At 36.5% G+C, this 72,089-nt stretch overlaps 2 protein-coding genes across 2 annotated transcripts; both read left to right on the top strand.

The window, feature by feature from the left end:
* Positions 1–23,350: 23,350 nt before the first annotated feature.
* LOC141429789 (uncharacterized) lies at positions 23,351–44,819 on the top strand. The gene is given in 4 exon segments (XM_074090330.1): positions 23,351–23,432; positions 36,602–36,774; positions 41,180–43,794; positions 43,797–44,819. Coding segments are annotated over 3 exon segments (2,928 nt in total). The 5' UTR covers positions 23,351–23,432; positions 36,602–36,622; the 3' UTR covers positions 43,958–44,819.
* On the top strand, positions 36,782–39,989 carry LOC141429790 (uncharacterized). Its single transcript, XM_074090331.1, has one exon. The coding sequence runs from the start codon at positions 37,124–37,126 to the stop codon at positions 38,600–38,602; it is 1,479 nt and encodes a 492-aa protein (XP_073946432.1). The 5' UTR covers positions 36,782–37,123; the 3' UTR covers positions 38,603–39,989.
* Positions 44,820–72,089: the final 27,270 nt, after the last annotated feature.

Raw genomic sequence — 72,089 nt, 5'->3', positions numbered from 1 at the left:
AATTTTAACTCTTACTAATTTTTCTCATCGTGTTTTTAATTGTCGACACTTCAGATTTTTTTATTCTAATTTTATTGTGTTTCCGCTAAGAATTATTTAACTTCAATAAATTTATTAATCAGTTATATATTATATCCGCCGAAGATTCCGGGCTCCACAATTTCTTTCAGTTTTTTTTTTCAATATGTGTTAATTACCTACTGTACATTTACTCGTAAGTTTAAGCAAAATTTGTTCACTTTTTTTTCTTTGCACTCGGTACTGATAAAACAGTAATGTAAGTAAGCCATGGTAGCCTAGTGGTTTAACCTGTGGCCTCTCAAGCAGACGGTCGTTGGTTCGAAAAATAATGTTGAAATAATTTTTAGTTAAAAAGTAATACAAAAAGTTTTGAAAAGAGGTGTTTGAAAATTTCAATGATTTACCATCCAATTCAAAATTAAATTGAATTTGAAAGCTAACAAGATAGCATCAAATTCGTTGACCCGTGTTACAAATCACTAAAAAATTACACCCTAAGAAGCGTTTGCCACAACGAGGTTTTTGTATGGAACGATACTTTCCCATAGTTAAAGAACAAGGCACAATGGACCAAGTTCTCACCATAATTGTGTGCCCTCGATATAGCTTTATTGCATTTCAAACACTAAACTCTGTAAGATGGCTGGGTGCTGAAAAAAAAATATAGGCTGCGTGAATATCTATACAACCATAGCGCTAAATGACATCGAACTTAGGGTTAGTTGCATAAAGTTGCATCAGCCTGAAAACGTACACTGTTGATTAAAGGCCTTACCACAGTGACAGACAACTTGCCAATTGCGAAGTAGCTTACTAACTATAAGAACATATATTTTGGCAAGGATTTACATAATAGTCACATTAAATTAAGAATAACGCTATGCAAAAAAGCCGTGGTGGCCTAGTGGTTTGACCTATCGCCTCTCAAGCAGAGGGTCGTGGGTTCAAACCCCGGCTCGCAACTCTGAGTTTTTCGAAATTCATGTGCGGAATTACATTTGAAATTTACCACGAGCTTTGCGGTGAAGGAAAACATCGTGAGGAAACCTGCACAAACCTGCGAAGCAATTCAATGGTGTGTGTGAAGTTCCCAATCCGCACTGGGCCCGCGTGGGAACTATGGCCCAAGCCCTCTTGTTCTGAGAGGAGGCCTGTGCCCAGCAGTGGGACGTATATAGGCTGGGATGATGATGATGATGATGAACGCTATACATGTTGTTAATTTAATAACTGAAGACCAAAAAGTAGTTTGCTCAGAATCGAGAATAGAATCGATTACATTATGTTTTAAATAAATCAGGTTGTGCCTGTGGTTTTAAACCCATTTTTATTGTGCCTAGTCTAATTAGATTAAGCCCCTGTTTCACCACCCATTGAATAATTTTATTTGACGGATAAATATGATGCCGTCTCTGTTTGTTTTGTTCGAATAAACAGAGACGGCATCACATTTGTCCAGTTTGATTTTCTTCTAAAAACGGTGAAGCGCAACTGGTCTGAAATTAAGTAGAATTACTGACAAAGCAAAACACACGAATATTTTTTTTAAATAATAGAAGTATTCCAAAATAAATGCAATTAACTAACTTAAAATTAAAACGTAATTTTGGGGTGACAGGTTTTCATTTATTTTGTTATAACCTTGTATTCTGACTAAGCTTTTCACGTTTCGTTAAGTACACAATTTCTACTTGTATAGCAAACAAAATTAAATATTCTTAATAATTTCTCGCAGTGATATGATTAACGCTCTAGTACTTACTTACTGTTATTTTAAGAGCACGATAGACATTTTCTAAGTTATGGACTAATATTGATTTGTGTAGGCGTATCACGAAGCACTTATCACGAGAGTTACCTCAAGTATCCCTTGAATCCAAATTCTGCTGCTAGTTTTCGTTGGGGGCGAGGTATGCAAATACATAAAAGACGTCTTATGTCAAAAGTTGTTAGATTTCAACAGATTTGTCACGCAAGTGCGAAAAATACACAAAACTAAATATTTGCCATTATTGTCAATGCATGAGGTGAGGCTTGAAAAGTATAAAATGAAACTTTTAGTCAAGCCCATTTCTAAGTAGCCCATGCAAAATAATTTGTCAAAACAAATTCATTTTCAATTGAAAAAAATCTTAAACCTTAAAATAGTGTACAATATTAACTAAGTGCTATATTTAACAAAAAAAAAACATAAAATCAAAATAAAACCAAAAAATATAGTTTATTTTTGGTATTTTAATAATGTTATAAAAAATAACGTAATTATTTATAAAGATATCAATCTAAATAAATTAACATTAAATTTATCAAAAGAGAACAAGAATAAAATTGTCTATCAAATGACGTCACAAAAGAATATCACAAAAGTAAGATATATAATTGTTTTTTGACATTTGGAGATGATGGTAGATTACTGTATTAACTGAAGACTTTTGAGCGGACATAAATAGAGTACCTATTGTTTTTGGCAAGTTTATTGTTTGCTTCGATTTATTCTCGTTATATATAAATAATATTTCAATTAAACCTATGGTTATTTGTCTTTATAGGGTTTCGTAGCCAAAATGGCAAAAACGGAACCCTTATAGTTTCGGCATGTTTGTCTGTCTATAAAGCTGTAATTTTGCACGAATATATAATATGTAAAGTATGCCTACAAATTGGTACAATAAAAATTAAAAAAAAAATTTTTAGAGTACCTCCCATAGATGTAAAGTGGGGGTGATTTTTATTTCTCATCCAATCTTGTAGTGTGGGATATTGTTGTATAGGTCTTTTAAAACCATTGCTAAAACGATTTATCGATTCAGTGATTTGTTTGCAAAATATTCAACTTTAAAGTGCAAATTTTCATTAAAATATACTTAAACTTGAAATATTCTGTACAAAATACGAAATCCTTAGAAAAATGTTACGTACTGTTATTTTACTATTTCGGACGTGTCTGACACGCTCTTGGCCCGTTTTTGTCAGAGGAGAAGGAACGCTATATGATCTCTTGTCGTTAATGCTTCAAGGTAGACACTCCCATCTTTTAAAATTAATTCAGTGTGTGGGTGTGAAGTATTGGTACTTAGACCTCTATACAACTTTGTCGTAATGAGCAAAGTCTGTGACATGACGATGCTTCTGCGAACACACTACTTCTTTTAATGCGATAAGATACTACGGTAACCAGTGAATCGAATTGGTAAAATATGTAATTATGTGTATTCCCTACTCTCACTGCTTCAGATTTCCATAATTAGCATATGAGATCAGTATAATAGTAACATGACAATTTATTGTTCTAATGTTGACATTAATTTAGCATAATAGGGTATGTTTTCTGTGTGAAAAAATCCGACTGCCTCAATTTTTTTTAATAAAAACTTAAACGAAAGATACATAAGTCTAGTAGTTTTAAAAACCCATTCAATCCCATCTAAAATCGGGACCATTTCAAAATTTCTTAGCAATTTACATTATATTAGATACCTACGTTAGAAATCTTCACGTCTGTCTGTGACCAAATTGCAAAAGGCTCAAAACACAAAACACTTTTTTAAAACTCCAATACCCTTTTCAATAGCCCATGTAATTCAATAACGTAGGGCACAAAAACTTAATCAAAATGCGTGCACGCAATTTATTTCTACGAATTCAATTTAAAATTCAGCAACGAAAGTTGAAAAAACTTAAGGTATCAAAACAAACCCCACATAGTGAATACTGGAAAGTGAACTATGCTTTCGAATGCTATAGTAAAATGTGCTCTGCTTTGAGCTGTCAAGGTTAACTATAGTTTAAAGTACTGGTATAGCACGAAGCATGGCTCAGAGAGACCACCATTGCGATAACTGCAAGAGTGGAATGCAGACGTGAGTGTTTTAAAAAAATGTTTTATAAGTGCATGTGGACAGTTTTTTTTTCAAATTTGGATTGTGAATGACGTTAAGTGCTTGTTATTTGGTGTCGATTTGTTTTTGGTGAGTTTGTATACCTATTTAAAAAAAAAAAAAAAAAACATTGTTTGTTTAGCAGTTTTCGGAGTAAGTATTTGACGAACTTATTTATTTCATAAAATCCATGTAAATAAACTAATGATAGGTAGATGTAGATATAGGTAGAGCCGTTCACGATGACGCGTGCCATGGTTCTTATAACAATGTCATTAATGTCTAATTTTGACAAAATCACGCGTCTTCGTGGATGGCACTAGGTATAGTATAAGGGGATTAAACTGGGTAATCTCCTACTTGTTTTCAAGAACCATTAGTTTAGTTTTCATTGAAAACCATGAACAATATTATGTCATTATTATTTATTTGTAAATAAATAGCTTTAGTGAGTGCGCTTCTAGTCGTAGAACTTTGAAAGTTATAATGTAATATTTGTCATAATTTTTTTTGTTTTTCCCGGCGAAAATATGTTTTTCAGAAATTAAATAGTAATTCTTGTACAACTTTATAACCTAAGTTATGTTTGTTTTATAATAATTCTGAACAATTATTGGATTCAAAGAACAAAATTATAACAAATAAAAAATTAGGACAAACTTTACATCATAAATTACTAGCCGTTACCCGCGACTCCGTCCGCGTATAATTCGGTTATCGCTATCCCGCGGGAACTATGCTATTTTCCGGGATAAAAACAATCCTATGTCCTTCCCCGGGACTCAAACTATCTATATACCGAATTTCATCTAAATCAGTTCAACGGTTTAGACGTGATGAAGCAACAAACAAACAGACTTACAAACTTTCGCATTTATAATATTAGTGGGATGACTTTCAACAATTATGCGAACCAATATGGACCCAGCTTCAGTGCAGCTTCTGATTTTCCATACAACCATTCCTCTATTATGTCCTATTTAAAGGTTGAACTTAAAAAAAAAACTGTCTTTAGTGCTCGCCTATCCGATCAAGGGAAGAAAAAATGACCTAACCATAAAAAAAAACATTTTAAATACTTTTTTGCTGACTGTACTTTTTGTTGATTGTACTTGCATTGCCACCCAAACTACACTTGCATACCAAATTTCAAGTCGATGCTATTAACCGTTGAAGAGTTCCGTCCTGCGGAGACGATTCTGGCTAGACTACCAGGATGTCACTACTAAATTATTGTATTGTCACGCAATTTACATAAGTATTCTAAACTTCAAGTCAATCAGACAACTCAAAGTTGGTCAAATTTAACTTGCAAGATTTGACTACAGACAGTCAGACAGATGGATTTTTTGGATGTGGAAAATATCAACTTCCTCAATCCAGTAGTTTGGGCTTTTAATTGAGATACATTGGTAGTGACTCATATAATTAGCTTCTTTTATACAATCATTCTCGCATATACAGGTTGTTACAAAAATTCCCGTCAAGCGGAATGGGGGTTAAATGATTCGTTAGGAAGAGTCCAACAAGCTTTTATTTATACTAAAAAAAAAGAAAATATAGATTAGGTTCCCTGAACCAATCAACTTATTACAGCACAATTTATTTGATATGTCGGCGGCCGATCTTAAAATCCGCCAAATCACGAAATTCCTAGGCGTATCGTGAAATGGCGCCATGAAATTGGCTAAGGGACATCCGCTATCGATCAAAACTCAACGTTTAACGATTTGCCTAGTGACGTTTAGGCAAATCATGTTTTTTTTTCTTTTTTTCGGGATATCACGATGTGCCCGTTATAGAGCTAGGAATATCGACGGATGCGTTGCTCTAATCGATCTGCCGTATTGTTTCTCAGGCACATCGTGACATGCCTGGCCAACTTTTAGGCATATCGTGATGTGACGGATTTTACGATCAGCCGCCGACAGATATAAAAGCCTGGCGCGAGATTTACGAAAAAAGGTTTGATAATACACAAACGTTTCACAGTGTCGCTACACATAAGTAAATCTCGCGACAAGCTTTTATATCATATAGATTGTGTTATGTAATGAGTTGATTGGTTTGATGAACAAAATGTGTATTTTCTTTTTAGAGCACAAATAAAAGCTGGATTTAAAAAATATTTTTTACTTTTATTTCTAACTATTACCCAATATCTGCCTACAGTAATTAATACGTTTTTATCAAAACATGGAACACTGGGGTACATGATTGATAGAGTCATTCTTTTTTGGAGTTCCATATCAATGTACAATTGTAACTACCAGCGCTTTCGGAAAGACCATCATTGCCAAGAAGAATGCGCCGCGAGAAACTTGTCAGAAAGTCATTTTTTCAAAATAAAGTAAAACAAACAATTACAAACAAAATACATATACGTAAATTACAGTATAAAGTTAAAGAAAAAAAATACAGGGATGTATGGGGTCAAGTGGAATTTATTAAGTCGAATTTGTCATCTTAAATTAGCTAAGAATTTGTCCAATCATCCACTAAAATATTCTGGATGGGTTTTTATGACACAGGGTCACAACATCATTATTATTTTTTATTTCTTTGTATAAACTGTCACGGAGACTGGTTAGAGTAAACCGTGCCACCGCAATTACTGACTCAATTACGGTCGTTAAGCGATTACCATCGGCACAGCGAGCTGCTGCAACGATCTAAGCCACGTAAAGTGCAACTTCAAAATGCACTTTTTATGTTACATTGTAATATTTTTAGCGTTCCACAACCAAAGGCGCCAATGAGCGCAGCTCCTTTCTCTAGACTCGTATATCTGTCAAAAGCCTGTTTTCAACCCCTGACCGAAAAAGAGGGTGTTACTAGTTTGATGTCAATGTCTGTCTGTCTGTGGGATCGTAGTTTCTTTGCGGTAGTTTTCAGCTATATTTCATTAAAAGCGATTCAGCTGTTTTTGGGGTATCGAACTTTGAAATGACGATTGGGTTTTCAACTTTTATTAATTTGTAAAGCGGAGTTTAGACTTGCAAGAAAAATCGTGCAAGTTGCATTACATTGCATCTCAAATGTTAGTACATGTACTTATGTAAAGATGTCTTAATTAACAACAATAAATATTTTTCATTTTTCATTTTCATTGCGGCGCTCGATTAACCACTATATAAAAACTCGTTGGCTTTACGGCCTCGCAATGTAATGCAACTTGCACGATTTTTCTTGCAAGTCTAAACTCGGCTTTAGGTTATTTAAATGTAAGTAGGAACTTGAAATTTTAAAAGAGTACAGATCCAGTGAATAATGTTTTTCCATCGTATTTTGTCGACGAGTTTGTATTATTTTGATTTCTCAATTAACTTCAGAAAATTTCAGTAGGTTATTTTTTACTAATTAAGAAAGCAAGATGCGACTGTATCCGACAAAATACACACACAAAACACTATTCACTGAATTGTATTTGTCTTTGACTGTTTTAACGTAACAACAAACATGCCATATGCAATAAACGTGTTTTGTCAGCGTCATTTTGCTGCTTTTTAAAAATGACAGTTTTACACGCGGCCAGTTTTAATTCTCATTATTAAAAAATTACTAAGAAATTTTTGTAAATATTTTTAAAACTAACTTTTTATGCTAACTGTCCTTTTCAATCGACTGCCCGAAGGAGGGTTTTGTTTGTATGCAGGTATGTATCTCTATTTCTTTTGGTCCTCTTTGGGAATTTTCTTTGTCAACTTGTCTTTTTTTAGGGCAGTCGGGTTTTCCGATTTTTTGAAATTGTAGATTTACATTGACTCCTGAACTACAATATTACTCCTATGTATACCGAAATTCGAATAGATCTAGGCGAATTGTTAAGTAGTAGATGAAATTCAATTAGTGAAATTTGTCCTTGACAAACTTAAAAACAAACACTGCAAGTTAAATAAAAGCGTGTAAAAATACTTACATAATAATAAAGCATTCAATTTTTTCATCATCATCATCATCAGCCTATAACAGTCCACTGCTGGACATAGGCCTCTTCCATGGCGCGCCACAACACTGTCTTCAGCCCCCAGTATCCATCCATCGCCAGCGACCCTCTTAAGGTCATCGCGTCCATCGTGCCTCAGGACGCCCCACACTATGTTTTCCCGTCCATGGTCTCCATTCGAGGACTCGCCTGCTCCACCGTTCATCGGTCCTGCGACAGACGTGGCCAGCCCAACGCAACTTCAGCGATTTAATTCTCAAAGCAACGTGTAATTTTTTAAAGATAATTAAAATGCGACCTCAGAAGGCAAAAATAAACAAAAACACAGCGACCCCCACACTGTTAAATGAAACTTTCTAGTCAAAGCAATAATCTGCCAAACCCTATCATAAAGTTCTACTGTACCTTAAAACAAATCGCATGCGTTAAAATTACAATAAAAACTTACAACCGCGTCGAACCATTCATGTTACATCCGCCATTAAATCTTTTAATAGTCTGATTAAAATAAAACGTCCATTATAACCACTAACAGGCACTTTATTAAACCAAAGAATCGTCAGGTAATTATCCCAATCAGTACAATATCATACATATGCAAGATCATAATTTTACTAAGAAACGCTCTCTCCGTACATTTCTTTTGTGCATGCATTTATCGCAGATGTAATGCGTTTATCCCTTTCTCGCATATTTGTTAGAAAAGGATATCAGGTTTGTTTGCTGGGTCCAAACCTAGCGTGATAGATATCTAAGCGCATTGGTATGAAATGTTATACTAATTTTTATCCCGATATTCCCACGGGATCTGATTAAAATATTGAAATCTCGACCGCTAGGTTCAGTCATCAAAATTGGCACGGAGGTTATTGAAGACCATGATTAAATTTTTGGGAATTCCCACGGGAATTTTTTTATTAGTCCACACAGCTAGACGGTTTTGAATGAAGTTTGGTAGGTAGATAGCTGGACGTCTAGTCTGGAATAATACATACATAGGGTAATTTTTATCTCGACATTCCCACGGGAATGGATGAAACCTCAAATATAATATTTGTAAAGTCCCGTGAGGATTGAGTCAAATCCTGAAATTTCAATCAACTGCTGGGTTTAAAAGTTTACGCGTGTGAAGTCGCGGGTTAACACTTTTATTTTCATAGTAGGTAATATAAAACTATATTATAGCAAATTTGGGAGTTGTCGAATGCACTATGTACTCCCTTGTTTGTGCGCCTTCCCCACCTCCTCCCTCCCCCTTTAGCCCCCTTTTAGGCCGGCAACGCACCCGCAGTCCTAATAATGCTGTAGGTGTCCATGGGCGGCGGTGATCACTCACCATCAGGTGACCCGCATGCTCGTTTGCCAGCTATTTGACATAAAAAAAACTTACGTTCATATTCCCAAGCATACCGTTATTTTCATTAACATTGTTTATCACGATTCTTAGTAATCTTGATACGAATCTGAGATCAAGATTAAGTGGTTGTATGTAGTAAGGTAAGTTCGTCCTATCCTATCAGGGGATTGAATTATCTACTCATTCATGGCAAGTTCTAAGTGCTAATGTCGTCCCAAACTCGAAACAAAAGAAAAGATCGGGTTTCCTATCCTTTCTCATTTGAACAAAGTCAAAGTCAAAATATCTTTATTCAATTTAGGCTATAACAAGCACTTATGAATGTCAAAAAAAAAATCTACCACTGGTTCGGAAAAACCTCTGTTGAGAAGAATCCGGCAAGAAACTCAACGAGGTACCTTCAGGAAAACGAAGAAATCCGACGAGTCCCGTGCGATGTTTATAGTTTGTTTGTTTGTTTTATTTGTTTCAATTTATCAATGTCAGATACTGTACATGTCAAATTACAAAATTAAAATTAATTCAAACTAAATTAAATCAATTAATAAAATTAAATTAAATTAAACTAAACACTGTCATTAAATTACCAAAATATATGTAATTAAAAAGAATAAAAAATAATAAACTAACCTAAAATCCTAAAAAAAATTTTTTCTGAGTGAACTTTATGAACATTATGTTAAGGTTCAATTTTGTTGACATATTGATTTTAGATACAAGATTTTTTCAAAGTAGTGACGAAATGTCAGTTGCGCCTCGCACTTTTTAAAAGAAAATCAAACTGTCAGAAAAACGGCCAGTATTATCTAAATACTCGTACTTAGTATGCAACCTCGCCAAGACATTTAATTCGCGTATGCTGTATGCTGCATTCGTCACTTTATAATGGACACAGTAAAATATAAAGGATTTATCACAACACATACCACCTGCTATTAAATACGTGTAATAGATTCCACATGGATTCTACTCTCGATTCTGTACTAACAGCTATCAGACTTTCAGCTATTTAATTAACAATCTATCCGTCCCAAAGTATGTGCCATTGATGCTGCAGGCCAATTTAAACTATGAAAGTCTTTACAAATTACATTTTTATTAGTCTTCCTGCAAGTGCATCGCAAGAGGTTATAATCCTTTGTCCATAGAAAGTGGCACATCGCTGGAGGTGCATAGGCCATCGCGATCGCTTATTACATTGTGGCGTCGCGAATGCACTTTGCATTTATAGCGCCTTTGTCGTTAAACTTTATTAAAGCAGCCACTTAAACTGTTTCTTGATTTGTTTGTAAATTAGAGGTTAGGGAAAGTCAGATTTATTTAAGACTAACTAGCTGTTCTACTTTATGAAGAGTTTATTTATAGCTTTGCTGCGGATGAGTTTCCGGAATAAAAATAATCCTTTTTCTACTCGCGTAGGTACTACTTACAATGTGCTGCTATCGATACCGCTATCGGTAATCCAATGAGGTGCATTGTGTGATCGCAACTTTGACATTTCATTGTGAAACGTTTCACAATGTTCTTTTGCGCACTGCAAATGGCGGGACTTAAAACAAAAAAAAACTTCAACCATTCTATTTTATTTACTTAATTATTGAATCGACTTTAGAGATTAATTAAAATATGTTTACATAAACAATTATTGAATAAGGAATTCACGGCATGCACGATGCACGGCAAATATAAAAAAAAACGTTTCAAAATAGCGGGATTTCTTTTGCTTTTGCACGGAGCTCTTGAAAATTAAAAGAAATAAAAGAGTTAATCACTATTTAATGACTTTTTATCTGTGAGAATGTGTGACTTTGGTGAATTAAGTGACGCAGAAATGATGACGCCGCCAGAAATAAAACAGCCGGCAATGGAAGTGAGCAGTAATTTTCTACCTTTAAAATCGAAAAATTCATTTATTGTCCGTTATGTAAGTATTTATTAATTGTTTATGTTTGAGCTAGTACAAAAAGTAATGTATGCAACTATTCATAATCAGCCATTGAGACACTCATGCGTATTTATGCTTCGCCTCATGTCATAAACTCGCACTCGTGCCTCAATGGCCCTTTGTTAAGATTCAGTTGCATAAATAACTATTTTTAAACCGGGTAATAAACTATCTGTATGTAAACTTTCATCAGAACTTTACTGCTTGTGCTGTTGAAAAGACTGATAGAAGTAATCGTTATTATAACGCATACTTACTACAAATAATGCCTGAGCACACTGAGTATACACAAATAATAGCCGAGTCGTATGGAATCTCACAACTCTCTTCTAGGTAGGTTCGGGAAGATGGAACGGCAGTTTGCTTTGCGCTTGACTTGGCGGGAGTATTGATGCTATAATAATAATAATAATGCACCAGTTCTCGAAAATGGTCGTGCCACGCTCTATTGGGATCGATCTGTCATCACGGACAGGACTATTGTAGCCAATAAACCTGATATCGTGCTGACAGATCGATCAAACCGCCAGGCAGTGCTCGTCGACATCACCATCCCACATGAAGAGAACCTCGTGAAGGCCGAGAAGGACAAACTCAGCAAGTACCTTGACTTGGCTCACGAGGTGACTGCTATGTGGGATGTTGACTCGACGATCATTGTCCCGATAGTCGTTTCGGCAAACGGCCTAATAGCGAAGAGTCTCGACCAACATCTCAAGAGACTCTCGCTAGATGGCTGGATCAAGGGCCAGATACAGAAGGCGGTACTTCTGGACACGGCACGCATCGTCCGGAGGTTCCTCACTCTGCGGCCCTGACCACCGGTAGCTTGGGCCCTGCCCCGTTACCGGCGGCAAACTAGGTTAGGTTTTTATAATATTTTTATTTTGTATGTACTTTTCTGTATTTTACTTCTTATAACTATTATAAAAACCTAATCCTAAGAATAAAAAAATAAATAAAAATAATAATAATAATACATTTCTTTATTTAGGCATTTTATTTTAAACCCATACAATTTACTACAGTTAAAAATTAAAATTAAAAATCGCACATGTCATAATCATGATCATTAACATTTCATTACATTACTCATAGATGTTGAATTAGTAGATGAAGACTTTTTTGATAAAGGCATTATGGATAAGAAGGCGAGGCGGGCATACTATCTTATCTTTTTGTCTATATCTATCTATCTATAGCAGCCCTTATAGCGCCCGTCTTCGGACATAGGCCTCCTCTCTACTTTTCCAGTCTTGCCTATTCATTGCCACTCGCATCCAGTTTACGCCACAATGTACAATGAAATAAAAAGTTAACTTTTGTTTCTTTGTTATATGCGAAAATACTGAGCTAATTGAAACAAATAAGACAAAGTTGACACTTTACCATATTAATAAATTATGCCTCTTATCCCGAGGACGAGACTAGCCGAGTGAGAGACGCGAGCGAACCGCGGCAGCGGGCAGCGAAGCGCCAGGACCAAATTATGTTACTAATCTATGTTACTCTTTGATTTAATTTAGGTATAATAATTTCGGCACGGGACGAAGTCTTCGGGTATGTAGACATATTTTGGTTAAACAATAAATACGGAATTCAAAACGTTCGGTCAAGTAACAATTAGGAGTTTCATTATTCATACTTCTGTTTACATAGATCTTATCGAATTCGGTCTTTTGAACTTTGGTATTATAATGTAATACCCGTTTTATAAATACAACCATTTAAAACCCCATTAAACAAGTAAATTACTATATCAAAATCGTCGTCGTGATATGGACTCGTATTTTCTTTTGACTATTATTTTCGTCCCCGTTTCGGTGCAAGTCGTGCGTCTAGTGTCCCCGATGTTCAAATATAATATGTCTAATCGAGATATAAACGAAAGTGAATGAAAATATGAGCTAAAGGGAGCGAGGAAAATTTTAATTATTAATCCTGTAAGAGATATTTGGAAAAGCTCTCATTTATTTATTAAATTGAGTTCATAGACACTTTAGCTAACTAGCTTTTGCCCGCGGGTTCGCCCACGTGGAATTCGGTTATCGCGTGCTGTTCCCTCGGGAACTGTGAATTGTTCCGGGATAAAAATTAGCCTATGTCACTCTCTGGCCCATAAATTGTCTGTCTGCCAAAAATCACGTCGATCCGTCGCTCCATTTCGACCTGAAAGACGGACAAACATACAAACACGCACATTTTCGCATTTATAATATTACTAACTTTTGCCAGCGGCTTCGCCCGCGAGGAATTCGGTTATCGCGCTCTGTTTCCTCGAGAACTGTGAATTTTTCCGAAATAAAAATAGCCTATGTCACTCTCTGGCCTATAACCTATCTGTATGCCAAAAATCACGTCAAACCGTCGCTCCGTTTCGACGTGAAAGGCGGACAAACATACAAACAAGCACACTTTCGTATTTATAATATTTGTAGGATTGTATAGATAGTATACATACAACTCAGCTGGACAACTGTACTATCACGCGTGTAGGAAAATCTCTTCCCAGCCTATAATATACGTCCAACTGCTGGGCACAGGCCTCCTCTCAGAACAAGAGGGCTTGGGCCATAGTTCCCACGTGGGCCCAGTGCGGATTGGCAACTTCACACGCACCATTGAATTGCTTCGCAGGTTTGTGCAGGTTTCCTCACGATGTTTTCCTTCACCGCAGAGCTCGTGGTCAATTTCAAATTTAATTCCGCACATGAATTTCGAAAAACTCAGAAGTGCGAGCCGGGGTTTGAACCCACGACCCTCTGCTTGAGAGGCGATAAGTCAAACCACTAGGCCACCGCGGCTTCGCGGCGGCGCGGTGTAGGAGAATATTTAAAAGTAAATTCGGTCTAGCCAGCCATATAGATCCCGTAATAGGCGTCGTAATTTATAGAATAGGTACTTTCGTTAAGGGTCATGGTTTAGTATGATTTTGTTTTTGTGGGACAAAAACGGCGTCTGCGATAGGTAATTCTGTTTGCCTAAAAACTTTAAGGTCTCGGAGAAATGCATAATGTCCATGTACCGAGTCGTCTACTGATTATATTGTTTTTAGCATTCTTGTAGCATTGCATTGCATTGTTATATTATTAAACCTTATAGGCTGTTAATATTTTTTACCAAATTTGTAACAAACGAAAGATATTTGTCACAAACTAATGTAAGAATTATTAAAGCAATCTGAACATAAAGGAACAGACTACCGCTGCGGTAAATAAAAAAAGCTGATTTGCTTTGTCATTCAGAGCGAAGCAAAAATGCCAAAAATGAATTTGCAATAACTCTGAGGTTAGATTTATGGTGTATTCACCTCTGTCTTTTGGAATAAATACAGCGAAAGCTAAAGACATTAGTGTGACAAAAGTGCTTGTTACTAATAACGTAATAACAACTGTCACGTTTACCAAAAGTCATGGCACATTGTTGAGGCTTGATAATAATGTAGAAAACACAATGTGTACAGTTTTAGCAAGTTGAGTTGTTCTCACAATTTTGTGCAGTTTAATAACAAGGGAACGGCTAGTTGTAGTTTTAAGTGTGTCCAACGCATGCAAGCTGTTTCTTTTTAAACATTTTGTTTGAGTAAATATCCGTTAAGTCTGTCCGTTATATGAGTACCTACTTGTTGAACTTTGAATTCTGGGAGCGCACTCGTTTTGGCAAAATGTTAATATAAAAATCTTTTTTATGTTAAAAGAAACACTTTCACGTGAAATCAAAAGTTTAGTGTTTAAAAAAATAACAAGGGTAATCTATAAACCCAGATTCCATTTTGTTGTTTTGTAATTTCATTAAGTGTGTATTATATTGTATAAATTATTCATTTTTTTAATGACGTTTGAAATTTACCAGCTCACACTTGCGAAGCTATCGTCCGAGCCATCTCATTCTGAGAAGAACCCTGTGCCCTGCAATGAAACGTATACTGGCTGAGATGATGATGATGATTTATATTTTCTTTTATTTTGCATTGACTGCTGAATCTCCCAATAATTTTCTCCTACCAACGCAGATCTGCGTCAAATTAAAATGTTTTTCTATTGTATTTTTTTTTCAGTAAACAATTGCTTCATTGTAATTATTTTTATCTACGATCCCTCGTCATGTACTAACAACAGCCAACGACTCACTATTCCTTTCTCTTTTTCCAGTCACGTGTCATCAGAAATCATCCTGACATCGTTAGAAGGAAAGCAGTGACAAACAAATTACCCAAGGAAATTAGATTTTTTACAAGCCACATTACCATATCGTCATCGACTCTCTCTGATGACGTGATCAAACAACTGTTTCATAACAAAGACATGATGATGATGGTAAAGAAGAAACTAATTGCAGCGTTAAAGTGATTGATACAGAGACACATTAGCAGATAGTTGCGGCAAACCATTAAACTGAACCTTTGGAAGAAAAAGCAAGTAATATATGGGAGATATAATAAACCATCAACGGAACGGAAGTATTCATAACAACATCTTTGGCCAAAGGTGAAATTAAGTGGTTTAACGAGCTAACGGAGTTTACACGGAATTTTATAGGCATACCTAACCTTTATTACGAAAGGTTACCGAAGATATCATTTCTGACATTACGGATGTAATGCTATAATAAACTGCAGTTAACGGAGCTACTTTTACTTACATAATTGGATGGATCGTGACCGATGGAAACAAAGGAAAGGAAGGTGAACTCATGGAAGACGGAGAGATCGGGAATAGAAGAAATGCCGTGAAGATCGACGAAAAGCAAACCAATGGTTTGGAGGGGTAAGTAGTTTTTAGAATATAGGATATTATAATTTGCAACCAAGTGAAATGCGGTTAGGTACTCTTGTGGTCAAAATTTTTAGGTGTTTCAAAATTAACCACAAATTTCGTTGCAAAAAATTCATTCATATAATAACAGCCGATCTTAATCAAAAAAAAATGAAAAAAAATGGAAAAGTAATTAAAACATATATATTTCGATGATGATTTTAATTGAACCGTCTGCGCCTTACAAGAACATTCGGCTTTTGATTCGGCAATTTATACTATCCGATGTTTTAATAATTGTTCAAATAATTTTATGTTTCACACAGTAGAAGTAGTACCTACCTATCCCAATTATTATAGTTTACTCATGGAGCAGCTTTTCAAAAGGATGTATGTCTTTTCCTAAGCTGATTCAATGGAAACTTAAAAAAAGTCCTTATAAAGTCCAAATTGGCTGTTGTGGAGGAGTAGATAATACTTATAATAAATCAGCATGGCTCTGTGCAGGCTTTCGAACGGATTGGATTCAAGCTCAAGGGAAAGTCACGATGAAATTGAAAATTGACTCGATCCTTATTTGTTGGCTAATCTCACGTATCTAATTTAAATTGAATACCATTTGGATCATCGTCTTTTTTCGGTATATTTAGTTACAGAATCGCAAATCAAAATAAAAATACAAAACAAATAATGTGACATTTTACTAAACATAAAATTGAAATAGTAAAATACGGTGGCTCTCTCTCTCTCTATTTCTCTCTCTGATCTTTTCCAGCTGATTATATTAAAAGTGAACCATTACATTATGTCCAACTGTACAGTGAAAACTGTATATATTAGTAGGTGGCTTTAAACAGGAATCATATCGAATGTTTTTTACATTCGCTTCATGATTACATTATTGTAGAAATAAAGATTAAAATCAGAACGATTATTATGACTAAGTTAATTTTTCTATGCTCCGCGAGTTTTTTTGAAATCAAACAGACGTAGTAGCTAATAAGAACACCTTAAGAATGCAATGTTTTGTATTCTTTACTCTGTCGAAACTCTTTTTCCATCTTTTTGTACTAGTTTCTATTATTTTGAACAAAAACACTCGGTCCCAGGAATATTTTAACCAGTTAGATTATCCAATTCGAACCTTATTTTAAATAGCTTAGCGCTTTCATTCAAACCCATTGTATTTCCACCAAACACGTATCTACTTACTTGATCATTAAAGTAAGAAAAAGACCGCCAAGAAACCTTAAGAAAGGGCTTTTTGCGTAAACCGGAATGCAGCGAAGGTACAAAAACACATTGGGAAATAACTTAACAAAAAGAAGTGGTCAGAGAGATTAGTTCATGGACTGGACAAACTACACAAGAAGACTACTTTTTTATACCCTTGGCAATGCCACAGTGTATGCTTTCAATTCGATTAAAATCGGGAAAATATTGTGGCTATTGCAAAATGTTATGTACAGATGGAGTGATTAAAGTTTGTCCATCGTATTTTGTCGGAAAAGTTCGTATTTATCTTGCTTTTTTAACTAGCTGACTGAAGTTACTTATGCTTATTAAGATAGCAAGATTACGAACTTTTCCGACAAAATACGATGAATAAAACATTAGTTAATTGACTAGATCTGTACATTTTCATTCATTATGAGATTCATAGTAAATAGTGCCACTGATAGTCTGTAGGTATTCCTGATTATACACAACCTAGGTATCTTCAGGCTAGAATGAATTACCTGTTTTTGTTTCAAGTTTTTTAAGACAATCAAGTTTTTTTTTTTGAAAATATAATTCATAAATTCATGGTGAGAGCGTTCCATAGAATCTTTCTTCCTGTGAATGAAATAGTAGCAAGCAGTTACTTAATACTTATCAGGCGCGAAGGCTTTCGCTTACCTAAGGTCATGCCCATGCCAGCTGGAAAATCGTTAAAGTTGTGTTAAATCCAATAAAACTGATTTGTCTGAGGAAAGTGCTCCGAAACGATTCACTCCGCTTTCTTTGTGAATTATGATTGTAATGACAATGCGTTGTGAGCTGTCATGTTTGATGGCTAGATGACATTTAACTTTTTTTTTATTGTGACAGATAATTCCGTTTTGCCGGAAAATTGCCTTATAGTTAAACTATAGATCCGCGGCTTTGGTCCCGTCGCAGTCAATAAACATCCTTATATTTTCTTTATTCTGTTTCTTTTGTATTGTTTCACATATTGCTCTCCAGGGCCCCAAGATACAGCTCAGCATAGTTTGGGGTCCGCTGGGCATAACTGTAAGCTTATGAATGATGACCGATGATGGCCGATGGGGTCAGAAGGTTCTCGTGGACCGGGAGACGAGCTGTCTGTAGGCCTCCAACAAGATGGAGCGACGACCTGGTTAAGATCGCGAGATCGCGGTGGATGCGGAAAGCACAAGATTGGTCTGAGTGGAGACCCTTGGGGAGGCCTATGTCCAGCAGTGGACGTCTTTCGGCTGACATGATGATGATGATGATGATGAAACTTGTGAATTATATTAAGCAAATAATTATTTTTGTATTTGTTTATATATTATTACATTGTTGAAAGGCATGATGTTCGGAAAGCTTTTAGGTATTGAAAATGAAAGACAACTGACCGAGGCCTTAACGCACCCGGAATCACTATCTTTTTCGTCACTTCATTCTATCACACGGTATAGGATTAGGGTAGAAAGAGATGGTGCATGCGATCTCGACCGCCCGCGCAAGACAATTTATAACGATTAGCTTGCTAGATCCTGGCCAGTGTAACTTGTCACGAGCAATGTAAAGCAAATCTTGTTTTGGCAACCCTAAAAATAACCCCGACAGGAAGCAATGTAAAACAAATTAAATTGTAGCAACATTTTTATGATCATCTTTCATCTGCAGATAGGTTCTAATGAGTGTTGATACTTTGATTACAAATAAAACTCGATTTATTTAACCTAACATTATTTTTGTATTTCACATTTTTATAATTAACTTCTTTCTTTCTTCTCAACGCTCGTTCACTTTTCTTATAACGATTCAAATGTAAAAGTTGAAGTATAAAATAAAAACAAAATTCTTTTATTGTTAGTTTTCAGTGTCTAACTATAACAGTGTGTAATTATAACATTACAAATTAAGCCATTTATTCTAATTTGAATATAAAAAAATTAACAAGTATCACCTTTATTTATTCCATTCATTCGTGTTATTACCAGTGTTAAAAAAATTTGACGGTTTTTATTTTCGTTAAAAACTGGGTTGCCAATTCTATATTTTTTTAATTTGCCGCTATGTTCCAGTGCCAACTGACGCTGGCCAGACCCTGCCTACAAGTTGTTGCGACTTGTCATTCCTTCTTCTTAGTAACCGTGAGAGGGCAGAGAGGGTAATGAAATGAATGACGTTTGACACGATCAAAACAGTCTAATTTTCAGAATCCGTCCATATTGTTTTTCTTTATTATATCCATTATTAGTTTTAGTCTTATTACTGTACGGTGGTGGCACTGATGGAACCAAATAAATCTTTCTTTCTTTCTTTCTTTCAAAATTCTAGAAGTCTAAGGAGTCCGACAGTCAATAAGTACTTTTTGTGATGTATGAAGATAGCAGAAATGCAAATACAATTAAACTAGTTGGCTTTTTCCGAACAAAACGGGACTACGCAACACTGAGGTGGCTCGATATTTTTATGGTACGGTTTTAAGGTGTATTAAATATGATTTTAATTTAAACTTTGTTTTCACGCCCGTAATAAGACTTTGAAAGCCACACTTAAAAACCTCACGCAACAGTGGCGCCATCTAGAAAGACAAAAAACGATAGCCCTCATTGCAAGCAAGATTGTAATGTCAAACAAAACTCACGATACTAATGCCATCTAGCGATATTTTGTCTGTTAAGATACCCTCCATTATCTTTTCTAACCTAACTTTATATAGTCACGGCTGGTTGAAAGCGCCATCTACGCGAGCACTCTTGATACAGCGCCATCTTACGTGTAGTAGACGAAACTGAAAGCTATATTTATGTTTGCACGCGCCAGTAACCTACTTGGGCTCCGCGGCTTGTCTTTTCGTTCTGCTGCTTGCTAACAGGTGTCTCTACTAAAGCTGTTATTTTTTTTAAACTGTACTGCATAGAACTTAGAAGAGGTTTAATCCAAGTATAAATTTCTCACTCTAATACCAATTAACATTTTTTTTCTTAAGTAAATAGGTAAGCCTTTTACTTTTATTTATTAGAGTAGGTAATAAAATGGTTTCGTAACGCATGCATGAGATGACGATCTATAGATAGTTAATTCTTAGAAAACACACATTTATTGAACACCTCAATATTATAAGCAGTATGTACAAAAAACGGAGGTTCATACAGAGAAAATCCAAGCTAAACAAAAGGCGGCCTTATCGCTTCAGGATGATCTCTTCCAGGCAACCTTTACAATAAAAAAATGTAAGGCATAGATACTCGTATTTTTCTTGATATAAAATAATAGGAAAACTATAAAAAAATAATTGATTTGAATAGAATTCTCTTAAATACCTATCCAATGAAACATAAAAAAATGGATTTAGAAGAAAATGTCAAAATTTATAATCGCTGCCCTATAAACTAACGATTTTAGACGCAAGTTATTCCCGCGTAGGTAGTACGGATATGAATATGTCATATTAAGTTATTTTAAAATGAATGGGCGGTTTAATTAGTTTGACTGAACGTTACCAGTTAAAGTTTTTAATTTTATAATTGTAGTTATTATGTTTCCGTACATTGATAGATGTTCAAAGTGTAGGTAGGTAGCTACCTGGCAGTTCATGCGTGACAAAATTTTTAAATCTAGGAAATTACCAACTTCAAATAAAGTGTAGGTAATTCGGTTGTATTTTTTCTATCATCAGTATCATCATCAGTCGAAATACTTTCACTGTCCAACAAAGGCCTTCTTTATAAAGGACTTATTGTAATTTGAACTTCAAACTATCATAAGTGACATAAAGTTTGATGTTCATATCAAAATGTTGACTTGGGCGTTAGGAGGTTAAAACGCCATAGTGAATGGCAACCAAACCACCACTTGCATCCACGGGTCACACGCAACTTTTGCGATGTCCAGTCCACCCAGGGAGGGAGGCCTGTCTACGCTTTGCCTTCCGGTCTATTCGAAGACTTTCTCCTCAACGGTTATTTGTTCTTCGAGCGATGTGGTCCTCCTATTGCCACTTCAACTTACATATTCCTTGAGCTACGTCAATGACTATGGTTCTTCGGCAAATGTGCGCATTACGGATGGATTTGTGTTTTTATTTACACCCTTTTAGTAGGGACCGCGGATGGGTCAGCGTAGCGTTGGATGTCCACCAACGAGATGCACGGATGAGCTAAAGCCGTGCAACTGGAGGTTGGTTGAGGCCTTTGTCCAACAGTGGACGTCCTACGGCTGAGATGATGATGATGATGATGATGACATTTGACGTTTGAGCGCGACCAGGGTGCACAAGCACACGGCGGCCACGACGTACAAAATACGCGTTCTTGAATCTACATAAGCACGACGACGTCTGTACACGCTTCTATGTGTGCGTAAGATACACCGGGCTGACTATCCCAAACCCCTGGTACTATAAGTACTACCAATGACATATAGGTACTTAGATATGTGCAAATAAAATGTAATCGTTGATGTTATCTATTAATTTAAACCTGCTAAAATGTGTCTGTCTGTGTATTCATAATTATTTTCAATTAAAATTGATATACGACTACAAACTTAAACGAATTAGACTGTAGGTAGTTATTTCATGTATTATTTGCGATAATTTCACCATTTCGCATTTCGCTACATTATTGCACCCGAACATAGTGCCGCGCGGCCGACATTTATCGCGTTGCGCACCCGACTGCTTTCCTGCGGTTTTCCTGCAATCTGTGCCCTTAGTGTAAGTTTTCGGTTACAAAATACGTCTCGATCGCGTTCGCGTTAAAATCTCAATTTGTATGCAAACACGAACAGCGCCTCTAGCGGAACGTTTGCGATGTTCGTGTTTCCATACAAATTGAGATTTTAACGCGGACGACATCGAGACGTATTTTGTAACCGAAAACTTACACTAAGGGTACTGCGCTTGAGGGGTGGGGTAACTCGAACCGGTACGTGTACGTGGCGGAGCGTGGCGATTCTGTACGTTAGTACTATTATATATTCTGTGGTTAAACTAAGAATAAATAGTGCTGCTGCCTACTTTTGTATTAAGGGACTGTTTCACCACCCATTGATTAGTTTTATTTGCCGGATAAATGTGATGCCGTGTCCGTCTATTCGAACACAACAAACAGAGACGGCATCACATTTATCAGTCAAATAAATTTAATCAATTGATGGTGAAACAGGGGTAAGCCCCTTAAGCCCATTGTTTAATCCCCCATTGCCCACTCTTGCTCATTGTTTTTCCCCGTGTGATGGCGGGTTAGAATTACACCTCTCCATTTCTTCCGTAGATGTCGTAAGAGACGACAAAGGATATAGGTTAAGGTATACCGTAGGCGACAGGCTAGCAACCTGTCACTATTGTACCTTTTTTGTCAAACTTTAAACCTAAAATTGCTAAAAGTGGCTCTGAAGCGGTAACGTGTCGTGTGCTTTGCCTACCCCATTTGGGAATACAGGCGTGATGTTTGTGTGTGTTTAATGGGATATACGAGAATTTGCATGCAAAATTCCACTACATTGAGGTATTTGTTTTATTAACATCATCATCAGCCGGAAGAAGTCCACTGCCTGAACAAAGGCCTCTTTAGAGCGCCACAATGAACGACAACTCGCCACTTGCATCCACCGGTTGCCCGCCAATTCTCACGATGTCGTCAGTCCACCTGGTGGGAGGCCTGCCAACGCTTCGTCTTTCGTTTCGCATTCGCCACTCGGGAACTTCCGGTTTGCGGAATTTGTTTGCTCGCTGAATTCATTGTCCCTCAAGAGTCCGCAATGTAACGCAACGCGCATGCAGGTTCTTGCATCGTAAAAATAGGGTTTTAGTGTCTGACGGGACGTGAAAAAGCTGGTGGCCTATTGGTTTGACCTATGGCCTCTCAATGGTTCAAACCCCGGCTGGCACCTCTGACTCTTTCCAAATTCATGTGCGAAATTGCATTTGAAATTTACCACGATCTTTACGATGAAGGATAACATAATTATCGTGAGGAAACCTGCACAATCTGCGAAGCAATGCAATGGTGTGTGTGAAGTTCCCATTCCGCACTGGGCCCGCGTGGGAACTACGGCCCAAGCCCACTCATTCTGAGAGGAGCCTGTGCCCAGCAGTGGGACGTATGTAGGCTGGGATGCCGGGACGTGACGGGAAGATATGGGTCCATCCTACTCTAAAACCGGGCACGGCAGTGATGTGGACCCGGGTCCAAATAGACAGCTAGCGTGCCGGTAAGTGGCACGGCGTACCGTTCGGCTGCGCAGCCGCAGTCACTCCGCTTGCGTGTGCGCGCGCGCGTGTGTTCCGACGTATTTTCAATTTAAAACGGTGAGTTTAATTTTTTTACCTTATACTTGGCGTTTTTTTAACGGTGCTCACATTTTGATGTGTTGTTCAGTATCCCTACTAATTATATAAGTATTAAAGTTTGGATGTTTGTTAGTCCATCGTAAAAAAAATTGGCTTACAATTCGTTTAGTTTAGTTAGTTTATTTATTCGAATTTGTATTGAAGATCAAAGTGATTAGTAATAATTGATGTATGTGAATGTAAACTCTTTTCGTTAAAATATTATATAAGATGTCAAATATGTAATTTATTGACACCAATTCAATGTAAACAGATAGAGATAGTTCGAAGCAGATCGCGGCAATAGCTAGTCAAACTGATAACTGTAGTGTAAACTGATTAAAGTTTTCGTAAATAATATTATTATTTTTTATTTGTTGGTACATTAATTTGTCAAAAATCACATTGTGAAAATGAGTACCTGCCGAAATTTTAAATGCTAAAAATACGCTGAAAAATATTATACATAATGTTTTTTTAGACTACACTTAAATTACATTTCAAAATTAAAGCACTGAATTTTTTTTTGTAAATAAAATGTAGGGTGCATTGTAATTGAACCTAGTTTTGAAAACATACATGTTATTTGGCGTAATTTACTTCGATATAACGATATTAACGATTTAACTTACCAAAAGAAAAAATATATTTTATCCTGATCCCTTAAACAGGTACTCAATTTAAAAATTTAATCATAAATAAACAAAGATACAAATTGAATGTGTTCTATAAATATTACATTAAACCTCATTAAAAACCTCATTTATGTACGTTCGTTGGCTTGCTATGTATTTGTATAAATTGGTAATCTACATTCCGTAGAAATTATATTCTCTAACGCCTAATTACAAGTAATACAATTACTTATCAACATACATCGAATAGCTTCCCAAACCACGACATAACTTATTATTAATTTGCGATACCAATTTCGTTCATTGACACGCAATTAAAAGCACGAAGCGTGTCATTTAACACTGATCAGGTGTAATAATCATTAAATGCCATAAAATATATAACTTCACGGTTACCGATATTTGAGGTCGTTTGAAAAGCAGAGAAGTACAATGATAACCAATTTTATTATAACACCATGAAGTCGTAATGAGATGATTGTTTTGGACTACAACTATAATTTTGTCATAACATTAGTATACTTAGTGGTATACGTAGTTATTTTTACGCAACCCCCGACACAAGAATAGAAGTGTTATAAGTTTTCTGTCTGTCTGTGGCACCAGAGCTCCCAAAAGGAGCAGAGCTCTCAAGTGTTTTTTTTTCGTGATTAAAGTTCTCTTGCGTTGGTTCTAAGCTAAGTCATTGGAATCGGTTGACCCGTTTTTGAGATATCGAATTTTGAAATTACATAGTGGGTTTTCAATTTTTTTTAAGTTGGTTAGATTAGGTTATGGTCTCAATACAACAGCCGTGGTAATGAGTAGACTTAAGCAGCGCCTCCACTAGAGATGAACGAGGATGTGTTGTGAAGAATATGTTTTTCATCAACCAATAGAAACGCTTCATTTACCTCGCCTCGCTCCGCTTAGCTGTTTCCACCAGAGATGTGCTATGCGAGAATGTGTAAATGAAGCGTTTCTATTGGTTAATGAAAAACACATCCCTCGTAACACATCCTCACACATTATTGGTGGATCTTCGCCTTTATTGTTAGATCTGGCAGCAAAAAATATATCATTATATTAGGATTTACGTCGTATGAAAAACAACCACTGTGTAGATATTAATATCCTAATCCCGTATGAATATTGCGATGCCTATGTGCTATTCTAGATATCCAGCTATCTTCATATTAAATTTCATCTACTACTAATTTGTTAATATGTACCAGACTTCTCAAAAACAATTAATAGGAGAGATGAGATATATGAATGGAACTTAAGCTCCCGTGAGGCACATTTGAAAAAACTATAAAATTAAACGGTTCAGCTGACGATTATAAGTCATGTAAAATAAGTAAGAAATTGTGAGGAATGTTATTTATAAACATAAGAGTTATATTTATTTACCGATATAAACCAGAAGTTTCAAGCTTGAGTAGCGGATCAGTAACGGTACACAGCTGATGTAGGTACCATTACGTTGTTTATTAAAAGCGATGTCTTCAGGTCATCATCATCATCATCCCAGCCTATATACGTCCCACTGCTGGGCACAGGCCTCCTCTCAGAACAAGAGGGCTTGGGCCATAGTTCCCACGCGGGCCCAGTGCGGATTGGGAACTTCACACGCACCATTGAATTGCTTCGCAGGTTCGTGCAGGTTTCCTCACGATGTTTTCCTTCACCGCAAAGCTCGTGGTAAATTTCAAATGTAATTCCGCACATGAATTTCGAAAAACTCAGAGGTGCGAGCCGGGGTTTGAACCCACGACCCTCTGTTTGAGAGGCGATAGGTCAAACCACTAGGCCACCACGGCTTAGTCTTCAGGTATTAATACTAAAACGTGTTAATCTATTACGTTTGAAAAGATACAGTCCTGTGACAAACGGACAAACATACGGAGAATAGTGCAACTAAATCATTATGCTTTGGCGACCGAGCTTTGCTCGAGCTAAAACTCGATAATAAGCGTTTTCCCAGATGACGAAACTAGATCGATTTGTCACCCCCGAAAACCCCTGCATGCCAAATTTCATCGTAATCGTTGGAGCCGTTTCCGAGATTCTACATACATACATACATAAAATCACGCCTCCTTCCCAACGGGGTAGGCAGAGACTACATCCTTCCACTTGCTACGATTCTGGCAGACAACTCTCGCTTCCTCTACATTCATCAATCTTTCCGAGATTCTGATTAGATTATATATAGAAAAAATGCTCGTTTTAAGGTATTAGATAGATTTAGATTAATTTTAACTAGACTGATACAGTATTCCACGGCTGGGTAAAGACCTATCTACCTACTCTATACTTCCACAGTACCTAAGTAGTCACAAAAATTATCCAAATATATATATCTAGGGGTCTTGGCACCTAATACGGCTTTGTCCCATTCGGTGCTGAGACCCTTGTTCTTATCGCTTTATACCTTGTTAACGAAATTTCGAAAAGGTTAGTAGACGTCACAGGAGACCGAAGAATTAGCTTGGCTATTCAAAAAGGATACGCTGCCAGCATCTTCGGGACCTTGCCTAAATGGTACCCTTTAAGTAATTTATTTTAGTTTTAGGTTTTATTTTTATTTTATCTAAGTATTTTAAGTTTAGGATAGTTTTATTTAATTTCATAGTTATTGTTATATTATAATTTTAAATAGGTCTAGTAGTCACAATTAATCTTATTATTCTCTAATACTTAAACTATCATTGGTTATTTCCTTGCATTAAGAAATCATATCTTATTCAATATAATGACCCGGATAACTCACGTCTTAAATCGAGTCGGTGTGCGCGTGTTGCAGCAGCCGCTGAGTCGCGTTGCTCCGAAGACGAAGGGCTACGGATTAGCCCGAAACATGTCGAGCTAAACTCGATTTAAGACGTGAGTTATCCGGGTCATTATATATAATATGAGTGAGTCTCACGGTAGTTTCATGTTCAAAATCATCTCTTGAACTTCTTTCGGTTCCAAATATTTTTCACTTTAAAACCGGCCAAGAGCGGGTCGGATACGCCCGAAATAGGGTTCCGTAGCTATTACGAAAAAAATAAGTAATATTCTTCTAAGGATTTCGTATTTTGTGCGGAATATTCCTAGTTTAGGTATATTTTACACCTTAGGCTGCTATTTACTCTTAAACTACTAATAGTTCTCAAGAAAACTTAACCGTTATAGTTTTCGTTGTAAGTTTGATATTCTTACTACCATCTTGATTTTTTTTTTAAATTTCCACCCACTGGTTTAAATTTAAGAGAGGGGACGACGACACTCGATTTAAATGAAAATTTGCACTTTAAAGTTGAATATTTTGCAAAAAAAATCACTGAATCGAAAAATCGTTTTTGCAACCCACTAATGGTTATAAAAGACCTATCTAACGATACCCCACACTACAAGATTGGATGAGAAAAAAAAAAAACACTCCCAATTTACGTGTACCTACGGGAGGTACTGTAAAAAATTTTTTTTATTGTATTATTTGGTCAGATCATGCAAAAATGTCATATTCGTGCAAAATGTCAGCTTTCTAGCATTGGTAGACCCTGAGAAAAGCCGCGGACGGATAGACAGACAGACAGATATGGCGAAACTATAAGGGTTCCGTTTTTTTGTCATTTTGGCTACGGAACCCTAAAAACTACACTATACCTTATTTAACACAGGTACCTGTTAGTATAGTTTACATCGCTTCTATTCACTATTAATAATAAATGAAAGTAACCCTTGAACGCCCTAGAGAGAGTAACCTTAATTCTAGAACTGCGTGGAAACACAACACTGTAGAGCTAACAAGTTAGCAGAATGCACAGGGCACTTTCACCTATCTGCATACTATTACAATGAAGGTCTATTGATATTGCTGAAGCATGGATACCTTGACCAGAACAATCTTAGTTTCTGACTTAGAATAGGTATGTACGAGGGGTGGAAGACAATTTAGAGCAGGCAGCGTAGCGATCAAACTTGTACAATTAAGTTGTTGTTACAAATTGCATTTGAAAATGCAACAATTTTTGCTAACTGAATTTTTTGTTGACTGAACTTGCATTGTCATACATTTACATATCCTTATAGGTTTCAAGTCGATGCCATTAAACGTTATAGAGTTTTGTCGTGCGGAGGTGATCCTAGCCGGAATTTACTACCAGATTATTGTACCTGACACCGATGTTACATAAGTTTGGCATTTTATGGTCAAAACATGTTATGCAAATTTTGAAACCACTACTTACCTCCGAAAGTTCTAAGTTAAATAAAAGCCAAAGTCTCCCAATTTTTCCTGCTGGAAATTAAGTTTCTAATAAAGCTTTTTAAGTGACCAATCAATTGAAAACAGTTAATAATCAAGCTCATGAATGATTAATAAATATAATTTTAGTTAGTTAATATATGATAGAATAAATTGGCGTTGCTTGTAAAAAAGTTTCACAACAGGATGTTAAAATCTAGTATTAACCGATCTAACATATTGACCCTATTGACCAGTGCGTACACCAAAAGTGATAGTACATTATGTAGGCACTTCTGCATTTCATCATCCCTAACCGCTATTGCTCACAATGTCGATATGTTCTTTCTATTGCCACGATCTAATTGAATTTTTGAGGAAATACTGTTTCATCACGGATCATTACTGGCATTTTGCGTCTTCATTGCACGATTTATCAATTCGTATAAATGTATGGCGATGATTTTGTGTTTTTGGGTTTTAACTGAAATTGTGTTGGATCAGGTGGATTAAGCATTAAATTTCATAATGGTGTTAGGAGTTAGTGACGCAACGGATTATGAATACATACTGTACATTATAATAAAGACCTGCGACTATTATAACATTGTCTACCTACACGTTGAGAGTTTATTATGTTGCATTAGCTTTCACCAAATGATTAAGAGTATCGATACAAAAAACTAATCAATGTCAGTCTAATTAATGCAGCAGATATTATTTTCAGTTGTTTGTGTAGAAAAATTATTATAAGTTTCTTGTTTTACTTCAAAAAAGGTTATTTTTTGTTACTGTTCAAACTTCCGTACACGTACAAATGATTTTTAGTTATGAGCTTTTGATTGTGGAATCCTTTCTCTAGTACAAGTCATGCCCATACATTAGCGAGTATACAATGTGATGCTGAGAGAAAATGTTTGTCAGGACAGTACAAACAAAACAGCCATCCTTTCAGCCCACGAGTCGGTCATGGAACAAAAGTACCCATTTATTTAAGGCAAAGTGTGCCAAATACCGATCAGTGCGTGCTAACGGGTTCTTGCTTGAGACAATGACGTGACACAGTTCTAATAAACGATCACGCTTGACATAATATTATTGCTGGGAAACGTTTAGGAATTGATTTGAAGATAGTGATAAACAAAAACAAAAGAAAAATGCAAATTGAAGACATTAAAAATGCAAAAGTTTATGAACACTTATCTGTAATTGGAATCAAAGAAATGTACAAATTTAGATCTAGAAACGCCTTGAAAATTGTTCGAGATAAAATACAGGTCAAAAAAATTGGAACGCATAAACAAACAAAGCTTAGTACGAGTAAGACGGAAAGCAACCGATGCATAGAAATAAAGTTTTGATAGATTTAGTCCATACAGTGAGTGCGTTGAATTAACTAGTTCTTCAGTTTAAGGTTATCAGATAGTTGCAAGTATACTTTCACCCGCATCTAGACCTTGCATTTATTTTGCTAGACCAAGGCCAGTTATGTCAACTTATTATAACTACCTACATCTTAATCTTCAATTTCTATTGTCAATTTATTTACAGTGCTAAAATTGGTAGTGATATTTTAGTAATTAAGATAACACCGTTTTTAGATGTTATGGTTCCTACAGTTAATATTGTTTGTCCTTTTCTTATTTTCACTACAACGATAAAATGTGCTATGACGTCGGGTTTCACTGTTACTTTTATTAGCATAGTTGTGCTAATATGCTACACACCTTAAATATTTCATGTAAATATTGAGTTTGTTTACCTTTCTGTAATAAACAGTTTAAGAGCATCACACTTTTGAGTTAAGCGAATTTTCGACCATAGTTTAAGTTACAGTTTTAAATAAATCACGGTTAATTACTTAACACATTTTCTATGTGAGCTCCTGAGGTTTCGATCAAGGTGGCGCATGCTAAAGATATACACCCTCGGTCTTGTAGAAATTATTTCTGAAAAGTTTTAAAAGCTTTTAAGGGATCAAAGTATACTTAGTCAGATTATATAATTAAAACTAGCAATACAGTCATTATGTTTTGACATTATGGTACTCCACCATACTGTTACAAAATCAATGACTTAACTAACAACAGGAAACAAAAAAAAACATGCATTCAACTTGAAACCATCAATTTAAACCAACAGAAGTAAAATTCCTCAAACAGCAACTCTATCGCGAAGTAATAAAAGTAGTGATGATACAGTAGAATTAAAGTATGAAGTTGTAGCGTCTTGATGCGTAAAGTGACATAAATTGGAAAGCGTTTCCGTCTGCGATGAACCAAGTATTGCACGCAAATTGACAACCATTGTCGTCCACAGTGCGTATTAAGTGTATGTGTGATAGCATTGCTGTAATGCTCTACGGTACCTGTTCAGTCACCAGCACCAATATATCTGACACAACAAGCGTGCATAAATATCTGATACAACTCTAATTTATTGAATCAGGCGTTACTTGCGGAGGACCATATCAATGAACTAAAAGAATTTCCTTGCTCACCCGCGACCTTACGATAGCTAAGCTTTATGCAGAAATTAGTTTATTTAGGTCAATTAACAGTTAGTAGTCAACAACCTTATGGAGGAATGCTAACACAGCTATGCTTTTATGTAAGAATGAAACTCTCACGTGTTAACCTTAGTTATCAACATGTTAGAACTGTTTGTTTTTAGTTGCGTCAACTCCGGACGGTGTATGGTTGTGTCGCTCTGAAGATGAGCTCTGGTTGAGTTCGAAACGTGTCAGTGTAGTGTAGTGGTGGTGATACATGGGTTTGTGTGATTTGTGTGTGTTCTTACAGTGTGGAGGTGGAGGAACTGCATAAACACGCATATTTTGCATGAGCTTAGCTATCGTAAGGTCGCGGGTGAGCAAGGAAATTCTTTTAGTTCATTGATACAACTCTATTTCTGGGGCCGGAAGGACGTGTCAGATATTTTTGCACGCTCCGCTGTGGTAGATATTAATGCTGGTGACTGTACATAGTTGATTGATATTTAGTATGCGTGCCTGGTTTTTTAAATATGACAGACCTATGTCATCCCGTGGGTGTCGTAAAAGGCCTCCAAGGGAGTGTGAGTGGGCAGCAGCGCCCTCTGTTGTCAACCGTACTCAGACTCCAACACTGATGTGTGGAAAAATGGTTAAAACATCACACTATTTTCCCAAGAAAGTCGTTATAGAAATTCACTACTGATATTCGACCGACGAGAGAGGAAAAATGTTGTTTAAAATAGTCATTTGTTTCTAATGTGGTCGATTAAGTGCTTTATAATTTTTAACAGTAAAAAAAAAGTCAGCTTTTTTGATTTTTCAACATGATAATCAGTAATCACAATTATTTATAAGGATAAGGATTTATTTTAAGGAATAAGTTCGCCATTGTACTTTGTACTTTGCTTTGTTAACTGTTATTTTCGTGTGTTTTATGTACAATATAGAGTTTATGCAATACAATACAATTTATGAAAAATAGAGTCTATAATGTATTAAGCCGCACAACTGAGAGCATAATATTAATTAAGGGTGGTGAAGAATTTTTTGATCGACACGAAAAGACGATTTTTAGTCGTTGATCAGAAGTTGAGAAATACAAATAACCAGTCAAAATTGAATTTAATTAGTCTCACGCATTTACCCCAATGGGTAATTAATTTATCACAATTTAATTAATTACAATAAATCAGATATAATAATATGGAATATTACACAAAAGTAATAATAATGATGATGATGAAGTTATTACTCGCACGTTAAATAATAAGCTTTTGATTGGGGTTGTAAGCTCCATGGTCTAATTAAAACCTAAGTACGGTAACAATAAATTTGTACAATAAGTTATTAAAAAAAAGATTGATTTCATACACTGCTTCAATATGATTGCTATCAATTACTTACTGAATAAAAAAATGATATTTGATCTCAGATTAAAAATTATCATGTATAATGTCGGATTTCTTTTTATCAGTTATTGAATTTACTGCGTCATTGATTTAAGGAGCGGCCACACCGCTGCTTAAAAATGGTGACGGTACGCAATCGCAGTGACGCATCGTATGCGCACCGTTTTTATCGCATGCCCTCCACACCGCTGCTCAAAAGCAGCACGTCACTGCGATTTCGCACCGTCTGTGTATTTTGAGCAGCGGTGTGTAGAGCATGCAATAAAAACGGTGCGGATACGATGCGTCACTGCCACAGACCTTATATCGAGATAGACCTTAAGAGTTTACCTACCTTGCGTGTAAAAAGTTTGATCCACGGTCAAAGTTTTGTCCGACCTAAATGCGCGATGCGCTTTGAAAAAGCCGCCGCTCGAGTCGCGGCGGCACGCCTTTGAATCGGTTCCGCGCGCCTTTGAATCGGTACCGTGCGGTCTTTATTTCCCATCACTAAATCTCGCTCGTGACGTCATCGTAGGTACGAAAAATTCGACACGGTAGGTTATCATACAGTTTAAAGCGCTCTTTTCGTTTATCTCGATATAACGTCTGTGGTCACTGCGATTCCGTCCCGTCACCGTTTTTTAAGGAGCGGTGTGGTCGCGGCTTTACACAATTTATTTATTTTACGTTTATTTCAGTGTTCATTTGTCAAAATTAAGTAATAAATAGGAAGTGTCATCATCATCGTATCATTAAATCTCCTTCCTTGTAAAGATAAAAGAAACCACGACAGTACACGGGATGCATTTATATTTTTCCCTTAACTTAAAAAGTATCACCAAAATCAATGTATTTTGTAAGATCGTTGATAATTTCTAAGTAAACATTTACTGCGGAACTTTTCTAGTATTTATTCGAGAAATTAAAACAGATAGCTTCGAACTGCAAACGAGAACGCATTCCGATGCGCACACGCTGCAGTTACATTATTAACATAATGATCGACTGCGGCTGTGCGTGCAAAGTATAGGCGACAGCGATTTTCATACACTCACTGTTTGATTTATTAAGTCTCAACTAAGCGATATGTTTCCGCATTATCAAGAAAAGTTTATTTTTACGTTTATTTTTTTTTGCTTAATTTACATTTCAATTAAAAAATATATAAGTTAATAATGAACTTAAACAATTACTTTGCTCACCCGCAAACCCGCAAAAGCGATGTACGGGACCGCAGAGTAAAGCCTGATTCAATAAATCATAATTTATTAAATAATAAATATCAAGTTCATAAATAAATAAAAAATAAAAAAAGCCTTTTAATTTCTAGCAGTTAACAAAGTATTGGCATAATATATAATATTTCAATTCTTAAAAAATAATTTACATGCATTATTTTTTTAATATATTCAAAAAGAAAATCAATAAAAAAATGAAACAATTCTTAGTTTTAATTAACAATAAATAAAAATATATCAAGTTACAAGAATTAAAATAAAAAATAACAAAATGGTTAGTAACACAAGGTAAGGTACACAAACAGTCAAATAAACCGCCGCATGTCAGACCAGACCAGAAATTCAAATTAAATTAATACAGATATTGTCAAAATATTACCATAAATAAAAAAAACTATGAAATGAAATAATCATGTCACAAAAATAACAATTTTAATTAAGTTAGCTTTCTACTAAAAGTCGTCAAAACTAAAATTTTATTTAAAACAAAAAATCTATAATATAAAAGTGAACCGCCAGAACGGGACAAAAAAAACGAGAAAGAGCAGGATGGCGCTCTACAACACCATTTTGACACGTTTCTCCCAAACAACGCATTATTTCTCTGGAATTTTAAAGCAATTCGATTCACCTTGGGAATCGCGAAAAACTTGAGAAAATATGATATTGGGTGTGTACATTTTGTATATTAAGCAAAATAAAATCACAAGTTCGAATTTCGAGCCAAAAACGAGCGATCTATTATCTATGCCAGTGTTGCCATTCAAGGAAAAAGAAATCTATTCATTATCCTGCATTTCAGTCTGTAAAGCTCTTTACCCATTCATTGCCGCGCGCTAGATTACGCTGGGCTTAGAGTCATGAAATTTGGTATGTAGATAGCTGGATGTCTGAAGTAACACATAGGCTACTTTTATTCCAATATTCCCACGGGATAGTTGTTCTTAACACAACACCTCAATGAAGATTACGATATAAATTTTGGGATTTCCCACAGGAATTTTGTAACAAATTCAATTGTAACTACCAGATCGAATAGTTTACGCGTGCGAAGCCGCGGGTAAACTCTAGTAAATATATGAAAAATAAACGAGTATTACTCTAGCAACACTTACAACATACACCGGGAGTGTGAATGCACTGCATGCTGCAATTAAGTACTTGAATGTTATTGCCAAGCACCACCGTTACAGGAAAACGTTGAGATCTTAGGCACATCATAATTAGTGATGTAAAGGAAACAGGCGATTACGTGATCTTTAAAAAGCTAAGTTGTTATTTCAAAGTTAAACGACATGGTATTTTTCATTTTTTTAAGAAGGACTATTCCCACACGATACTAAAGTTGACAGTCGTGATGAGAATTATGATTATGACATAAATAAAATGAAAAGAGAAAGGTAGTGGTGAATCAATGAGTCATGATCGTAAACATTGTTGTTGGTTAATCTTGGATGCTTCACGAACAGAAAACATTGGGTGATTGTATTGACAATGACAATATGCAGAAAAACCTTTTAGGTACCTGGTAGGATAATAGTATATTTATAAAAAAAGATGAAACTAAGTTCTAAAAACTAGCTAAAGTAAATTAACATAAAAGTAATGGTGAGGATGCGCTAACTCAGCTTTATTATGTAATATCTAACTAGTCAACCGACCCAAACTACTCGTAATAGGTGAGAATTATCGAATCATTAAGAAGTGCATCAATAGGCGACAATTTTCAATAAGTGGATAAAAAATATGACCAATTAGCCTTAACGGCTGTCACACTAACGGACCATAAACCCAAAAAGCCTGTTTTAGCTATTGAGGTCAGTAATGCTATACACAAACAACCACGCACGAACCAGTTGGCGGTCAGGGCCGCACGGTCGTTCAACCTTCCCATACCTACTAAAGATAGAGCCCACATACAAGCCAAGCTAAACCCCCCTAAGGATCTATCTAAATTGGACATATTCTTACGCCGCACGAAATCGTCGCTTAGGACTCTCGATTGACGACCATTGAGTTCTTTCCAAAGAAAATTTTCGACGGTGTAATATGAAGTCGTCAATGTAAAACAAACAAAGTGAATCTGTTTTTGTTGAGTGGATTACGCGGTAGCTAGGTAAAAGCTGTATCCGAGAAAAAAGTTCTCTTTACGATTTCTTTGTGCTAGGCCAAGATCTGTTGAAATTGCTCTTCTTGAAGAATCCTGCGTTGATCATACTAATTTTTGAGTAGGTACAGTGTAATCTTAGATGCGATTGGTAGAAACTAATTTTACTTGTGAACTAATAAAACAAAATAATCATGTAAGCATTTACTCGTAAGCCTTATTAAAGTAAGCAGATAGACGAAAACAATTAGTTAATTATGAACGTGTATCCTCTATTTTATGACTTCAAAACGGACTTTCAATAAAACTAATAATGCAATACTTTTTGCTCACCGAATGTTCTATTAATCAATAAAAACTCACATGAATTAAATCATCTATAGAAGCATCAGGAAATGTATGAATTTGTATTTTAATTTCGTTTCATACATTTTAAACAGTTGCCATCATAATTATCTCAAAAAAGACAAAATAAACTTGGACATATTATACTGTAAGGGATGTTAAAACATCATAGAATGTCTTTAAGCACGATGACATTTCCCGTTCTGGCATAGCCTGCATATTAAATATAGCTTCAAATTTGACAGTTAAACACAAACAATTAATTCTCACAATTCATGGAATTTTAAATGTGGGTTAAATTTAAATAAAATTATTTAAATTGTTGTAGGCCGAAGCGTCATTACGTATGCAGTGGAATCCCACGATGTAACGGTATACTTGTATACGGCTAACGACAGACTAACGGAATAGTTTTTCTCGTTTCCTTTATTTTATAACGTGTGCTCCTTCATTTTATTGTCATTTTGATACTATAATCTGTTTATAATGGATTCTAAAGTTGTGACCTTTATAGTTGTAAATTTATTCCCGTAATTTCCAAAGCCAAATAATAGACTCTATTCATCTTTAAAATCAATTTCCTGTTCTATGACTGGCCCCGAATAGGTAACGTTATATATGACAAAATATTATGGAGCAGAATGAAACTAGTAGGAATTCGTGAGCTCTTATTTTTTTCAATTATTTGTTTCTTGTGACTAATATTCTTTTTTTCTTTCCAGGTAATTTTCGATACGAACACCATGACGCGAAGAAAAAGTGTGTGTTTAAAGTGGACTTTAGTTTTATTAGTAGTTGTTTCATGTCAGTTTGTTCACTCCAGACCTCAAGAAGGGTCTTCTCCAGTTAGCATTTCACCAACAAATAATGTACAAACAACAGAAAATCCACAAAGGTATAGATTTAGAAGTAATGAACAATTAAATCGATTTAAGTCACCCATAGTCATTAGTTTTGTAAATAATTCTTTTTCTAATACTAAGATTTTGGATAATAAAAATGAAACTAATTTCACATTTCAGTCTAGAATCACAAAAAGCTTACAAAACACTTATTTTTATTTAAACCCAAACAATGAAAATAATACTTGGTCATCGAGAAAGAGCCGTTTAGTTTCTAGTAAAAATAAAAGTAACGAGCTTAGAAAAAAACATGATTCGGTTTCAACACTAATCAAAAACACGAGAAATAAGGTAAAAATTGCAAACCACAAAAACAACTTAAAAGTGTCAGAACCCACACCTATGAAACTAAAGAAACCTCCAATTCGGAAGATCGTCACTAAATGGAGAGACAAAGCTAAATACGAAGATTTCGATTTCAATTCAGAAACAACAACATCTAATGAGGTCGTAACCCCTTTCGAAAATTCATATGTTACTGATGCTAGTGCTGATTTCAATAATGATTTTTCTACAGAAGCTTCTGAAAAAGGTAATAAATATCAAAACCTAAATAAACTTTATAACAAATTACTAAACAATAGATATAAACCTAAACCGGAATACTCCGAGGAAACTCAAGTATACTCAAGTAACGTACAAATAGTTGATAGATACCCGTTTCCAAGTTCTAGGCCCACTTATATTTTTTCTACACCTATGCCCACGCCTATAATTACAAATGTCGGTAACCCTCAACCTTGGCATCAACCCAGCTTTCAAAACTTTAATCGAAGAACAACAAAAAAACCTGTTCAAACAAAAAGACCCATCAAAAATCAATATGATTATCAAAACTCAGTGCACAATAATGTTCAATACCCGTACCATAATTTTGAGGTCACTACTTTTCCACCGTCAACTGCATATACAGATAGGATTGTAATACGACCGGAAGAGTACGCTGCGTCGCCTGACGAGTGTCCTACAATATTTCTTACTCTAAACAACACTTTTCAAGGGCAAGGCAAAGAAGCTTGTCCTGATTTGAACATAGCTGTTAATACAAACGTAGTAAACAAAAACGTTGTAATAGAGTCTGATGAAGAAGATACGGAAAATTTATTTCCAAATGCGTTTGGTGACATAGACGACTCAGAAGCAGAAAGTACTCAAGCTAATGATTATTTTGAATCTGAGGAAGATGACGAGGAGCAGGCTGATAGCGCGTCTATAGAAGGGACTGAATTAACAAATTATAATGCAGCTAATGAAGAAATACTCTCTGATTCACCTGAAGCAGGCGGATTTGGTTCACCAAGTACAAATTTAGCAGCATTACACAAACCTAGTAGGCCAGGTAGTGATTTAGACGATCTTTTTTCGTTTTCTGGATTTGTAGATTTCTTTCGTCCCTCATTGAGTGCACTGAGTTGGTTAGTGTCATTGAATCCATTCAATTTCGGGTTATTGTCTTTCTTTTTTTCCCCTATAGCTATGATATTTGCCGCAGCTTACGGTGTAGCATCATTTTTCAGTAGTTTACCATTTGCCAGGGAGGCACCTAAAGTTATACATGTCTTTCAACCACAATGGCAGTGGGACAATGATGTAAAAGCATGGCAATTAAACACTTTTCCCGTAGACAGAGATTACAAATATCGTATACCAAAAAACAGCAACGAAGAAAATACGGTAAAACCAACTCTGTTCTTTAAATTAAAAGAATGGATGAAAACTAAAACTAAAGAATTACGACACAATAACTATAAAAAAAATATGCATAATAATCGAAGGAGTAAACGAAAGAAAAGGGAGGCCTGGACTCGACGTGTCAAATAAATGAAAATGAAAAAGTTTATTCGACTCACCATGATACATACAAAAATGACAAAAAGAGTGGAAATACAAAATATGAAATAGAATATAAAATAATAAACAAATAATATACAATTTATAGATAGAAAACAAATTACAAATCTTAGTTGAATGAATACGGACCACTGCAAAGCGCCTGAATAAATAAATTATTTTTTGATGTAGGACTCAATTTTTGAGTTAAAATACTACTTGAGAAATGAAAGCTAAAAAGCTAATGACTATGAGTATGTACTTAGGATATAATAACATGAACTGTGCCAACAATTTTATATTTTTTTATTACTGTTAATTGGTACCTATACAGGATGTAAAAAAATATGGGCTCTGGAGAGAAACTGCCCTAAACTCTTTAGTTTGATTATTTTATTCAAAATAAACAATCTTTTATTTTCAATAACAAACAAAACTGCATTCAGACTTTCTAAATTTAGTTAATAATCCTATCGATTAGTATAATAGTAAGATTGTTTTTTTGGAATCTTTTTGTATTTTTTTTTCAATTCCAAATTTTTACTTTTACGGTCATCCCGTAAAACCTAAATTGAAAATACAAACTGAACTATAGATGCACAGAAAAAAGAAACTGGTTTCTGGTTTTTCTGTGCATCTATATTTCAGTTTGTATTTTCAATTTAGTATAAAAGTGTTTTTTTTTTTATTTTCAAATCGATTCCCGGGCCAAACAAGCAAATTTTAGAAAATCTTTGAAAGGAGCAATAAATATGTTTCTATTAAGTGAATTGAGCTAACTAAAGGATTTAAGGCAGTTCTCCTAGAGCACATTCGTTTTTCCAGCCTGTATGTCATTATAATCATTAAGTTTATCTACTAAAATAACATTATCGTGCTTTTATTTTACCTGAAATATTTATATTATGGTCTGTTTTTTAAACCGAGATACTAAAATGACGTTTCATGTGTTACCTGTTTTTGCGTCTCATAAAAAAAATGAAAAGATTTTGTAGGTACGAGTAGTGTTATGTGTATAAAATATTAAGATATAAACGGATCCGTGTCGTACTAACATATAGGGCACTTAGGACATTCTAGAAAAGGTAAAATGGGTCTAATAAAAATGCGACCGTTTTGGAGATATTTCTACTTTTTATAGATGTTGATATTTAAGTTTCAATTTCATTCTAAGTACGATCCTCCTCAATGCTTACCATAAAAACACACATACCATAACACGAGAAAACGCACTGAACACATCCGATCACAATACGAGTAAAGTAAAGAATCTCGAATACGAAAAACATGAATGACGTTGTGTGATATCTGAGGGGCTACTATGAAACTCGAAAATCGAAGTTCGTATCGCACCGCCCCTTTCACTTGCGTATTAAATGACGATCAGCGAAAGTTCGCGTTTTGCACTTCGTAGTATAGGGGTATAGGTCTTCGTAGGGACCTGCCTGACCACTGACGCTGACGGTGCGATACGAACTTCGTTTTTCCAGTTTTGTAGTAGCCCCTCTGTGTTATGACTTTTTACGTTGGCACTAAAGTGATGAACACTGTCAGCAGGGCTACTACGAAACTCGAAACTCGAAGATCGTGTCGTGCGGTCCCTCTGACACTTATACTATTTAATACGAGAGCGAGAGGGACGGTACGATACGAACTTCGAGTTTCGTAGTAGCCCTGCAGGTATAATTAATCAAAGAACACTGTATTTTTACCTGTGCTTAGATTTTATCACTTTATAGTAAAAGTGCATTTATATTTTCATAATAGAAAGTAAAATATTTAATGCTTTAATGTTATTTTTGCTATCATGAAATACACGTTTTACCGATTATTTACAATTATATCGGAAACCGAAATCATAGAGCGGCACTGTTCGTTTTATGCTGGCCACATTATTTTTACATTTGACATTTTAGACTGTCATTTTAGTATCTAGGTTTCTGAAATAGACCATTAAGTAATGTGTGCATATCCATGAATTTATTTGCAAAAACGAAATAATTACCTTTAAGTTTAGCAATAAGATGCTCATTATTTATATCATTCCTATGTATGTTTAGGTGTATATGTGTTTCTGTTGTTTACGTGATTAAAACAGAATAACAATAGTTATTTTATTTATATTTATCTATTACGCAAACTTATTACATATTGTTGTTGATGTGTTTTATATTTCTTTGAAATATTGAGTTATTATTGTGTTCTTGCTGTTTTAAAATAAATTTTACTTTATTAAGTGTTTTCGAGTTTTATTCTAGATGAAACCTACCAAAATGTATAGTCTTATCATTATAAAAAATATATATAGCATGTTTTTTGTATAAATTATTTGTAATATTCCTGTATGTGCTTTAAGTTAATAGTTCTGGGCGGTTTATTTAGTTTTTTTCTTATCATGTTCTTTTGTACATTTTTATAATGAAAAATAAAAATAAGAATTTTTGATATATTCAAAATAGCAATTATAACTGAATTACAGTTTAAAACGTAAAATTAATAACAACAGAAAAGTACTATTTGATTTTTCAAAGATTTTTTTTATTAATATGATCAAATTATCATTTTCAGGATAACCAGTCAAAAAATACCAGACGAAGCAATAAAAGAAGCGACTACTAACAGCTCCTCTAGAGATGTCAAGAATAAGGCAGGAATCGGTGATTCTATCAAGATGGTGGCAACTCAACTATTGGATAATCCCTCCAATTCATCAGTACAAGCTCCAATTGTAGCTGACACTAGAATTCCTCCGAAACTTAAAAACCAATTGGCTCTTAAACATAAAATAAAAACAAGAAACGAAAATGGAGAAGAACCTCTTGAAAACGCGCATGTAGGTGTTGCTGTGCCTGTAACGATGGAAGAACTGGAATCTGAAAATAAAGTGACCGACGTGTCAAACGAATCTTCTACTTCTAATGAAGGTATTTCTACGTGGATTCTTCTTAGCAACCCAATGGGTAAGGATAATATATCTTCTTCTACAGAGCCAACTAAAGTGGATGAAAGTACAAAAAAGGCAAAACCAACGCCTTCTAAAAACAAAACTAAACGACCGCCGATAAATAAAGTTCCGGTAGCTAAGCGTCCTATTATTGGCAGCACGAATAAATCGGATTTAGTAGCAGGCGGGTCAGCCATTAACGAAAATGTATACAATAAAATCAAGGATACCGTTTTGTCCAATGTGCAAAAAAACAAAAGTCCTTCCACACAACGTACTACAACACTAAAAACAACTACAGTTGTTTCTACGACTGAACCTACTACTACCAAAAAAGAAGTTGCCAGCAAAGCCACGTCAACCTTGCCTGTTGTAACAGTGACTTCAAAACCAACTAAGAAAAAGAACAAAAATAAACAAAAAGTTAGTAGTACTACTACAGAAGCGACCGTGCTCAATGAATCAGCCTTACTACCGATGGAGCCAAAAGAGCAAGAAATTGAATTAGAAATTAGTACGCCAGCAACCACAACCAAGAAACCTAAAAGAAGCTCCAACAAGAAAAAGAAGACGAAAAAGCGCAAGACATCAAAACCCAAACCTGAAACTGAAGTTAGTGAAATAAAAACTAGTAATAAAACAAAATCAAGCAAACCTTCAAAGAAGCCTACGACTGACGTATCAGGCGTCACGACACAAATCTACAATTACTTCTCAAGAGAAGTTATGCCATCCGTAGGCGTTGGCGTAATAGGTTTAGCAAGTTTAGTCGGATTGGCTAGTTATTTCCTTTATCCTTTTGCAACACCAGTAAGAAGGACTTTCGAAGTAGATAAAAAAGATGACTTGTACAAGCATAACGCAGAAGAATACGCAAATGATGGAAACGGACAAGCTGAAGAAGAAATGCTTGGAACTGTTCTCGCTGGAATGCCTGCACACTCAAAGCATAAGCTAAATCCTTACGCCGGTCAAACCAGTCATGTTAACAGAAACCCCTATCCCGTGAAAAAAGAACAAGATATAAGATATCGTCACGTATCAACTAGTAGTTATGAGCCCAATTATAACGTCCGTTACCCTCAACAAAAGACTGGAATAGCACATGGTGCTGTTTACCCTGAGCCCATCAATTATAATCCACAACAGCAATATGAGACGAGACACGTTTACACAACAGAAAGCAAGTACGCTTACGACAAAGGCACTACTTCATACACTCCTTCTTACCCAGCAGTAGAGCCAATTTACGCAGCCCCACAGACAGGCCCTTCAGGCATATCGTCGTATGGAGGTGAGTCATCTAACGCCATTGTTTATGGTGTTAAGCCCTCAGTTGACACAGACTTCAAACCTGTATATCCATTCGAAGGCCAGTATTACGGAGAACATCAAACTACAAACAGTCCTGTAACTTATCCACCAACATCTATGTACTTAGGTTCAAATAACGAATCAGAACAACCGGAGGATCATAAATATGATGAAAATACTGATGATGATACTGAGAATGCTGATAACAAATTTGTGGTAGGAAATGTTCCTAAAGAATTGTCGGATTCAGCTACTCCTGCTGTAGTGCCCGAACATGGGCCAAGAAATTTAAACAGAAAGAAAAGAAGCTTGGTTTTTCAAAAACGTAGCATTACTGGTTCTATTGAAGAAATTTTGAAAGCAGCAAAAGATAAAAATAAAGATGTCTTTTTAAGTAATGAAATCGATGAAGCTCTAGGCATTACAGTTAAGGACGTGCCAGTTGCGACATCTTCAACCCCAAACACCAATGAAAATAAAACAGCGGAACTGAGGGAAGTTATTCCAGTTTACGCTGTATCTGTAGATCCAACAATTGAAGAAAAAACTACAACTGATATTCCCGTAACCAGTGAGAAAACAGAATTCGTCGAAAGTGTGTCTACACTTCCTATCAATGAAAACAAGCAAGAAACGACAACAGAACAAGATATGTCCAACGAATTAGATACGACAACAAAAGCTTTTAGGGTATACGAAGTTTTTTCTTCAAATAACCCCGTGGATGCATCAGTGAAGACAAATGAAGATGCAAAAACAGAGACAACAACACTTAAAAACATGATGACTGAGACTACAACTGAGTTTAAATCAGAACTCACTTCAACTATGCCTCCAACATCGCCGGCGTCTGAAATCAAGATTCCTTCATCAAGTACACAGAGGCCAAAACCTACCATATACCCCGAAGTTATAACCTATCCCCTTTGAATCAAGAAAATAGTATTTTCACGTTTTTAAAGCGATTAATAGAATTCAAATACAGACTAGGGCTGAGTCTTATTCAAAATACATCTGAGTCTTTGAACAGATATTTCCGAAGTATGGAAAACACGGTACAGAAAGTAGCAAAAGCATCAAAGGCTTAGGAATTACATTTTAATATAAAGGATTTTAGATACTCATAGATGCATTTTCATCCATATTATGTACCTAAACACAAACGAATTTATTGGAATAAAATGCCGCTTAGACTAAAACTAAATACTAGTAGTGGTTTTAGTTATGCGAAATTCAGTACACATAAATATCGTTTAGGTACAGAAAATTTATATATTGATTTATTGATTGAACTTGCTCTAATATTTCAAAAACGTACTTTTTTGCGTCCTTAGAACCGGGCAAATCTGTCGTTTTCGTAAATACTGCTAAACGAAAGATGATTTTGCAAAGGGGTTGTGTTAAAACACGGAGGTTTATTTAAGTTATAAAAAAATAGTTACTTTGTAATGGTATTGTAGAGTTAAAATGAATATTATTATAAATTCAGAGGTTGGCTCTCATTTTCTAAGGTAAATACATAAGGAAGAACCTGCTGAATTTATGATTAAGACTTAATTATTCAAAAGCACTTAAAGACATAAATTATTGAATCACTTTTGTGTAAGAATCACATTCAAGTACCTACTTACTATAATATATCTTGTTAGGTGACGAATAACAATATTTGTGAACTTTATATTGGTAATAATGTAATTTTCAAAAGACTTTTACTGTTTTATTTATTTTAATTTTTTTTAGTTTTACTATTAGGTATATTATAATTCACATTTAGGGTGACTTTGTAAAGTAAACACAGTATGTGTTTGAATAAAACATTTTGTTCATTTAATAACCACATTCAAGTTTGAATTATATTTTTGAACTTCAAAGAAGATTTTATTTGAGATTCAAGTGACAACTTTGTAAATACCGAAAATACGTAATAACAATAATGTTTTTATACTATTAGCCAGCCTTTTATTTATTTGATTACATTACTTGGGCCCTTTTGCGTGATGAAATATAAGCAAGTAGTACAGTCAGCAGCAGAAGTGGATGCACGGTCAACAGTGCTCAAAATGTTCTACATAACGTCTCTACCGCCAAGGTAATAAGACATTATTTAGATCATTTTGAACATCATAACTGCTCGTCTACTTCTGCTGCTGACTGTACATTTTCAATATAAACTAGTAGTTAACTAGTTTTTTTTTCGTAGGAAAGAATCAGATAACTAACGACATCTATCTAACCCAAGATATAATTATAAAAGAAGCGCAACACGCGTTCAAATAGTTTTGCTATTCACCGCGAGATGGCGCTAAGGGATCCAGCACAAAGCGTGAAAATCTTTGACTTTTATGGTGTAGTAATCGACTAGTTATGTTACTGTTTTTTTAAATGTAACTTAAGGTTATCCTGGATAAAGCCACGGGTTCAAGATGGATGCAGACCCCTTCCAACTGAAGCAACTGGAGGTCCATAGGGGCGGCTTATATGATGATGATGATGATGATGAAGGTTATCTATAATTAATCCATATCATAAAGCTGCTAACGTAAGTGCTTACGAGTCTTGCCACAAAAAACTTGAACTCATCTTAAAAAGTTTTCTATGAATAAACATCAATTGAACATAATATAATTTGTTCAACGGATGTCTAAGTTTTGAACATGAAACTGCTGTGAGATTCACTCTTTATTAAATGATATTGTAACGGATAACTTACGTTTTAAATCGAGTTTAGCTCGACATGTTTCGGACTATTTCGTAGCCTTTCTTGATAGGAGCACGCGACTCGGCGGCTGCCACCGCTCTGCTCGCGCGCCCGTCGCTAGGGTTAAGGGCTACGAAATAGCCCGAAACATGTCGAGCTAAACCCGTGAGTTATCCGTCACAATATCATTTAATATGGATGTCTAAGTTGTTATGGTAATAGTGTTAATTTTTCTTCTTAATTTCGGACATTCCTGAACTACATAGATCTGCGATGTGATGTGGGTGAGTATTTTACGAGAATGTGTGAGCAAGGTTCGTGTGTTTGTTACTCCTGACGCTAAAACAACTGCCTAAACATATCCATTCCATATGAAATTACAAAACATAACGCAGACGCGCACGTGTTTCGAACCTAACAAGAGTTCATCCTCAGAGCAACACAACCGTTCACCGTTAAGCATCGTTCGTTAATTTTTTATCGTTGTTTTTTTTGTCTCTCACTCTCTCTCTCTCTTTCATCTTATATGTAAAGTCTATATGGTATAATGTTCTTTGAACTAACTTTTAATTTGTCTGAACCCTAAGCCTTGTAGCAATAAGTTAGTTGTTCCGTCGCGGCCGCTCTAATCGGTTGCGGTTATTCCATTAATTCTAATGACTCTCTAGCGACACGCACTTCATTCATAAACGCTGCGTTTTTTATAAGTCGGTATCAAATCCTAATAAACATATAAATGAAATGAAATAAGTTTTTCAGGGCACAATCAAATAATATCTGCTGATGCTTAGAAGTTTAGCCCTGTTATGATTACATAAACATCTGACTATCGAAAGCGGTGGAATTTTGTTCCAGTTTTACTCAAAAATAAGTGTTTCTAAATTTACAGCAAGTTTTTATTACTCAAAATTAAAAATCACGCTCACATTCTCACCAAGAGGGCTTGGGCCATAGTAAGCTCTTAGCAAAGTTGTGGATGGGAACTTCAAACGGATATTATAATTATATAGATAGATACAACATGTTTTTCACCCAAAAAAAAATGTATTCGTACATTTTCGAAAAACTCACGACCGGGTTTGAACCCACGACCTCTGTTTGATATCTAACCACTAGGCCAACGGCTTCAAAAAATGCATTCTCTCTTGTTTGATTGAATAAACTACTTCCGATTAATGAAAGCTATTTTTATCCCGAAAAAGATTATATTCGCAACAAGACACGGAAATACTACGAACAGAAAGTGGATGCTGACAGGCCTTCCACTAACCGGACTGACGCCATTGCGAGAGTTACGGGCAACCGGTGGATGCAAGTGGCGAGTTGTCGTTCACTGTGGCGTTTTAAGGGGGAGGCTCTTATTGAACAGTGGACGTTTCACAGCTGATAGTGATTATGATAACTGACAAATATAGCTATTAGAAAGATAATAATATATTTTGATACTAGCATTCACATTTTAATTTTCATTTCAAGCAATTTTGAATGGCTGGGACATCTGGGTATATTAATCATGATCATTTATAGACGCGCACGCGCGAGCATTACTTACCTTTGGCGAGTTCCATTGGCCATCTACGGTCTTCTTCATCAGGTCCAGTTTACCAAATGGTACTTTCTGAATGTAAATGCTTAGGTACTTCATGCTAAAAATGCCAAAGTCACTATAAAATTACTTATAAAATTTGAGGTTTTCCTTCGATTTCCCTAGGATCCCATCATCACATCTTGACTTGGTGACAATGGGACCACCTCAGAAGAGTACTCTTTTAATAAAAAAAGAATTTTGACAATCGGCCCACAATTGACCGAGAAATCGGTGATCATACAAAAAAATGGTCAAGTGCGAGTCGGGATCGTACATGAAGGGTTCCGTAAACAGTTCAGTAAAAGTTTTTCTTAAAATTCTTTTAATAAACCTCATATTTGAGGTTTTGTTTGCTGACTGTACTTTATGCCCCAAATTGGTTACCAAAGTACTCGTCAAGACGAATCAAACGAGTCCAAACTCAATGGGGTCGTGTAGTTTATCACAGAGTACCTATGGTCACCCGCTAGCTTTAGGTATCATCAGATTAACTCCACGTCATAATAATATTGCATTGTCATCGGATTTATACATACGTGTAAAATTTCAGCTCAATCGGATGAAGATATCCACTTCAAATTTGAGTTGAAAGATTCCACCCTAGCAAACATAGTTACATTACACTGCAAATAAATATAATGCTTGTAATAAGATTTTGTTATCAAAATTTAATTTTTAATACAAGCTTTTTTTGCCGAATGTACTTTTTGTTGACTGTACTTACATTGTCATCTAAACTACATATCTGTACCAAACTTCAAGTCGGTACTATTAACTATTGAGGAGTTCCCTCCTGCAGAGACAATCCTGGCAGGACCACCAAGATGTCACTACCAGATTATTATATTGTCACCAAATTTACATAAGTATGCCAAATTTCAAGTTGATTGGACCACTGAAAGTGGGTCAAATTTAGCTTCCAAGATTTGACCCAAATAAACAATAAATAAATAAACAAACAGGGCAAGCTAAAGAAAAGCTTCTAAAATATCGCTGAAATGTAAGCACTTGTGCAAGTATTTCGAATAAAAAACAATTGTCATCCTCTTTGGTTCTGGTCTGGCTGTTTGCTTCTGAAATCATTGCCCGCGCCGCGCGCGGATAAAAAAAAAGGCTGTCAGCGTGGTTTATTCGCGGGAAATTCGGCGGACTTCGTATGTTGTGTAATTAAATAATAAGAAGCTCGACTAGTGTGAATAAATCTTAAACTGTATAATACAGTACCAACCTTGTAAATAGTGTTAAACACTTAGGGGCCGTTTAACCATCCATTGATTAGTGTTAACTGACGGTTAAATGTGATGCCGTCTCTATTTGTTTTGTTAGAATAGACGGAGACGGCATCAAATTTAACCGTCAGTTAACACTAATCAATGGATGGTGAAACAGCCCCCTAGTATAATTTTTTTAGTGTAAAAAACAATAGATTTGGCGAGCGCTTTATTAAAGATGGCTTTATTGAGGTTTGTGATTCATAAATTGCTTCATTCATTTTGCACAAAAACGAATAAACCACACAATCAGACAGTCACTATATTATATTATTGAAGCTTTCCATAAATCATCGTTAAAATCGCAAACTAAAAGGTAAATATTTAAACAACATAGCTAGGCAACGGCTAATAACGCCTAGCAACCAAAAACGCCCTTTAATTTGTAACTTAATTTTATTTTTAGTATTTTGTTGTTATAGCGGCCACAGTAATACATAATCTGTGAAAATTTCAAGTGCCTAACTTTTACGGCTTAAGAGATAGAGCCCGTTGGCACCCTTTGGGTACGGAACCCTAAAAATACCAATATTGGAAACATTGGAACGTAGAACCTCGCCCTCTTTTGAAGTTGGTTGAAAATAATTGTGAGAGCTGCGTTTAAAAGGCAAGTGCGTACACACACCCTTTATCTCCAAAAACGGTCCTAAACAATGAAGGCTCATCGGGGTTTTATGAACCCCTCGCGGTCGGACGTGTCACTATAATATAGTTCCAGTACAAACCGCTACGACCCCCGACCCCTTACTACTGTTCTAATAGGATTGAAAATAGAGAAACCCCCACGCATTCCAGATTGAAAAGGAAAACCAAAGGGATAAATGAGACAGGTTGACGGGTGGAAAAGCTGTCATCTTTTATGTATAAATGTTGACTTTAATAATAAAAGGGTTATTATGAGAATTAAAACAGTTTTCGGACGATCTCCTATTTTAGCCTTAACTCTTGTATTTTTTAGGTAGTATGTAATCTACTACATAGTAAAATAAGCCCGGATAAACCCACTTCTTTAAAAAAGCCGTGGTGGCCTAGTGGTTTGTCCTATCGCCTCTCAAGCAGAGGGTCGTGGGTTCAAACCCCGGCTCGCACCGCTGAGTTTTACATTTGAAATTTACCACAAGCTTTGCGGTGAAGGAAAACATCGTGAGGAAACCTACACAAACCTGCGAAGCAATTCAATGGTGCGTGTGAAGTTCCCAATCCGCAATGGGCCCGCGTGGGAACTATGGCCCAAGCCCTCTTGTTCTGAGAGGAGGCCTGTGCCCAGCAGTGGGACGTATATAGGCTGGGATGGAAACCCACTTCTTAAATAGAGTTTAGCCTGAGATATTTTACTCGCTTCTGTGGCGCGCAGTGCGCGTTTTGCAGCAGCTGGAACTGGAGCCCGAAACATGTCGAGCTAATTTCAAATCATTTATTCAGTAAATAGGCCGTAATTTTACATTTCATTTTTTAAACTACCATCGCTTTCTGAAAGACCATCATTAGGACAATACACTCGATTCGAAGACAACACACTAAACTCGGTTTAAGACAATACAATACAATAACTCTTTATTGCACACCAACACATAGTACTTAAGCAGTACAGAAAACACAGGTATATACACAGAGATTTCTGAGGTAAGCAATAGGCGGCCTTATCGCTTCAGAGCGATCTCTTCCAGGCAACCTTTACAATGGAATGGATGGAGAAGTAAGACGTGAGTTTTCCAGATTTATATCCCTATGAGTGAGTCACATGGTAGTTTCATGTTCAAAATATAGCAAAATTATAACTAATAAAGAAGAAGAGGGAGATGATTGATCGATTGAACTAATAGCGGTAGGATTGACCATCTATTTTAATTTTTCTTTTGACCCTTAAAGAAAGAACAAAAATATTCATGTCATACACAAAAAAGGGCAATGGGCGGAGCACATTGCTCGTAGGACTGAGGGCCAATGGGGTCAGAAGGTTCTCGAATGGCGTCCGCGGACCGGGAGACGAGCTGTCGGTAGGCCTCCAACAAGATGGAGCGACGACCTGGTTAAGATCGCGGGATCGCGGTGGATGCGGAAAGCACAAGACCGGTCTGAGTGGAAAGCCTTGGGGGAGGCCTATGTCCAGCAGTGGACGTCTTTCGGCTGACATGATGACACTAAACAAAAGGCCAATTGCGAATGGGACTCGTGTACCGAGGATTCCGCACAAATTTGCAGGTAAGTATCATATCTAGGTGTTAGCAGACTCCTAGACAAAATGTACAAAGAGTGGGGTGATTTTAAAAGGTTAGTGACGTATGTAGACAGAGAAATAAAAAAAAAACTTATTGGTTGATTGATAAGAGTTTCTAGAACAACCGAAAACTGACTATACCTACTGTCTCCATAATGACGTTTCCAAGAGGTCAAAAATATATACCATCCTTTAACCTTTATACTACCAGCAATCATTTGGCGCTATGGCTGTATATAGTAGTATTTATGCTTCCAACTGTTCAACCAGCTTCTGTGTATGTGGTTAGGTACCTATAGTTAACTTCAACCGATTGCAATGGGTTAGCGGTTTCACAGTTAATTTGAACAAGGGGATAACGGCTATTCGCAAAACCGATAGCCAATGCAGTTCAAATTAATTGTGTAGTTTCGACCCACGGTTCTTAAACTGCTATTTGATACTACTTACCTGTTGCTTGGTTAGATGTTAATATGAAATGATGTAAAAACCGACTAAAAGCGTGTCGGACACGCCCGCCGGGATAGGGTTCCGTAGCAGTGATTAATTCTAACGATTTTGTACTTTATACAATAACGAGTTTACCCGCGGATTCCCACGCATAAACTATTCGATCTGGTAGTTAAAATTGAAATGCCAGGATTTTACAAAATTCCCCTGGGAATTCCCAAAATTTATATCGTGATCTTCATTGAGGTTCTGTTAAGAACAACTGTACAAAATTTCATGCAGCAGTTGAAATTTCAAGATTTTATCCCTATCCCGTGGTAATATCGGAATAAAAAGTAGCCTATGTGTTATTCCAGACGTCCAGATATTATCTACGTACCAAATTTCATTAAAATATGTCCAGCCGTTTTAGCGTGAAGGAGTTACAAATGCACACGCACACACACACACACACACACACACACACACACACACACACACACACACAAACTTTCGCATTTATAATATTAGTAGGGCAACGAAAAAAATTATAGCATCTTTTACATAGATTTTCATTAGGTTCGATTACCGGTCATGTATGAGAGGCTAAGACGAAAAAAATATTTGTTAAATATAACTTCGCTATTTTTCATAGTTTCCAACTTCTCCCTACTGACCCATTTGGATTGATCACCCTGTATAGGCTGGGATAACAGCAATAGACAGCAGCAATAGACAACACTACACAAGACACAGCAATATTATTAAGTGTAGGTATAACTTCACAAATGTTAAAGATCAAATTTAATCGTAAAATTCAGAATTTGAAAAAGAAACCTTGTAAAAACAAAACGTTATTTTTCTTCGACAAAGTGTTATATGTATATCCATCTGACGTAAAATCAGCCCCACAATTCGCACTACCGAAAATACACAAAATTGCTCTACATAAATTAAGGGGCATTGTTCGCGATCGGCCGATTTAAATAAAGGCAACGAGATAACGCCTTGATGGATGTAGACTCATGATTTTATACTTGTAAATCAGGCCTTTTTGTTATTAATTAAACGATTCGCGTCTAGTGCCGCCATTTTGTCTATGGAACTTCGGCGAGTTCATTCTTCACCCATGAAAGTTCCCTTTAGAAATTAATTTGTCGTTTTGTTGGTAGCTTTCTATTGATATTTAGCTCGAAGAATGGCCATTATTTAACATATATTTTTACTCGAATCATATTTTTCCAAATAGACACAAAAATGGAAGTTCATATATTTCACCAACGCCGTAAGGCTGCACTATGTTTAAGTGTTGTTACATGCAACTTATATACAATGCTTACTTGGAATAATTTTGTGATCGACATTATTTTTAATGTCTGAAACTATTTCGTATTTTTATTACTTAGAATCATTTTGTGGCCTATGCATCGTTTGTTTATTTTTTTAGGAAAACATCGCGAGAAACTTTAATTATAAATAAACTGGTCTAAATAGTATACTACGAAGCGCTAAAATCGGAAACTACTTAATTGCTAGGTCTGTTTTTAGGGTTCCGTACCCAAAGTGTGCCAACGGAACCCTATTACTGAGACTCCGCTGTCTGTCTGTCTGTCTGTCTGTCTGTCACAGGTATCTATCTCTTGAGTCGTAATAGTTAGACACTTAAAATTTTCACGGATTATGTATTACTGTGGCCGCTATAACATCAATTATTGTTTTGCCGTTTTTTGCTTGACATTAATAACGGCAACAGGTAGACGCTTGAAATATTCACAGTGTTAAGTTCATTAATTACTTTAAAAATAAATATTTAAGGGGGGGGGGGGCTCCTATACAACAAACTTGATTTTTTGCCGTTTTTTTGCTAATGTCTAATGTTAGACTCACCCATATTAAATATATTGACCCGGATAACTCACGTCTTTTTTTTTATCTAGTATTTTAACGAGGCTTTAGTACACCAAATGTGACTATGTCAGCCTCATACCCATATTAAACCATATCCGTATTAACTCACGTCTTAAATTATAACATAACATGTCGGGCTAAACTCGATTTAAGGCGTGAGTTATCCGCGTCAATATATTTAATATAATGTCTAATGTTGTAAGGAATTTGCTTCGTGCGTGAGTCCGACTCGCGCTTGGCCCGTTTATATTTTATGTTTGCAACTTTGAAAGACCTGTACAACCCTCCCAGCATTAGAAACACTGTGTATTTTCTTTGTTTTAAAATGTTTACGGACATATTTAGCTTGTAATTTATTGCTGTTTACGTTCATTCATTGCAACATGTCTCTATTATTGCCAGCATAAGGTTTTTTTTGCTTTAACACATGGTTGATTGTGATTGGTTTGGAATAAATTCGTACCTAAATTAGTGTTTTTTTACTTTTTTTTAAGATTCTTTGTAAAATATAACAATACAGGATTTCTTTTGAGATATTATTTTCGGATTTATTTATTCAGGTCTTAGGCAATTATGGATAGACTAGATTCTACTCTCTCTATCAGAAGCTCTGAAGTAAAATGGGCCTCGGCAATTTGGACGAAAAATAAGGACGAATGCATCCGTGCGTGAAATGAGGGCTGGATTAACGAAGTCGAAAGTAAAATTGAAAATAAATATATATTAACATAGACTCCGGTTTTGAAGCTCGTCTTAAAACCGTCAACGCTTTTCTAATTACGTCTTTCAAACAAAAACTCCAGTACGTGACAAACACAGAACTGCATTAGCACAATTAATACCATGCAAATGCTAAAAAGATTGTCTCCGCTACACACGAAATTAACTGACATTTAAATCAAGATGCTCTAGGCCAAAATAAACTTTAAATGAAACATGAAGCAGCTTTGTTGAGTCTTGGTTTGGATGCCAAAAGTTGTAACAAATACAGGATACTTTTAGATTATTTCGGATTATTTAAGCAGGTTATAGGATTACGAGATTGACTTTCTACTCTTTCTATCAGAAGCTCTGAGAGGAGGCCTGTGCCCAGCAATGGGACGTATATAGGCTGAGATGATGATGATGATGAATCGCAAGTAAAAAAAAATACATACAGTCGAACATAGAACCTCTTCCTGTTTTGAAGTCGTTTAAAATTGCAACTTTCAAAATCGCTTTCAAACAAAAACTAACCGTGAAAACCGTGAACTGAAATTGCATTAGCAAATTAATAGTCATCAAATGCAACCGTGCGTGTGACCGGTGGCAATGATTAAATTTATTAAGGCTCTAAATGATTATGAACAAAAGCTTTGTTGAGCTTGGTTTGGATGGCAGATTGATAAATTTGATTATTATTATTATATACAGCCATGTTGTTATCAAATGGTTTTATTTAGCTTAACCTACTGAATGGGCATTTTCACTTTAAATGGCGCTAAATTATTCAGAATTAGGTAATTCTGGGTTTTCCTTATTCAAAATCATGAACACTATTAACTTGGACCCAGAAAAAAACTCTAATTTTTTTGTCAGTTTTGTGACTTTTCTATACAGTTTATATGAGTCGTTAAGTACGAAATGGGCACAGTCATAATATTACCACCACTGTAAATCAATTTGACTGACATAAAAAATTGAATATTAGGGACATTTTTTTTTTAAATCAATAGTGCTTGTGATTCTGAGTAAGGAGAACCCAGAATTACCTAATTCTGAAAAAAAAAATAGCGCCATTTAAAGAGAACATGCCCAAATATGTTTGTCTCCCTTGTTCTTCGTACATAACCATCTTATATAACCAGCACTGGTAAGGGCCAAATTATTTCCTGTCTTAATTAAATACTGACGCTTTTGCTGGCCACTAACACGGCGCGCTCGCTTCGCTCGCTTGGCGTTGTAGTCACGTTCTCCTCGTTGCGCTCGTGGTTACCTAAGGCAGAGGCTGCACTACGGCTAATCCGCCGCGATTTTAAACCGCGTGGATTTTTTATACAAGTAAACACGAAACCGCCAGTGCGGCCGCTTGCATTAGTTTTCTTGATTCACAAAGTCACGCGGTTAAAAACCGCGGCGGTTTAGCCATAGTGCGGCCTTGCCCTAATTCATAGGAACCTAAGTTGACAGTAAAAGTACCGAAATATTTTTTAATCAGGAAATATTTGGCCCTCTCCAGTGCTGGTTATGTAATATGGTTACGTACTCGTATGTACGAACAACATGGTATTTTGTTTCCCGTGAACAATAAGATTCTTTATTTTTAGGGTTCCGTACCAAAAGGGTAAAAACGGGACTCCATTACTAAGACTCCACTGTCCGTCTGTCTATCACCAGGATCTCATGAACTGTGATAGCTATATATGACTAACGAAAACAAAACACGACCGCTTCCCAATCGCTCCGCAACAGTCCAACCATTCCACATTGACACTAAGTGTTTAGTTCATTAAATCAACAAATTATGTGTCAAAATCTTGCCCAAAAGGGCATGAAAGCGAGCTCCGTTGGATCGGAAACGTGGGGTTGGGGCTTTAATAAAATAAAATGAGAATATTATCGAATCGAGTCCCGTCGGGGTAATGTGGCGTGCGAGGGGTAAAGAACTGAGTAATGCGTGGAGTTGTGCCAGAAAATGTTTTTAAATCCGAACGTCGAAGCCTTTTTTTTATATTTGAACCAAACAAAAGGAAGCTATGGAGGTGTATTTTATCGGTTGGTGTGTTTAAAAAGGAGGTAATAAGATTTAAGCTGTCTGTCATTATATTTGTATTCAAGATGGAACAGTAGGTATAGACATATTAGAAGATGAAATTCTGAAAGAAATAGAATGCCAGGTTTTATGTGCTTTTGGTATAAGGGGCGGCCTCAAAAATAGCTTTGTTACTATTTTCATTTAAGTGTTGTATTCAAATGTTAATTATAGATACGATATCATCCTTAAATTTAAATATGTACCTACTCTTAGTGCAACGAACCCCAATAACATTTAAAGTAAGTGCATTTTTTCTAGAATTAAAGAGTGTAGTAGTATATTGTGTACTAATATTGTTTATAAAAGAACGAAACGATATTTTCAATCATTATAACCATTATCAAGTCGATTTTATGAGCTTTTATTTTAATTGCTGCATTGTTTAATTTAAGTGCAGTGTGCATTGTTTAACGCACACTGGCGAGAGCACACACACACACACACACACACACACACACACACACACACACACACTTCTGTTTTGGTTTAACCAACCCTCCCCCCCTGTTTTGTCACTTTACCTATTTAAGTTTTTTCTCTTCTTTTTTTGAAATTACCCAGTGTTTAAATTTTAAGTTTTAAGCTAAATCATGTAAAGAGTTTTGTACCCGAATCCCGGTTGCCACGTGACAGGCTTTGCCTAGTGTGGGACCAACGGCAATGCAATTTTGTAATGCGATACCTTTTCAATAAACTATTTTCATTTTCATTTTCAAGTCCAATCTTGTTATTTATTGAGTAAATAGACTTGAACTTGGTACGGTTAAGCCCACGTTAAGCCCAACAAAAAAGCTTACACTATTTTTTTCAAAATTTTTACCATAACATAGTTTTTTCGCGTCTAAGAGAGTGCAAAACCCGTCTCCACGCCACTTTTGTCCCGCTCGCAATAATCCAAATGTCGCGTCAATAAATCTGTCTTCAGCGTCAATACTCCAGGATTCCATTGACTAACATTGTCACTTATTGTCACTTGGGTCACATCGGCCACGTTGGCACTTGGCAAAGCCACAATGAATTTTATCGAGCGCACTTGATGTGTTGTTTCTCAAATTTATTACACCCTGTTTGTCGATTTATTTCGGCTTTTTAATGCCGCGTGCTTAATGTCATTGTAAATTTTGAATGTGGGAACGTGAAGTGATTAATTTTTTATTCGACTGGATGGCAAACAAGCAAGTGGGTAAAATTGTTAAGTTGGAATTAAATGAGACCAAAATAGCCTCATATTCACGCAAGAACGTTGATTGAACAAAGAAAGTACTGTTGGTATAATTTTTAGGGTTCAATGCGTCGGTTAACAAAAACCGATCACTTATAGGATCACTTTAATATTTACAGTCCGTCCTCCACCCGCCTATCTAGATCCTTTATTTTTATCAGGAGCATGCGTTGTTATCAAGCGGATATTAATAATTATACTCTATACAAATAATCAACTTCTGCTCCAAAAATAAATATTAAGTCAGCACAATCAAAAGATGCAGTCATTAAAATTGGATATTCATAGAAACCTACTAATTTGTACGGAACCCTCCGTGCACGAGTCCGGCTTGCACTTGACCGGTTTTTATTTACAAGGTGGGCCCTGTAACAGGAGCAAAAAACTAAACCACAGCTTCCACTCTTAATCTTGAGCTAATTTAGTTCTACAACTTTTGAAAATAACTTGTATTATGATTTTTATTATAGTTTAAAGTTTAATTCGACAAGTAATGTATAGGCGATGTCATTTAGGCTATTGGATGCCGTACATTGAAAATAACATTTAATTTGTTTGGAATAAACATAATGATAAAATTACTTAATTTTTGAAAGTTGCAGAACTAAAATAGTTCCATTTGAATAGCAGAGCCTGTGTTTTAATTATTTGCTCCTGTTACAGGGCCCACCCGGTATAAGCGAGTGTGATATGGTAAGATTGGTAGCCCAATAAAATATTTGTATTATGATTTTTTTTACAAAGTTGCCTGTATTTAGAGTCAATAGGACCCCCCTATAGATAGGTTTAGATTCTCATGGTTTTGTATTAAAATAAGTTACTTAAACGTTGCATTTTTGACCGCATAAAGCAAAGAAACTATTTTTTTCTCAGTCACTTAGAGTCACTGCATGGTCCGTCTGTCTATCTGCTTTTTTCTTCAAAACGCGTGTAGATATCCATTACAAAGTTATTAGTGCAATAAATGAAAATTGTTTGATGAAAATTTCGATGTCTTTCTAATAATGGATATCATCATTAAAAATATCGCGCCACAATAGGACAATGTACAATATCTGCACACGGTACAAGGTACACGGTCATTGATTAGATCGTACCGGCCTCAAAGCTGAGAGCATTGGTCTAGGCATCAATTTGGGTAATTCCGCTCTGGTATATTACTAAGGAAACTCACATTTCTTAATTGGTTCCGTTCTAAGAGACATACCAACGCTTCGCCTTCCGCTTCGTGGTCGCCACTCAAGGACCTTACTCCAACAATAGGTACCTATCTTACCTATCTGTTCTTCGAGCGATGTAGTCCACCCATAACTAGCCTATTCTTTGAGTTATTTTGATGATTTTATAGGTAGATATCGTTATATCGCGCCTTTATTCAACATAGTTCAATATTGGATTTTTTGAGTCAGGCATTAGAAAATACAAACTGAGACATGGATGCACAGAAAAACCAGAAAAAGAGACCAGCACTGGGAATCGAACCCAGGTCCTCAGCAATCCGTGCTGCGTGCTATAACCCCTTCACCACTGCTGGAGAGGAATCTAGACACGAATTTTTCCTATGCATACACATCTCAGGTTGCTTATTTCTACTATGCTACTTAAGCAGCAGCACTAGCGACATCTATGTTTCGTCGACAGACGTCACACTCTTTCGGAACTAACCGCTCACCCAAACAAGAGATGTCGCTACTAAGCAATCAAATTATGAACATAAAACTACCGTGAGACTCACTCATATTAAATAAAATTATGATTGTTTTTTTGAGTCTTTTTGTATTTTTTTTATTTCAATTCCAAACTTGTTACTTTTACGGGTATCCCGTGAAATCATATCGAAAATACAAACTGAGACATGGATGCACAGAAAAACCAGATTCCTGTCCAGCAGTTGAATAGGGGTTATAGCACGCAGCACGGATTGCTGAGGATACAAAAAGACTCCAAAAAAAAAACAATCAGGCGTTAGGTACTTTGCGGCCATTGCAGGCGAATTTTGAAGCTGTGGTGGCTTAGGGATTTGAAATGAAGCCTTTCTGATCGTGGGTCCAAATCTAGGCATTTATCTATATAAGTGTATTTATTGTAAGTATATAGGTCGGGATAATAGATGATGTTACTTAGCTTATCCGCGACTTTACGATAGCTTCGTCTATGCAAAAATATTATTGTGTGTTCACGCAGCTCATCCACCTCCACACTGTACAAACACACACAAATCACACAAACCCAATTATCTGATCATCACCACCACAGTACATACATGACGAGTTGTGGAGTCAACCAGAGTTCATCTTCAGAGTAACACATCTATCACCATGCTATCAGATGTTAAACTGATGATTGATGAGTTTAACATTAATTAAATAAAAGACGTAGAAAGACGTAAAGTTAAATTTTGAACTTTTATTACAGATTTGCCCCAAGACTTGTTAAGAATCATGAAAAACTGGGGACCAATTGAGATCTGTCAATCATGCACAGCTTAAGTCACGTTTTCCGAATAGTCAAACGCGGCTTGAGAAGAACAAGGGTCTATTCAACATTTGTGGATAGTTGAAATTTGATTCTTGAGGAAACTGGCATAGAGTTCCTATTCTTTAGAAATTATCGTTGCAGTTGGATTTTTTTTTATCTTAAGTTTGCTAAATCTTTTGCAGACGATTGACAGCCAACAGGACGTAGGGATGGTAATTTTTAAGAACGAAGTCGGTGAGCCAATTAATGCAGGGGTTTGCAATAAGTCACCCTTCTGTGAGGCTTTGTAGTGGCTAGTCTAGTATATAAAGTACTTATTCAAAATGTTTCAAATCCGATTTTTTTTCCGTCAAGAAAAATTACATTTATTATAGCACGGAGAACAGACAGGTGGTCGCTGGGGCTGAAAGGTTCTCGAGTGGAAACCACGGATCGGCAAGCGCAGCTTAGGACGTCCACCAACGAGATAGATATAGATTGATATAGATGGACGGATGTCCTGGTTAAAGTCGCGGGTTCACGGTGGATCCAGGCCGCCTCCAACCGAGGTAACTGGAGGTCTAATGGGGGGGGGGTTGGCTATGTCCAACAGTGGACGTCCTACGGCTGAGATGATGATAATTATGAAGAAAAATAACATAGTTTTATAGGGTTAGTCAAATTCACCAAATTCCTGTGGTTGGATGTACTTGCTATAACAATGTGTTAAGCAGGTACATACAATATTAAAAAGTACTATAAAAAGTAAATTAGTACATAAAATATTCAAATTGATAAAATATATTTTAGCATAAATTATAACCAATACTTTAATACACACAACTAATCAGTACAATGACCTTAACCTTTAAACTTACTATTTTTAACTTCCTTTTTTTGTATTAAATATAAATCAATTCATGTTCAAAATTCCTTCTTTTGTTTTACTTTAAATTAAAGTGGCAAGTGGAGTAGACACTTTTTTGACACATACTCCTAAAAGAAACACTACACGTGCCCATTGTATATTGCCATATCGACTTACGATCGAGAACACGCAGTTAAATCAATCTGTCCATACGACCCTTATCTCGGCTGACATGTCCCTAAGTAGGCCCTCAAATTGCCCTTTTGGGCTGACCGATCACCTCGGGGTCTGAGATATGTGTTTAAAACTACGGGGAATTTCTTTAAAAGCGAGTGGTTTTTAAATGGATGTTAGCAGTTGGAAAAATTGCAGGCTTAGAGGGTAAGTTGTGAAGACGCTGTCGAGTAAATTAGGTTAGGACGAAGGGGTTTCCTCTTGAAAAATTGTTTACTTTACCGAACCTAAGCTAATTTCTGTAGGTTAGGCTTGGTTGCAGCTCCCTGATTTTTTTTAATCAATTATTTTAGTGAGCATTGGCTTATGTATGCAACTTTGTACTCGTTTCGAAAAATCTCTTCTTGTGCACTTTAATAATTATTAAGGAATAATATTTTGCAGGTGGTAGGACCTTGTGCAAGGTCCACCTGGATTGCTACCACCATCTTGCTCGCTTATCCAGCGTGAAGCAGCCGGTGAAATTACTGGCACTTGAGGTATCCAATCTTAGGCCTCTAGGTTGGCAACGCATCTGCAATCCCCTGGTGTTGCAGGTTTTTATGGGCGGTGGTGATCTCTTACCATTAGGGGACCTACTTGCTCGTTTGCCATGCAGTCGAATAAAAAAAAACAAGGAATATGCCAAGTGTCAAGCTTTTAATATACATAATAATATAATAAAATAGTCTTTAGGCTGTGCATTGTCAAGTCAATTATTATAAACATCAACAAGCTTAAATATTAGTGAAATTCACTTTGCCATTATACTTGTCTTCCTCGTGACAATTTTTCCTTCTAAGTCACTACACTATTGACAGAATGGTCATGTTTGTCGAATGAACATCAGTAATAAACATTCATGAAAACTTAAAAATAAAATAAATAAATATCATGGGACACTTGACTTCATTTGACCTAGTCCCAAAGTAAACAAAGCTTGTTCTATGGATACTAGGCAACGGATAAACATACTTATATAGATAAATACTTACTTAAATACATATTTAACATCCAAGACCCGAGAACAAGCATTCGTATTATTCATACAAATATCTGCCCCGGCCGGGAATCGAACTCGGGACCTTAAGCTTCGTAATCAGGTTCTCTAATCACTTGGCCATCCGGTCGTCTCACTTTCCTCTTGCCTTCCACACCGCAGTACTAGACTTTAGACACATGGATACACAGAAAAAACCCAGAAAAAGAGACCAGCGCTAGGAATCGAACCCAGGTCCTCAGCATTCCGTGCTGCGTGCCATACCCCTACATCACCACTGGACAGGAATCTAGACACAAATTTCTCCCATGCGCCACACATTTCAGCCTGCCTTTTCTTAGCAACTTAAGCAGCGACACTAACGACATCTATGTTTTAGCTCTCATCGAACTAACCGCTCACCCGGACAAGAGAGGTCGCTATTAAGCAATCAAAATTAAGATTGGTTTTTGGAGTATTTTTTAGACATATATATCGTTAGTGTCACTGCTTAAGTAGCTAAGAAAAGGCAGGCTGAAATGTGTGGTGCATGGGAGAAATTTGTGTCTAGACTCCTGTCCAGTGGTGGTGTAGGGGTATGGCACGCAGCACGAAATGCTGAGGACCTGGGTTTGATTCCCAGCACTGGTCTCTTTTTCTAGGTTTTTCTGTGTATCCATGTTTCAGTTTGTATTTTCGTTGGATTTCACGGGATGACCGTAAGACTAACAAATTTGTTAAGAGTAGAAAATAAAAAATACAAAAGAGACTTCAAAAACCAATTTTAACCAATTGATCTAGTCCCAAAGTAAGCAAAGCTTACTGTTGCTGTTATATATCATTCTAAATATTCTAAAACCGGACACGGCACGGACTCACGTGGTAATTAGAGGTACAGTGTGTAAAACAACAACAACATTTCCTATTGTTATTTTTACTTATTATGTGTCATTGCTGTTATAAATAAATTATTTTCTTTCTTTCTTTCTAAAAATAAAAAAGTCAAAAATATTGTTTCTCTCTAAACAAACATTCAATGGCCAGGGAGCGACGCATTGAAAACCACAAACCGCACACATTAAACAATCCTAAATAATTCATAATAATTACGCTAAATGCAGTTCAGTAGACAATTGGGAAAATGGTATCCCATTTGGTTCACGCGCCGCGGAGCGCGATAAATAATGCAAAATTTTAATTTGACGCTCGAACAAAATGCGCCTGATGAGGTAGCAATACGAGTGAAATACTGGGCGGAATTATTTTAAATGGCCTTTTAAAATGTACTTTATTTGACTCTGTAGTGCCGTGGGGTATCGGCGGCATTTTGGGGTTAAGTCGCGCTTGGTTTTCTTTTTTTTTTGAGGATACTCGTTACACCTACCCCGTTGGGAAAGAGGCGTGATTTTATGTACGTATGTTAATTTTTTACGTAATAACTCTAAATTAACTATAGGGTATCCATTGTTAAAATTTTGTGATTTAATTGATTTCGAGGAAGTATAACATTATAAATTTAATAATAATAATCCGATCTTTTAGACGGGGTATTCTTTTTATAATTTTCATTGATACAGTTAGTTAAGTTATCTTAGGTTAGTTCTTTTTTATGTATGTAAACTCATAATTGTACAACTTTAAAAATTACTGGATATAATTTTATTACTTATTAAGTATTTCAACAAAAAATTCACGACTAAATTTTATACTCGTCGTACATATAATATTGTGAACCATAATAATAAATAATAATAATGACATTATATTACATTTTATTTACTATAAATAAATATTTGCTCTATCACGTCACACATAAATTCCTATAATAAGATTTATTTCTGTCTATATGAAGTGTTTGTTTTGCGAATAGCGAATAAATTTTATTATTCTTATTGTTATTTCCTTAAAAACAGGCACAAGTATACATAAAAGAGATGTCTGGTAGTTAAATCAGACTAATTTATATCATTGAGATAGGTACAGTCACCAGCACCAATATGTGACTACAAACCGTGCATAAATATCTGATACGACTCTTAGGACATGTCAGATGTTTTTGCACGTTCAGCTGTTGCAGATATTAATGCAGGTGACTGTACTGCATTATATTTCACCCATTTTTAAGCAATCGGGTTGACTTAAATTTTGGTACACATAATGACGATTCGAGTAAAGTCAACAAAAACTGTCAAAGTCAGAAAGAAAGTTAACAAAACATGTTTTTTTTATAACGTTTTAAACTTTCGTGATTCTCGCTCATAGTCAAAATACCACAAACGGGACTTATCACGCTATTTTTACACAAGTAATATTTACCTCGACGTTTCGGCAACGTTACAGTTGCCGTGGTCACGAGTAGACTTGTGTAAAAATAGCGTGATAAGTCCCGTTTATGGTATTTTGACTATGTTTTTTTTTACAAAAAACATAATCGTGAACTCTCAATATAGCCCTTAGTAACTTAAACTATACCCTCCAACCACGGAGTGATGCGTGAAATAACGCAAAAGGCTCGCAAAAGCGATGCTCACAAAATTACTGACACAACACTTTACGCTCTAAATATTCCCAAGCGGCAAACCAGCTAAAATTTTAAAGGATCTTTGTTGTTTAACAAATCAGTGCAGCTGGAATCTTTATGTATCCTGTTGACTAAGAAGTACACTGGCCACGAACCAGCAGGCATTGAGGCGCGCTGTGCTACTGCAAGCGATTTATTTCTTTATTTACTTACCAATAAAACAATTACAGCTTTATAGTTATGTAACCAATGCGCTGCAAAATGGTCTGTTTAATTTAGTATTTTTACAATCTAAAAACTGCGTCTTGATTTTTGAATGTCGTCTTCGTCGCAACTCTAAAACGACAGAACACCACACCCTCCGGCCAGAAGTCGGAACGCAGGGACATCTATTGGTGCTTGACAGGCACTTGTGTGTCTAAATGAGCTGAAATCGTTTGCCCTAATAAATTGTTTGTAATTGTTTCTCAAGCCATTGCTCGGCTGAAACGCTTGTCACACGGTGGTTACCTTGCAGAACACGCAATGAATAGAAAAAACGCTCGCAGCTGCGCTGCCCGGCCTGCTGCCCGCTGGCGTCAAGTTCTCAGCCAGGGTACTCCTTAGTCATGAGAATTGACAAGATTTCACTTTTTTAACATCTGTTAATTACTACAGGAATCGAAAGAGTTTTGCCTCCTGAACATGGGAAAATATTTATTATAATTGATTTCTCCATATTAAAAAAAATACAAAAATTGAAAAAATATGTCTGAATTTGCCAACACTACCACAGAATAGATATGTTTCCTTTGCCTTTATCACCAGAAAAAGGAGCTGTCATAATTTTGATATTGTCTCTATGCAACGTCTACGTCAGATTTACGTGATCTTTTTTTTAAGAGACTAGACAAAAGTAATGGATCTATTGTGTCGTAGTTTTGGAGTTATGCCCTTTTAGAATAAGCACATCTTAAAAAAATTGTAATAAATTAATTAATAGTTGCAGCGAAATTTCAGCGTCAGCGATCAGCGTTTTTCTCTTTCCAAACAGAATACAGAGAACGAATCAAATTATAGTCTTAGAAATATGAAATCTTGTCAATTTCATAACGATTCAACAAGAAAGAAAGCTGAAGCAATTTGTTTATTGTGCAGGATAATCTCTGTACAGTGGTGACGGGGCAACTCAATCAATTGAAGCCACTAGTGGTGTATAGGTCGGGAGCCTCGCAGCGTGGTTGGTAGCGCACTCCGCGCGTACGACAAGATGGTGCTGGTGCAAATCTCATCCAGCGTCTGAAAAACGTTTGTAAGGACCCCTATTGCCATGTAGTCGTCACGTATAACAACTGCAATATTCTGCATAGCGCTGTCGAAGTTTCTCAACTCGGGCGCATAACTGCAACTTCCAATGCTCCTCCTTCGGACTCCGGTCCATCGGGAGCATCTGTCTGGAGAGAGATCGATCTATAAGTAACTATCCTCCACATGTTTATAAAATGTATCCCCAATGATTTTCCACACCGAACCCCTTGGTACAAACTGTTTCGAGACATAACGTAACGACAACAAGATAACACTAATATAAGGTCGTGCTCCATATTGCAACGATGCAAATGGCCACGCGCCAAAACGAGCTATCTCAATAGTTAAGGGCTTTAACTACAGAACTAGAGCTGCATCCAACTTGAATCGTTAAACAACATAATGTAAACAAAAGCTTCTTAAAGACTTGTACCTATTTGCATCGAACTCCTACCTGCTTATCATCTGAGGAACACAATTTTTTATCTAAATAGACTTTCCCATTTCAAAGTTCAATATTTCAAAAATGTCTGAATCGATACATGAAATAATGAACCTAACCTAAGAAGCATCTCAAGGAAACATAAACAATCCGCATTGAAATCGGTCCATTTGCTTGAGAACTATACTCACCAGCACAAAATTTGGCCCACTTTTCACAATTATCTATTACTGCATATATTTGAGGGCCAGATTTTTTGCCGCTCAGTATATGTTGCCATAGACAAATAGACTGACAGACGGATAAGCAGACAGACAGCCAAACAGACGGACAGGCAGACGAATATTCAGACAAACAGACAGACAGATGGATGGACGGATGGAAATCAGTCAAACTTATAACACCCCTCTTTTTCCCTGGCGGGGAAAAAATGGTAGTGATTAAATTCCAGTACCGGCCAATGGACGTGTCGACGCGCGCTTGACAATACCCTGTTCTAACTATAGATAACAGATACTAAGTACCCTCTTGTCACCAGGAGAACCCATTTGCTAATTAACCGATGCATTACCGATACTGTGATGGTCGGACCACTTAACAACGTGACGTTACATGCCTTTGGTTCACTATAGTTGTTAATTTCGGGAAGTGAAGCATTAATTGCGTACTTTGATGCAAGATAAACTTTAGTTCTCATAATAAATCATCAATGAATGTCGTGCAGTTTGCATGAACATATTTATTGGTTTAAAATTATTGACCGGTGAAACACACATGGATTTTTTTTGCATGTGTAGTTTATGATTGGGTGTGAGTATTATGTATGTATTTTACTTTTTCAACCTATAGCACGTAGATCAACCAGGTTTCTGTTATAAAAGCATAGGTTACTTTACTTTTACTCTACATATATCCTATTGTATAAGAAAAGGCTATAAACAGAATTAACACCAATTTGTATCGCCTACACGATAACATATTTTAACCAAATGATTTCCTCCGAGCATCGAACCCAAACCTTCTATTAGACCTATCTAGTGAGGTGGTCAGATGGACATAAAGTGTACCGAATCAGAATGGACCCCAATTTGTGGCAGAAGTCAGTGAAGGGATGCGAGTTCTAGATCTGGATGCGGAACTGGATAAAAGTAGTTTGGATATTTTTGCAAGATTGTTTGAAGGATAGAGAAATCAGTTAAAAGTGATCAAAAACACGAAATAACCCAGATGTGGCTAAATATGTGTGGTTGGTTACTAAAGACTACGACCAAAATGCTGAAGTGGTTTTAAAAGAAATATTTTGACTGTAGTAATGTGGGAATGAGGGTGGATTACTTGTTTGTATGATTTGATGTAAACGAGCGACCGAATGACTGAAGACTAATGTGGAGTGAATGAGACGAGCGAATGAGTAAAAGAGTGTGAGTTACGATCGGGTGAGCCTATGCGCAAGTTGTCTTTTCTGTTTTCATTGTTTTTTTACGTATTCAGTAGTTTAATTTTTAATAAACTTTTTCTTATTTTATTTCGAAAAGTTTGTTTTCCTTCGCACGATCCCACATTTTTGGGGGCTCGTCCGGGATCAGAAGGAAAAAATTAACTGCGAATACGACGACGAACGTTGTGCTACGTGGTGTAACGAGGCGGTTACATTTCGTGTTGTGGCGGTTGCTATTTACGACGGGCGGCCGAAATAACGACGAAGACGAGTTTCTGCTGGCTTCGGGAGTAAGACGGTGGCTTCTGAGCGGCGAGAAACGGCACATCGGAGGGATGGAAACGGATAAGGTGTATGACGAGGCAGCTAGCGAGGCTCCGAGTGGAGGTGTGGATGAGGCACCGAGACTCAAGCTCCAAACGACGACGACGACGACGACGACTGCAACGGCAACGGACGCGATGACGACGTGCGACGTTAGTGTTAGCCTGCAGTACATTGACGACCTAGTCAGTAAATTTAGCGCGCAAGATAAGTTGTACAGCGTTACTAGATTTATCGACGACATCGACGAGAACGCGGAGATATTTGGATGGACGCCATTGCAACGGCTAATTGTTGCTAGGCGCAGCTTAACGGGTACCGCAGCGCTCTGGCTCCAAGCGGAGCGACCGTTTAAATCGTGGGACGATCTAAAGTACGCGCTAAAAGAAGAATTCCATGACACGATCGACATAAAGGCGATACACGAGCTAATGGCGGCGCGTAAAAAGAAGGTAGACGAGAGTTGCCTTGACTACCTACTTACGATGCGCGAGTTGGGCAAAAGAGGAAAAATGCCAGACTATGTGACAATACAGTATATTGTCGACGGGATAGAAGATGTTGAAACCAACAAAATGATGTTATACGGCGTTACAACATATAACGACTTAAAGGAGAAGCTCAGAATATATGACATTATCAAGAGTAAGACGGTACCTACGCATTCGCTACAACGAGGTGTGATGAGCAAAAGCCGGCCTAAACCGGTTTCCCCGAGCTACGAGAAGTGCGACAGCTGTGGAAAGGAAAATAATGCATTCAGTACGTGTCCGAAGATAGGAAAAAGTACGAAGTGTTTCCAGTGTAATCAGTTCGGTCACATATCGGCGCACTGTTGTGCATCAACGACATCAAGCGAATCAGCTGACGAACAAGATGGCGGAACTCGATCGGCGAATTCGAACGAGAACGAATCGAATGGAACGAACTTATGCGTGCGAGCTGATGTTCGAACGAATGAGTTGGACAACGAATGTGCATGGAATGGAACGACCGGGAACGACATAGACATGGCGGCGAAGATGGCGGCAATGACAGCGACGGACGTCAGATGTCACAAAAATAATGACGTTGACAGTGACAGTAGCTCAAGCAGATGTGATCAAACAAGAGATCAAAACATCGATCGAAAGTCGACAAAGATTTTATTGTTTGATCGATGTTCTAACGCGTTTGTGGACTTCGGCAGTGACGTAAATTTGGTGTCGGAGAACTGTAATAAGTTGTTAGGCGTGCCGGGCTACGAAAAGTGCGAACTGTTGTTGACGGGGCTCGGTGCGACCCGTGTTTTATCGCCGGGATACGTAGAGACGGACATTCTAATAGATGACGAGTGCTTCGGAGTGGTGCCAGCGATGAAGCACGACGAGAGTTACCTCCATAGTTACTTCGTGTTAAAGGCGCAGACTATCAGATGGTGCATAAAAAAAGTGTATACCTACTGGTGTGGTGTAAAGTTTAAGATGGTTACAGACCATTGTTATGGTTTTTCGTTGCACCTATGTTATTGGTACGGTGTAAAATTTAAAACTGTTTTTTTCCTTAGATGTTTAGTTGTACCTACTGACTAAGATTGGTAAACTATTTTTATAGCATAAGATGTGTTATTATAATGATGGCTTATAGCACACATGTTCTAGGATTAAGGTGTACCTAGGTTAAGATGTTTAGATGTGTAAGACGATTTGTTTAAAGGATGCCTGGGGACAGTCATGTGTGTAGGATGGCCGAATGTGGGAATGAGGGTGGATTACTTGTTTGTATGATTTGATGTAAACGAGCGACCGAATGACTGAAGACTAATGTGGAGTGAATGAGACGAGCGAATGAGTAAAAGAGTGTGAGTTACGATCGGGTGAGCCTATGCGCAAGTTGTCTTTTCTGTTTTCATTGTTTTTTTACGTATTCAGTAGTTTAATTTTTAATAAACTTTTTCTTATTTTATTTCGAAAAGTTTGTTTTCCTTCGCACGATCCCACAGTAATAATAATTATTTTTTGCAGGATGTAGGCTCTGATTATTATCTTTAGTGATTGTGGTGATAGCCCTCAATTAGAGAAATCTCTCTCCAGGCAAATGCCTGGGGACTGAAGTGCGAAGGAAGAGCGTCGAAAATTGTATTTATGCATCCGAGTTGATAGTGTCATGTAGATAAGGTACGGATACTTTTCGTGATTATTTATTTATATCGAAAAAAGACGATATTTTTGATGAAACATGAAATTTTGTTTGTTAGGGATAAATCCGGATCTGTAGATTCAAAAGAGTCCGATTCTCAAGCGAATCCGAATCTCTTATTGACTCCTTTCAAATGTTATCGACTCCGAGGAGTTACTAACTCCGACCAACCTATTGGATCGAGCGACTCGCGATCGGCGACGCGATCGCGATCACTTTACTTTCGTTCAATCACGTCGGATCGGATCGGATATGTGCCTGTGCTAATATCATTTATTACGAGGGAAAGAGAGCATGATACCAATTTCAGAGCTGCTCCCCGGAGCCGGTTGGCCGAAGTGACTCACGGATTCAAAAGAGTCATTTAGGACGAATCGATACTTCAGTACCTCGGTACGGTACCGAACCGCGCCGGATCGGCCATAGACAAACTAATAATCGCTGAATGAACCGGAGTCGGAGTCGATAAGCGGATTCGGTACCGATACTGGAGCTGGATTTATTGAATCAGATCCCTTGTCGGAGTCTAGATTACCCATGTCTAGTTAGGGCCTTCACTACTTTCAAACTTTCAAAGTATGCTGTTAAAACAAAACTACCTACACGCTGTATTAAGCTATCATTTTTGTACATTAAGTTTCCAAGCAATCAAAACTCCACATAACAACAATCAGACGAACAACTGAATCCCGAATGATCTCCCGTCAAAATTGAACTCACAACACTAGTGTGAACGCCAGCCCATTCGGGGTTCCGATCAGAATTGCAAATAGGCACCTCGGTAAATTTACGCGTAAAGAATACACGAAAATTATGCGGGGGCTACAAACGAAGCTTTTATTTCGTGACATACGGAACCCACTGGGGCGGGCCCGGGTCGTAATAGAAATTTATGAAGACCTATTTTTAAGGAGTCATGTGGATGACTTTTTTTACCCCTCCGCGGCGGTGTTATGTTTATTTAATTCTGGACACGGTCTTTTATTCGTATGCAGTAATAAGTACCTACTTTAGTTATTTATTGACTTTACCCGCGGCTTTGTTCAAGATTTGGCATTTAAACTTAAACGCTGCGATTTAGCAAACTTCCTGTGGGAATTCCTTACCTGTTTGTTATCCAAATTAATTAATGTGTGGGTGGTTACCTGTTTGTTTTCTAAATGAATTAATTAATTACCACTTCTATGACTTGCAAAACCGATATTTCCTATATTAACAACAAACAGTGAAGGCCTCTCGAAAACCATTAAAATTATTAAAGTATTTTCCATAAAATTAATTTCTGAATTTCAACATTGACTAGTGTTAATGGGTCTCTTGTAAATTATCCACTCTATGGAATTAAAATTAAAGTGCCTTCACCGTTTTATGAGCGAGGGCTCAAGTTAACATGGTTTATTTTTGATACATTTTCAATACTTTGCTCTACACAGAGAGTTCATTTGTTTCACTTTCGCAGAATATTTTCGATAATGGTTTATGTACAATAGCTACGTATTTTATTGACTGAAAAGTTATTTTTTTTTAAATATTCCCATTCATGGGGCTAAAAAAAATTGAAGAAAATCATTGAAGAGGTCAGGCAGGGTAAAACTATGACAATCTATTTTATCACAAACCAAGTATTATAGTTATATAGTTTATAGTTTTAGTTGTATATAGTTTAGCTCGACATGTTTCGGGCAAATCTGTAGTCCTTCTTCATTTTCTGCGGTGGCACGCAGTGCGCGTGTTATACTTAGCAGCCGGCGAGTCGCGTTGTTCTTAAGAAGAAGGGCTACGGATTATCCCGAAACATGTCAAGCTAAAATCGATTTAAGACGTGAGTTATCCGGGTCAATATCATTTAATATGAGTGAGTCTCACCGGTAGTTTCATGTTCAAAGCCAAGTATTATTCAAGTACCTGCTTTGTTTTTAGGGTTCCGTACCTCAAAAAGAAAAAACGGAACCCTTATAGGATCACTTTTTGTCCGTCTGTCTTTCTGTCTGTCTGTCTGTCAAGACCCTATTTCTCGGGAACGCGTAGAGGCATCAAGCTGAAATTTATATAAAATACTGAGATCTACCGTCCCTTGGAGCTGTGAAAAAATCAAACTTCTAAGCCAACGCAATCAAAAGATGCAGCCGTTTATGCTGCTTTGTTTGCGCCTGGTAGCATGGTATACGGTTGTGTTACTCTGAAGATGAGTTCTGGTTGAGTTCGAAACGCGTCAGTGTGGTGTGGTAGTGGTGATAGATGGGTTTTTGTGATTTGTGTGTGTTCTTACAGTGTGGAGGTGGAGGAACTGCATGAACACGCATATTTTGCATAAGTAAGCTATCGTAAGGTCGCGGGTGAGCAAGGAAATTCTTTTAGTTCATTGATATCACCTCCGCAAAGTAA

Source organism: Choristoneura fumiferana, chromosome 7 (assembly GCF_025370935.1).
Source record: "Choristoneura fumiferana chromosome 7, NRCan_CFum_1, whole genome shotgun sequence".
In the NCBI taxonomy this organism is placed as follows: domain Eukaryota; kingdom Metazoa; phylum Arthropoda; class Insecta; order Lepidoptera; family Tortricidae; genus Choristoneura; species Choristoneura fumiferana.
The sequence above is the reverse complement of the archived record's forward strand: the minus strand, read 5'-3'. Positions and strand labels throughout refer to the sequence as shown.

What these genes read in the sequence shown, in the direction of transcription:
- LOC141429790 (XM_074090331.1), top strand. Translation starts at nt 37,124, where the DNA reads ATGAAACTAAAGAAACCTCCAATTCGGAAGATCGTCACTAAATGGAGA.